The sequence below is a fragment of the Triticum aestivum genome, chromosome 3D, assembly GCF_018294505.1.
Source record: "Triticum aestivum cultivar Chinese Spring chromosome 3D, IWGSC CS RefSeq v2.1, whole genome shotgun sequence".
Taxonomy (NCBI): domain Eukaryota; kingdom Viridiplantae; phylum Streptophyta; class Magnoliopsida; order Poales; family Poaceae; genus Triticum; species Triticum aestivum.
Window position 1 is genome coordinate 580,655,030 of NC_057802.1, and position 72,089 is coordinate 580,727,118.

The window sequence follows — 72,089 nt, forward strand, 5'->3', positions numbered from 1 at the left end:
TGGCGAGTGTGAGTGCGTCATTCCAACATGCCCACGCAACAGTCGTGCAAGGCGCCACGCGACACCAGAACTGCTGCCATACGACGCGTTACGAACAGTCATCCATGAAAACCTGACCCAGCCAATAAGGAACTACGACGAGCTCACCAGTCATTCAAGCCCAAAACTTACCGTGGGGTGAAAGCACCCAACGAAGATCCAATGGACCAGCCAGCCGAGTTTTCGAGCTTGATTCGCAAGTCGTAAGACTTTCCAGTGCCTCATTCGAGGATCCAACATTAAAACCATTAAGCTACGCGTGAAGGGCGGCCAACCAGGTATGCCACATGGCGCAAGCTGGTTGGCTGCGGTAAGAAATCTTTTAGAATTTTTTTTAGATGAATGCATGGATTATTTTTAAATGTATTTTTTTAGATGGAGGTGAAGACCTCTGGTATATTTTAAATGGATAGTTATGCAAAGTGGCACTCGATGCATGGTAGGCTGTGGTGGTAATTTTTTTTACTTCTTTTTTAGAGGACAACGCTAACGCCCACACGTGTGGTGTGAGTCAAACCCGCCCACACACTCTATAACACACAAACTGCGCCATGTCACCACATGCATGCATGTGAGAATCTTTTTGAATTTTCAGTTTTTAAAATGTTTTATCTCTTAAATAAAAAATCCGATTGAAGATCCGTTTTCACCATTAAATCCCTCGCGACGAGATCTTCGAAACTAGATCCCATATCAATATATTTCGACGAAATTTTTTTAGGGTTAAAAGTTGCCATGTCTATTGCACATGAATTGCCATGATATTTACACTGAAGTTGCCACGATATGTTTCAGCTATTTTCTTCTACATTTAAAAATAAATTTTGACATTTATAAAACAGGGAATTAAGAAACTAGACTTTCCATGAATCATAAACTAAAATTGCCATGATACATGCACTTAAAATTGCCATGGTTCATACAAAAAATAATTTTTATGGTCAAAGTATTGGAGTTGCCATCATCGAAATACTAAAATCGCCATGCTCTACAAATTGAAATTGCCACATAGCAACTTTAGTTTAAGCACTATGGCAATTACAGTGTAAACATCATGGCAACTTTTGGGCAAAAAAATTTCGTCGAAACATATCAACATGGGGTCTAGTTTTGAAGATCTCGTCGAGACGGATTTAATGGTGAAAACGGATTATTAATTCGATTTTTTAATTAGGAGATAAACCATTTTTAAGCCAAAAACCCAAAAGATTCCTGCTGAAGTCATATGTTCACATGTGGCAAAATGAGTGATAAAGAAAGCGTGTGGGCGATGTACAAGATGCCACACGTGTGGGCGTTATTTTTTTTTCCTTTTTAGATGAAGGTGAGGATTTTTTTTCTGAGATTTTTTTAGATGGAGACGAGGAATCTATGTTTTCTGAATGGAAACGTGCGCATAGCTTCCTCTCAAGCGGTGCCACAGGGTGGCGCCCCAACCACTAATGGTCCAGAATGGTGCGTGGGAGGCTCGAATTTGTCATTAATTAATACACATTTAAAACATTCCAGGGAGAAGTGGTTTGAAGAACTAAATCTTTTACCCCTAAGTTTCAAGTACTAATTAAGATGCTTTTGCATGATACCTTTATCGGTTTTGCTAAAACTCAGCTAGCTGAGTTTTAATTTGGTCTCATTCACTTTCACAGCCGTTGGATCATCTCGCGTCACGATGCGTATTGCTTTTTTTTTTAGGGGACACGATGCATATTGCTGGCTCAGGGAGGTTTGTACGCGCCCTGTTGCGGCCCAGTTTCGTTCCTTTTTTGCGACTCATGTTGGGCTGGGGACGTTGTGCGTTGTTTTATCTTTCCGCAGTGGGCCGGTTGTTGTTCGCTGGGGCCGTTGTTGCTTAAGGGAGCAACAGCGATAGGCATTTGAGAGCTCCTATTGGGTGCCTTATGCACCCGTTCAGTACAGGCGCCCGCTGTGGCACGCTAGTGGGCCGGCCCATGAGCACGCTTGGCAGTGCAAAAATGTATTTATGGCATGAAAAAACAACCACACAAACGTCGCTCTCTTGAGGATTCAAACTCACACCAGTAGCTCCAATGAATGGTTGGGTAACCACTTGGCCTGTTAACCACTTGTGAAGTATTGCAATGCGAAAGTTTTAAGAACTAAACTCTGGTCGCGCTATTAAGAAAAACAGGGTTTCTTTTGACAAGTAATGTGAACAAAAATTGAATGGCCCCAGATTTTTAAAAACATCGATAATTAGGAAAAAAGTTCATGTATTAAAAAACATGCAAGAATTCCATTGATTGTCAAAAAGTTCATCAATTCTAATGAAAGTTCGCAAGTTTGAAATAACTTCATCAATTTTCAAAAAAAGTTCGTCAAATTTGAAAAAAATCATCAAATTTGGAAAATAGTTCATCGAATTTGAAAAAACAATTCACAAAAAATTTCAAAAAGTTCATCGAATATGAAAATAGTGCACTGAATTCGAGAAATAGTTCATCAAAATTTTGAAAAACAAATCATCAAATATGAAAATTGTTCACCGAATTTGAAAAAAGTTCATCAAAATTTGAAGAAAAGTTCATCAAAATTTGAAGAAAAGTTTCATCAATATTTGAAAAAGTTAATCGATTTTGCAGAAAAAATTATGAAGACAGAAAGTTTCTCGGATTAGAAAAAAGAAAGAAAAATGGACAGAAAAAGGAAAAAAATGATAAAGAAGAAAACGTGAGAAAACTTAAAGTAAACACTACTAGGGAAGTGGCTGAGTCTGAGAAGAGAAAGACACAGGGTGAGATTTTTGTTACCCAGTTCAACTTAAGAGTAGAAACGCACTGCAGGTGATCTCACGCACTAGTCGTCGCCCCTCGAGAATCCTCTTTCTCTTCTTTCTTTTGCGGTTGAAAAAAAAATTCCTCTTTCTCATAAGAACACCGTACGCTTTTTTTTGTTTGTTATTTTTTGTTGTTTTGGGGGAATTTGGGACAGAGCAGATGGATATGTATGCCGATCTTTTTTTGGGGTTGAGCGGCCTGGGATCTTTTCTCATAAGAATACTTAAATCAGTGGTGACATTTGTTCTTAAGAGTAGGAGATTCGGAGATAGATGCGGATTTTTTTTCTGGTTTTTGTACTGGGGAGTTTCTTTTTGTTTCCTTTTTATTTACTTATTTATCTATTATTATTTGTTTAAAACTTTTAGGGTGTCAAAAATATATACACAAACAGGTTTGCTATTTTTGCACCTAGCTGAGAAGTAGTTGTGTTTCAGTCATATGTCAGACATTGATCAAATGCTTCAAGATTTGAGTGCTCGGTATGTGATTGTTGTGTTTTTTTCCTTCATCGAGTGGGATGACAGGGGATGGCCCTCGGGTTTTTTTTCTGGCCTCGAGTTATTTGGGTTGGCTGTGGGTTCGTTGTTGGCTGCTTCGGCCCGTGGGTAGTTTCTCTTTTTTTGTCTTTCCCAATGCACCGTTCAGGTTATAAAATCGTATATATATTTTCTTTTTTTACCAGCTATTTACTTTTTATGTCCCATGGATTGTTTTTCACCTTTCTTGGTCTTCCCAGCGCAGCGTCCGAGTTTCTAAATCACATTTTTTTTCTTTTTATAGGTTGTTCGCTTTTTTGAACTGTGCAAATAAAATTGCACCAACACATACCCCACGCGCTACTATAGTCGCATAGTCACGGGGTAAGTGGCATTTTCCTAAGGTTTTTCCTTTTTTTCTATTTTGGGATTTCCTTTCTTGGAGACTCGCCTAGTGGGCAATCTCAAAAGTGCATCGTGATTCGTGGAAGTTTGGCCAACCAATGTTGTATGCGGCCAATAATTTTCATGGTTTATGTCATTGTACTGGTGGCCCTTCATGACCGGTTGTGGGATTTCTTTGTCGTCGATAAGGAATCGACGAAGCTGCATTATTCCTCTTCTCTTTTGCTTTCTCAGCCGCTCTTGTGGAGTGTTGTGCCCATTGGCTGTTGAATGCAATTCAAGCTGTGTTCCCACACTCACCTCAAAGATATTGTCTTAGACATATCTATGCAAATTTCCAGTCAGCAGGCTTCCGGAGTGAGGAGTTGAAGAAGCATATGGACAATGCTGCATATTCATACACCAAGAATGGTTTTGAGGCTGCAATGAATGAACTGAAAAAGGAGGATGAAGATGCTTGGAAGTGGCTTTGTAATATCCCTAAAGAGACTTGGGCAAGGCATGCTATGGATCACACATGCAAGACAGACCTAGTAGTCAACAATCTTAGTGAAGTATTTAACAAGATGATACTAGATGTGAGGAACAAGCCAATAAGGAGCTGTGTTGATGGATTCAGAACTAAGTTGATGGTTAAGTACCAAGCAGTTAGAGAGAAGACAGAGAAGAGTAAGTGGGAGATAACACCCACTTATATGGAGAAGTTGGAGGAGTCAGAGAAATACTCTAGGCATTGCACTGCATACATGGCAGGTCCTGGTATTTGGCAAGTCACTAGTGGGGAGTCTACATACTGTGTGAACCTTGATAAGTGGACCTGTGACTGCAAGAAATGGGACCTATGTGGTTGGCCATGTAACCATGCAGTTTCTGCCATTACAAGAGTGAAGGGACAGCCAGAAGACTATGTGCATGAGTTCTTCAAAAAACCATTGTATAAGGAAACATACAAGCACATCATCTACCCTGTACCAGGGCCTGACTGTTGGCCTAGGACACCAACTGCTGACATAGATCCACCAGTGTTCAAAGAGAAGAAGGGCAGGAAGCAAACAACTAGGAGGAAGGGGCAATTTGAGGTCCCAACAAAGAAGGATACATCAAGGATGGCAACTATCACCTGCAGCAACTGCAAGATGCAGAAACATAGGTACACCTACTGCCCTCTGCCCCTGAAGCCTCATCTTCAGGCAAGAAAGGACAAGCACAAGGTATGGAATATGCACATTGTTGTCATTGTTTTCAACTTACATTGTTGCCTCACCAGTTTTCATTGTTTTAATCATTTGATGGCTTCATCCTAATTGTTGGGCTATGATGTGTGCTCTCTTAGACAACCAGAACTCACTACCATGAAGCTGGGGGAAGTTCTACTGCTACTGCCCAGCCTGCAACTAGTGCACCACCAGCTGCAACTACTAGGGGAAGAAGAACAACTTGTTCTGGTCCTGCCCAGCCTGCTACATCTACCAGGGGAAGAAAAAAAGCTGCTGCTTCTACTCGTCTTGCCCAGCCTGCTGCTTCTACAAGGCCAAGAAGAACAATTGCTGCTTCTAGAAGGGCAAGCATCACAAGTGATGCTTCTACTACTCCTTCCCAGGCTGCCACAAGAGCTTCAGGTTCAAGCAATGCACCCAGCCGGAGAGGTGGAAGGCCCTACATGGCACCAAGGGCTGCAACTACAACAGAGGGAGCAACAGTAGGGTCCAAAAGGAAGAGGTTCCAGAGCACCAGGATGAGGGGTTCCTTTTATGCCAGTGGCAACTAGTCAGTGCACAATTTGGCTGTTGTCTTTTGAACTACCTGCCTTAAGTATTTCTAAATTTCAGAAACTATGCCTGAGAACTGCTATGTGTAATCAGTATTTAGCTTGAGAACTTGTTTGTTTTAGCTTGAGAACTGCTATGTGTCAGTAATCAGTATTTAGCAAGTGGCAACTATTATGGCTGAGAACTATTATGGTTCAGAACATGTTTGTGTGATCAACAATTTACTTGTTTGATTTGATGCTTTTTTTGTTCTACAAGAACTGGTGGTTTTGTCGAGCCCAAGACACCCTAAAGCCTAAATGATAGGTTTAGTGGCTTTGTCGAGCCCAAGCCACCCTAAAGCCTAAATGATAGGTTTAATGGCTTTGTCGAGCCCAAGCCACCCTAAAGCCTAAATGATAGGTTTAGTGGCTTTGTCGAGCCCGAGCCACCTTGAATACTAAATGAGTAGTTTGGGTGGCTTTGTCGAGCCCGAGCCACCTTGAATACTAAATGAGTAGTTTAGTGGTTTTGTCGAGTCCGAGCCGCCCTAAAGCCTAAATGATAGTTTTAGGTGGCTTTGTCGAGCCCAAGCCATCTTCAAGACTAAATGGTGGTTTGGGTGGTTTGGTTGAGCCCAAGCCACCCTAAAGCCTAAATGATAGGTTTAGTGGCTTTGTCGAGCCCAAACCACCTTGAAGACTAAACGACGGTTTGGGTGGTTTAGTTGGCTTTGTCGAGCCTGATCCACCCTAAAGACTAATTGAGTGGTTTAGTTGGCTTTGTCAAGCCCAGCCACCCTAAAGAATAAATGAGTGCTTTAGTTGGCTTTGTCGAGCCCAAGCCACCCTAAAGACTAAAGAGTGCTTTAGTTGGCTTTGTCGAGCCCAAGCCACCCTAAAGACTAAATGAGTAGTTTAGTTGGCTTTGTCGAGCCCGATCCACCCTAAAGACTAATTGAGTGGTTTACTTGGCTTCGTCGAGCACGATCCACCCTAAAGACTAAATGAGTAGTTTAGTTCACTTTGTCGAGCCCGATCCACCCTAAATTGTAGGTTTAGGTGGTGAGTGCACTATGCATATTTTTTCTTTGTGGTTTATGTGATCAACAATTTACCTTCTGTAAGCATTTGCCCAATTTGGCCATGCCCAGTTGGTGTTGACCTCTGACCATTTAGTCCAAACAAGCAGATTAATAATTGCAGATTCATAATAGCATAGCTCTTACTATAGAAAGCTAACAACATTACATAACTGGGGTAGTTTTGCAGCTAGCCATTACATACATTACATAACTTAACTGGAGGTAGTTTTGCAGATAATCATTACAGTCATTACATAACTAGGGGATTCCCAAAATATAAAACCCCAAGGCCAGCTATATTGTTCCAAGGCCACATATTAGCTTAACATAACTGAGGTGATGAACATCATTGTTCACTCATCAAGGATTGACTTGATCTTGGCAAGCTTGTCCTTGTTGCCATGACCAGCTTTCATAAGATCACCCACCAGAAACTCCAGCTTCTTCTTCTCCTCTATTAGCCAATCCCTCTCTTCCTTGAAGTCATCCCTCTCCTTCCTGGTGTTCCTAATGATCTCTCCCTAAGATCTAAGAATGCACTTCATCTCCTTGTGCTCCTGATCCAGCTTCTCCATCTCCTTCATCTTGCCAATGGCATCACTCTCCTTCTCCTTGCTGATAGCTAGCTTCTCCATGTCCTTGTCCACATCCATCTGCTTCTGCTTGAACTCTTCATCACTCATGACCCTGTTGTTCTGATCTTCCCAATCAAACATCTTGGTGACATCCTCAACCAGCTGACTGTACTGATCCCCAAGTGTATCCAACTGCTTGTTCACCTTCTCCAACTCTTTCTTATATTAATCATGGTCAATCATTCTGCCATGGTTCTCCTCATTAAACATCTCCCATATCTTCTCCAAACATCTTTGCAGAATAGAAGGCCATGGGGCATCAACCCACTGAGCAACTCCATAGTCAATACCATCCAGCATCAAGTATTAGAAAATAAATATGCTAAGTTCAAGAAGAAAATAGATGAGATATTCAGTGATTCAGTAAGACTTCCAGATACATCAGACATTCAGGAAACTTGAAGTTCAAGCTAAGCTTATATGACAAGAGCAATACTACCATTAACTGAATTGCAAAATCACTGTTAAAAACATGTTATAAACAAGTTTGGTCACTGCAACAAACTACATTAGTTCATTCAGTACTGATACGTCTCCAACGTATCTATAATTTTTGATTGCTCCATGCTATTATATATATTCTGTTTTGGATGTTTAATGGGCTTTATTATACACTTTTATATTATTTTTGGGACTAACCTATTAACCCAAGGCCGAGTGCAAATTGCTGTTTTTAGTCTATTTCAGTGTTTCGCAGAAAAAGAATATCAAACGGAATCCAAACGGAATGAAACCTTCGGGAGCGTGATTTTTGGAACAAACGTGATCCAGAGGACAGTGGACGTCAATAAACGAATGAGGAGGCCACGAGGCAGGGGGCGCGCCTACCCCCCTGGGCGCGCCCTCCACCCTCGTGGGCCCCTCATGGCTCCACCAACCTACTTCTTCCTCCTATATATACCTACGTACCCCGAAACCATCGAGGAGCACCATGAAAACCTAATTCCACCGCCGTAACCTTCTGTACCTGTGAGATCTCATTTCGGGGCCTTTTCCGGCGCTCCGCCGGAGAGGGCATCGATCACGGAGGGCTTCTACATCAACACCATAGCCTCTCCGATGATGTGTGAGTAGTTTACCTCAGACCTTCAGGTCCATAGTTATTAGCTAGATGGCTTCTTCTCTCTCTTTGGATCTCAATACAAAGTTCTCCTCGATCTTCTTGGAGATCTATTCTATGTAACTCTTTTTGCGGTGTGTTTGTCGAGATCCGATGAATTGTGGGTTTATGATCAAGATTATCTATGAACAATATTTGAATCTTCTCTGAATTCTTTTATGTATGATTGGTTGTCTTTGCAAGTCTCTTCGAATTATCAGTTTGGTTTGGCCTACAAGATTGATCTTTCTTGCAATGGGAGAAGTGCTTAGCTTTGGGTTCAATCATGCGGTGCTCGATCCCAGTGACAGTAGGGGAAACGACACGTATTGTATTGTTGCCATCAAGGATAAAAAGATGGGGTTTATATCATATTGCTTGAGTTTATCCCTCTACATCATGTCATCTTACCTAATGCGTTACTCTGTTCTTATGAACTTAATACTCTAGATGCATGCTGGATAGCGGTCGATGTGTGGAGTAATAGTAGTAGATGCAGGCAGGAGTCGGTCTACTTGTCTCAGACGTGATGCCTATATACATGATCATGCCTAGATATTCTCATAATTATGCACTTTTCTACCAATTGCTCGACAGTAATTTGTTCACCCACCGTAATACTTATGCTATCTTGAGAGAAGCCACTAGTGAAACCTATGGCCCCCGGGTCTATTTTCCATCATATAAGTTTCCGATCTATTTTTACTTTGCAATCTTTACTTTCAATCTTTATCATAAAAATACCAAAAATATTATCTTATCATCTCTATCAGATCTCACTTTTGCAAGTGGCCGTGAAGGGATTGACAACCCCTTTATCGCGATGGTTGCAAGGTTCTTATTTTTTTTGTAGGTACGAGGGACTTGCGTGTGGCCTCCTACTGGATTGATACCTTGGTTCTCAAAACTGAGGGAAATACTTATGCTACTTTGCTACATCACCCTTTCCTCTTCAAAGGAAAACCAACGCATGCTCAAGAGGTAGCAAGAAGGATTTCTGGCGCCATTGCCGGGGAGTCTACACACAAGTCAAGACATACCAAGTACCCATCACAAACTCTTATCCCTCGCATTACATTATTTGCCATTTGCCTCTCGTTTTCCTCTCCCCCACTTCACCCTTGCCGTTTTATTCACCCTCTCTTTCCGTTCGCCTCTTTCCCGTTGTTTTTCTTGTGCCATGGCCAAATCAGAAAGGGCTAAGGGCTCTCTCCATGGTTTTAATACTTTGGATAGTCCCTCTGTCCTCTCTAAGCTCATAAATAATGATGCTACGGAAAGACCTAACGGGGTTATCAATGAGGGTTTGAATAATTTTGATGAAGATTATCTCGGAATTTTTCGTTATTTACTTGATGAGTCTGTGAAAGATGCTTGGGATAGGCTTTTAAGGATTCGAGCCAGCTATGTGCCCCAATATCAAATTGAGATATACCTAAAAAGCTTTTATGTTGGGTTGCCCGCTTCGTTCAAGCAAGTTTTAGATTCTATTTTTGAAGAGGGTTTTCTTGAAGGGGATCCCATAGATACCTACGAAAAGATGAAAACTATATTGGGGCACCCCATGAGTGAGAAAGTTTAATCCACCTCTGTTTTGTGCTTTTACCAAAATGAAATTATCAAAGAGATGAAAGCTAGCTTAGATGCAAATTTCCGTAGCGTGCTTTATCTTTCTTCCACAATTAATGGCCACGTGCTTTCTCAAAATAGAAAGATAAATGCTATAGATAATACATTTTCTCTTTTCTTTCCCAACACCAAAGATGGCAATACCTAGATCTATCTTTGCCTTGATGCCTAGCTAGGGGCGTTAAACGATAGCGCTTGTTGGGAGGCAACCCAATTTTATTTTAATTTCTTGCTTTTTGGTTCTGTTTAGGAATAAATATTTGATCTAGCCTCTGGTTAGATGTGGTTTTATGTTTTAATTAGTGTTTATGCCAAGTAAAACCTATAGGATCTTCTTGGATGATAGTTATTTCATCTTGCTGAAAAAAGTCAGAAACTTTCTGCTCACGAAAACAATTGTTAAAAATCACCATAACGTGATAAAATACTGATTCCAATTGCAGTAGATCAATAAAAAAAATATCTAGGTCATCCTATTTTGGTAGATTTTTCAGAGTTTCAGAAGTTTGCGTTGGATACAGATTACTACAGACTGTTCTATTTTTGACAAATTCTGTTTTTCGTGTATTGTTTGCTTATTTCAATGAATCCATGGCTAGTAATGGAGTTTATGAACCATATAGAAGTTGGAATACAGTAGGTTTAACACCAATACAAATAAAGAATGAGTTCATTACAGTACCTTGAAGTAGTGTTTTGTTTTCTTTCGCTAACGGAGCTCATGAGATTTTCTGTGGAGTTTTGCGTTGTGAAGTTTTCAAGTTTTGGGTAAAGATTTGATGGATTATGGAACAAGGAGTGGCAAGAGCCTAAGCTTGGGGATGCCCAAGGCACTCCAAGGTAAAATCCAAGGACACCAAAAAGCCTAAGCTTGGGGATGCCCCGGAAGGCATCCCCTCTTTTGTCTTCGTCCAACCGTAACTTTACTTGGAGCTATATTTTTATTCACCACATGATATGTGTTTTGCTTGGAGCGTCTTGTATGATTTGAGTCTTTTCTTTTTAGTTTACCACAATCATCCTTGCTGTACACACCTTTTGGGAGAGACACAAATTATTCGGAATTTATTAGAATACTCTTTGTGCTGCACTTATATCTTTTGAGCTATATAGTTTTGCTCTAGTGCTTCACTTATATCTTTTAGAGCACGGCGGTGGTTTTATTTTATAGAAATTATTGATCTCTCATGCTTCAGTTATATTATTTTGAGAGTCCTTTAGAACAGCATGGTAATTTGCTTTGGTTATAAAATTAGTCCTAATATGATAGGCATCCAAGATTAGTAAAAAACTTTCATATAAGTGCATTGAATACTAAGAGAAGTTTGATACTTGATGATTGTTTTGAGATATGGAGGTAGTGATATTAAAGTTGTGCTAGTTGAGTAGTTGTGAATTTGAGAAATACTTGTGTTGAAGTTTGCAAGTCCCGTAGCATGCACGTATGGTAAACGTTGTGTAACAAATTTGAAACATGAGGTGTTCTTTGATTGTCATCCTTATGAGTGGCGGTCGGGGACGAGCGATGGTCTTTTCCTACCAATCTATCCTCCTAGTAGCATGCGCGTAGTGCTTGGTTTTTGATTACTTGTAGATTTTTGCAATAAGTATGTGAGTTCTTTATGACTAATGTTGAGTCCATGGATTATACGCACTCTCAACCTTCCATTATTGCTAGCCTCTTCGGTACCATGCATTGCCCTTTCTCACCTTGAGAGTTGGTGCAAACTTCACAGGTGCATCCAAACCCCGTGATACGATACGCTCTATCACACATAAACCTCCTTATATCTTCCTCAAAACAGCCACCATACCTACCTACTATGGCATTTCCATAGCCATTCCGAGATATATTTCCATGCAACTTTCCACCGTTCCGTTTATTATCACACGCATCATCATTGTCATATTGCCTTGCATGATCATGTAGTTGACATCGTATTTGTGGCAAAGCCACCGTTCATAATTCTTTCATACATTTCACTCATGTGTCATTGCCCATCCCGGTACACCGCCGGAGGCATTCATATAGAGTCATATTTTGTTCTAGTATCGAGTTGTAATCATTGAGTTGTAAATGAATAGAAGTGTGATGATCATTATTAATAGAGCATTGTCCCAAAAAAAGAGAGAAAGGCCAAACAAAAAAAAAGAAGGCCCAAAAAAAAAGAAAAGAGAAATAAAAAGGGGCAATGCTACTATCCTTTTTTCCATACTTGTGCTTCAAAGTAGCACCATGATCTTTATGATAGAGAGTCTTTTGTTTTGTCACTTTCATATACTAGTGGGAATTTTTCATTATAGAACTTGGCTTGTATATTCCAACAATGGGCTTCCTCAAATGCCCTAGGTCTTCGTGAGCAAGCAAGTTGGATGCACACCCACTTAGTTTCTTTTGTTGAGCTTTAATACATTTATAGCTCTAGTGCATTCGTTGCATGACAATCCCTACTCCTTGCATTGACATCAATTGATGGGCATCTCCCTAGCCCGTTGATTAGCCGCGTCAATGTGATACTTTCTCCTTTTTTGTCTTCTCCACACAACCCCCATCATTATATTCTATTCCACCCATAGTGCTATATCCATGGCTCACGCTCATGTATTGCGTGAAAGTTGAAATTTTTGGAGAATACTAAAGTATGAAACAATTGCTTGGCTTGTCATCAGGGTTGTGCAAGATGAGAGCATTCTTGTGTGACGAAAATGAAGCGTGGCCAAACTATATAATTTTGTAGGGATGAGCTTTCTTTGGCTATGTTATTTTGAGAAGACATAATTGCTTGATTAGTATGCTTGAAGTATTATTATTTTTATGTGAATACTAAACTTTTATCTTGAATCTTTAGGATCTGAACATTCATGCCACAATAAAGAAAATTACATTGAGAAATATGCTAAGTAGCATTCCACATCAAAAATTCTGTTTTTATCATTTACCTACTCGAGGACGAGCAGGAATTAAGCTTGGGGATGCTTGATACGTCTCCAACGTATCTATAATTTTTGATTTCTCCATGCTATTATATATTCTGTTTTGGATGTTTAATGGGCTTTATTATACACTTTTATATTATTTTGGGACTAACCTAAAGGCCCAGTGCAAATTGTTGTTTTTTGCCTATTTCAGTGTTTCGCAGAAAAAGAATATCAAACAGAGTCCAAATGGAATGAAACCTTCGGGAGCGTGATTTTTGGAACAAACGTGATCCAGAGGACTAGGAGTGGACGTCAAGAAACGAACGAGGAGGCCACGAGGCAGGGCGCGCGCGTACCCTCTGGGCGCGCCCTCCACCCTCGTGGCTCCACCGACTTACTTCTTCCTCCTATATATACCTACGTGCCCCGAAACCATCGAGGAGCACCATGAAAACCTAATTCCACCGCCGCAACCTTCTGTACCCGTGAGATCCCATCTTGGGGCCTTTTCCGGCGCTCCGCCGGAGGGGGCATCGATCACGGAGGGCTTCTACATCAACACCATAGCCTCTCCGATGATGTGTGAGTAGTTTACCTCAGACCTTCGGGTCCATAGTTATTAGCTAGATGGATTCTTCTCTCTCTTTGGATCTCAATACAAAGTGCTCCTCGATCTTCTTGGAGATATATTCGATGTAACTCTTTTTGCGGTGTGTTTGTCGAGATCCGATGAATTGTGGGTTTATGATCAAGATTATCTATGAACAATATTTGAATCTTCTCTGAATTCTTTTATGTATGATTGGTTATCTTTGCAAGTCTCCCCGAATTATCAGTTTGGTTTGGCCTACTAGATTGATCTTTCTTGCAATGGGAGAAGTGCTTAGCTTTGGGTTCAATCATGCGGTGCTCGATCCCAGTGACAGTAGGGGAAACGACACGTATTGTATTGTTGCCATCGAGGATAACAAGATGGGGTTTATATCATATTGCTTGAGTTTATCCCTCAACATCATGTCATCTTACCTAATGCGTTACTATGTTCTTATGAACTTAATACTCTAGATGCATGCTGGATAGTGGTCGATGTGTGGAGTAATAGTAGTAGATGCAGGCAGGAGTCGGTCTACTTGTCTCGGACGTGATGCCTATATACATGATCATGCCTAGATATTCTCATAATTATGCACTTTTCTATCAATTGCTCGATAGTAATTTGTTCACCCACTGTAATACTTATGCTATCTTGAGAGAAGCCACTAGTGAAACCTATGGCCCCTGGGTCTATTTTCCATCATATAAGTTTCCAATCTATTTTTACTTTGCAATCTTTACTTTCAATCTTTATCATAAAAATACCAAAAATATTATCTTATCATCTCTATCAGATCTCACTTTTGCAAGTGGCCGTGAAGGGATTGACACCCCCTTTATTGCGATGGTTGCAAGGTTCTTATTTGTTTGTGTAGGTACGAGGGACTTGCGTGTCGCCTCCTACTGGATTGATACCTTGGTTCTCAAAACTGAGGGAAATACTTACGCTACTTTGCTGCATCACCCTTTCCTCTTCAAGGGAAAACCAACGCATGCTCAAGAGGTCGCAAGTACCATAGTCCAAATTGTGATAATCCCCTCAATTTACTGACAGAAATTGATGCTTGCATCTGGAGCTCTACCACAGTCCAAAATGTCGGGGGTGCCGTGCGACATATGCCAAAGGATGGCTTATCATGGAGGGGGATAATAATACGTCGCCGGTGCCAGGAAACGGGATGAGGCGTAGACATGCACGCCGGCGAATCTTACCCAGGTTCGGGGCTCTCCTAGGAGATAACACCCCTACTCCTGCTCTGCGGGGTCTCCGCATCATCACTCAAGCAACAATGGTGGCTACAAGCTTCCTCCTTGAGCTATTTCTCTAGAGGGGGAAGAACAAGTCTAGCCCTAGCTTAATCTCTCTATATGGGTGTGTGGGTGAACTAGAGTCTGATCCCTCTGCATGGGTGCCCTAGGAGGTTTATATAGGCCTACCCCCAGGGGTACACAGGTAATCTGGTCGGGTGGTGGCCCCGACTGTCAGTGTCTATGGTCGCCGGCTTCTCCGCCGGCCGTTGGGGCCCGCCGCCTGGTGGGCCATGCTGGCTATCTCATGCTTGGCCGATAGGCCGTGCCCGCCGCTCGCGGGTCTTGTGTTGGAAATATGCCCTAGAGGCAATAATCAAATGGTTATTATTGTATTTCCTTGTTCAAGATAAGTGTCTATTGTTCATGCTATAATTGTATTAACAGGAAACCGTAATGCATGTGTGAATACATAGACCACAACATGTCCCTAGTAAGCCTCTAGTTGACTAGCTCGTTGATCAATAGATGGTTATGGTTTCCTGACCATGGACATTGGATGTCATTGATAACGGGATCACATCATTAGGAGAATGATGTGATGGACAAGACCCAATCCTAAGCATAGCACAAGATCGTGTAGTTCGTTTGCTAGAGCTTTTCTAATGTCAAGTATCATTTCCTTAGACCATGAGATTGTGCAACTCCCGGATACCGTAGGAATGCTTTGGGTGTACCAAACGTCACAACGTAACTGGGTGACTATAAAGGTGCACAACAGGTATCTCCGAAAGTGTCTGTTGGGTTGGCACGAATCAAGACTGGGATTTGTCACTCCGTGTAAACGGAGAGATATCTCTGGGCCCACTCGGTAGGACATCATCATAATGTGCACAATGTGACCAAGGAGTTGATCACGGGATGATGTGTTACGGAACGATTAAAGAGACTTGCCGGTAACGAGATTGAACAAGGTATGGGATACCGACGATCGAATCTCGGGCAAGTAACATACCGATAGACAAAGGGAATTGTATACGGGATTGATTGAATCCCCGACATCGTGGTTCATCCGATGAGATCATCGTGGAACATGTGGGAGCCAACATGGGTATCCAGATCCCGCTGTTGGTTATTGGCCGGAGAACGTCTCGGTCATGTCTGCATGGTTCCCGAACCCGTAGGGTCTACACACTTAAGGTTCGATGACGCTAGGGTTATAGGGAATAGATATACGTGGTTACCGAATGCTGTTCGGAGTCCTGGATGAGATCCCGGACGTCACGAGGAGTTCCGGAATGGTCCGGAGGTAAAGATTTATATGTGGGAAGTCCCGTTTTGGCCACCGGAAGAGTTTCGGGCGTCACCGGTAATGTACCGGGACCACCGGAAGGGTCCGGGGGTCCACCGGGAGGGGCCACCAGCCCCAGAGGCCTATGTGGGCCAATAGTGGGAAGGGACCAGCCCCTAGGTGGGTTGGGGCGCCTCCCACCAAGGCCCAAGGCACCCTCAAGAGGAGAGGGGGCAAACCCTAGGAGCAGATGGGCCCTAAGGCCCACCCTAGGTGCGCCCCCCTCTCTCCCCCTTGGCCGCCACCCAGATGGGATTTGGGGGCTGCCGCCACCCCCAGGGAGGGAACCCTAGGTGGGGGCGCAGCCCCTCCTCTTCCCCTATATATACTTGAGGTATGAGGGCTGCCCAACAGAAGATTATACTCTCCCTCTTGGCGCAGCCCTCCCCGTCTTCCATGTCCTCATCCTCTCCCGCGGTGCTTGGCGAAGCCCTGCGGGATTGCCATGCTCCTCCATCACCACCACGCCGTCGTGCTGCTGCTGGACGGAGTCTTCCCCAACCTCTCCCTCTCTCCTTGCTGGATCAAGGCGTGGGAGACGTCACCGGGCTGCACGTGTGTTGAACGCGGAGGCGCCGTGGTTCGGCGCTTAGATCGGAATCAACCGCGATCTGAATCGCTACGAGTACGACTCCTTCATCCGCGTTCTTGCAACGCTTCCGCATCGCGATCTACAATGGTACGTAGATGCACTCCCCTTCCCCTCGTTGCTAGATTAATCCATAGATTGATCTTGGTGATGCATAGAAAATTTTGAATTTCTGCTACGTTCCCCAACAGTGGCATCATGAGCTAGGTCTATGCGTAGTTTCTATGCACGAGTAGAACACAAAGTAGTTGTGGGCGTCGATTTTGTCAATTTACTTGCCGTTACTAGTCTTATCTTGATTCGGCGGCATCGTGGGATGAACCGGCCCGGACCGACCTTACACGTACACTTACGTGAGACAGGTTCCACCGACTGACATGCACTAGTTGCATAAGGTGGCTAGCGGGTGTCTGTCTCTCCCACTTTAGTCGGATCGGATTCGATGAAAAGGGTCCTTATGAAGGGTAAATAGAAATTGGCATATCACGTTGTGGTTTTTGCGTAGGTAAGAAACGTTCTTGCTAGAAACCCATAGCAGCCACGTAAAACATGCAACAACAATTAGAGGACGTCTAACTTGTTTTTGCAGGGTATGCTATGTGATGTGATATGGCCAAAAGGATGTGATGACTTATATATGTGATGTATGAGATTGATCATGTTCTTGTAATAGGAATCACGACTTGCATGTCGATGAGTATGACAACCGGCAGGAGCCATAGGAGTTGTCTTAATTTATTGTATGACCTGCGTGTCAATGAAAAACGCCATGTAATTACTTTACTTTATTGCTAACTGTTAGCCATAGTAGTAGAAGTAATAGTTGGCGAGACAACTTCATGAAGACACAATGATGGAGATCATGATGATGGAGATCATGGTGTCATGCCGGTGACGAAGGTGATCATGCCGCGCCTCGAAGATGGAGATCAAAAGGCGCAAGATGATATTGGCCATATCATGTCACTTTATGATTTGCATGTGATGTTTGTCATGTTTACATCTTATTTGCTTAGAACGACGGTAGCATAAATAATATGATCCCTCACTAAAATTTCAAGAGACGCGTTCCCCCTAACTGTGCACCGTTGCGAAGGTTCGTTGTTTCGAAGCACCACGTGATGATCGGGTGTGATAGATTCTAACATTCGAATACAACGGGTGTTGACGAGCCTAGCATGTACAGACATGGCCTCGGAACACATGCGAAACACTTAGGTTGACTTGACGAGCCTAGCATGTACAGACATGGCCTCGGAACACAAGAGATCGAAAGGTCGAACATGAGTCGTATAGTAGATGCGATCAACATGGAGATGTTCACCGATGATGACTAGTCCGTCTCACGTGATGATCGGACACGGCCTAATTTGACTCGGATCATGTATCACTTAGATGACTAGAGGGATGTCTATCTGAGTGGGAGTTCATTAAATAATCAGATGAACTTAATTATCATGAACATAGTCAAAAGGTCTTTGCAAATTATGTCATAGCTTACGCTTTAGTTCTACTGTTTAAGATATGTTCCTAGAGAAAATTTAGTTGAAAGTTGATAGTAGCAATTATGCCGACTGGGTCCGTAAACTGAGGATTGTCCTCATTGCTGCACAAAAGGCTTATGTCCTTAATGCACCGCTCGGTGTGCTGAACCTCAGCGTCGTCTGTAGATGTTGCGAAACATCTGACATACACGTTTTGATGACTACGTGATAGTTCAGTGCGTAATGCTAACGGTTTAGAATTGTGGCACCAAAGACGTTTTTGAAACGTCGCAGAACATATGAGATGTTCCGAAGACTGAAATTGGGATTTCAGACTAGTGCCCACGTCAAGAGGTATGAGACCTCTGACAAGTTTCTTAAGCCTGCAGACTAAGGGAGAAAAGCTCAATCGTTGAGCATGTGCTCAGATTGTCTGAGTACCACAATCGCTTGAATCGAGTGGGAGTTAATCTTCCAGATGAGATTGTGATGGTTCTCCATAGTCACTGCCACCAAGCTATTAGAGCTTCGTGATGAACTATAACATATCAGGGATAGACATGATGATCCTTGAGCAACTCGCGGTGTTTGATACCGCGAAAGTAGAAATCAAGAAAGCATCAATTGTTGATGGTTAGTAAAACCACTAGTTTCTAGAAGGGCAAGGGCAAAAGGGATACTTCATGAAACAGCAAATCATTTGCTGCTCTAGTGGAGAATCTCAAGGTTGAACCCAAACCCGAGACTAAGTGCTTCTGTAATGAGGGGAACGGTCACTGAAGCAGAACTACCCTAGATACTTGGTAGATGAGAAGGCAGTCAGGGTCAACAGAAGTATATTGGATATACATTATATGAATGTGTACTTTACTAGTACTCCTAGTAGCACCAGGGTATTAGATACCGGTTCGGTTGCTAAGTGTTAGTATCTCGAAACAAAAGCTGCGGAATAAACGGAGACTAGGTAAAGGTGAGATGACGATATGTTGGAAGTGTTTCCAAGGCTGATGTGATCAAGCATCGCATGCTCCCTCTACCATCGAGATTGGTGTTAAACCTAAATAATTGTTATTTGGCGTTTGCGTTGAGCATAAACATGATTGGATTATGTTTATCGCAATACGGTTATTTATTTAAGGAGAATAATGGTTACTCTATTTATTTGAATAATACCTTCAATGGTCTTGCACCTAAAATGAATCTCGATCGTAGTGATACACATGTTCGTGCCAAAAAGATATAAAATAGTAATGATAGTACCACATACTTGTGGCACTGCCATTTGAGTCATATTGGTATAGAACGCATGAAGAAGCTCCATGTAGATGGATCTTTGGACTCACTCGTTTTGAAAAGATTGAGACATGCGAACCATGTCTATTGGTATATATGCATGAAGAAACTCCATGCAGATGGATCGTTTGGACTCACTTGATTTTGAATCACTTGAGACATGCAAATCATACCACATGGGCAAGATGACTGAAAGGCCTCATTTTCAGTAAGATGGAACAAGAGAGCAACTTCTTGGAAGTAATACATTTGATGTGTGCAGTCCAATGAGTGCTGAGGCACGCAGTGGATATCGTTATGTTCTTACTTCACAGATGATTTGAGTAGATGCTGAGTGTATTTACTTGATGAAACACAAGTCTGAATCATTGAAAGGTTCAAGTAATTTCAGAGTGAATTTGAAGATCGTCGTGACAAGAGGATAAAATGTCTATGGTATGATCATAGAGATATCTGAGTTACGAGTTTGGCACACAATTAAGACATTGTGGAAAGTGTTTCACAATTAATACCGCCTGGAACACCACAGTGTGATGGTGTGTCCGAACATCATAACTTCACCCTATTGGATATGGTGCATAGCATGATGTCTCTTATCGAATTACCACTATCGTTTATGGGTTAGGCATTAGAGACAACCGCATTCACTTTAAATAGGGCACCACGCAATTCCGTTGAGACGAGATCGTTTAGAGAAACCTAAGTTGTCGTTTCTTAAAAGTTTGGGGCTGCGACGCTTATGTGAAAAAGTTTCAAGCTGATAACCTCGAACCCAAAGCGGATAAATGCATCTTCATAGAATACCCAAAACAGTTGGATATACTTCCTATTTCAGATCTGGAAGCAAAAGTGATTGTTTCTAGAAACGGGTCCTTTCTCGAGGAAAAGTTTCTCTCGAAAGAATTGAGTGGGAGGATGGTGGAGACTTGGTGAGGTTATTGAACCATAACTTCAACTAGTGTGTAGCAGGGCACAAGAAGTTGTTCCCGTGGCACCTACACCAATTGAAGTGGAAGCTTATGATAGTGATCATGAAACTTCGGATCAAGTCACTACCAAACCTCGTAGGACGACGAGGATGCGTACTACTTCAGAGTGGTACGTAATCCTATCTTGGAAGTCATGTTGCTAGACAACAATGAACCTACGAGCTATGGAGAAGCGATGGTGGGCCCGGATTCCGACGAATGGCTTGAGGCCATAAAATCCGAGGGGATCCATGTATGAAAACAAAGTATAGACTTTGGAAGAACTACTTGATGGTCGTAAGGCTGTTGGGTACAGATGGATTTTAAAAGGGAAGACAGACAATGATGGTAAGTGTCACCATTAAGAAAGCTCGACTTGTCGTTAAGATGTTTTCCGACAAGTTCAAGGAGTTGACTACGATGAGATTTTCTCACTCGTAGTGATGCTAAGAGTCTGTTGGAATTATATTAGCAGTTACTGCATTATTTATGAAATCTTGTAGATAGGATGTCAAAACATTGTTTCCTCGACGATTTTCTTGAGGAAAGGTTGTATGTGATACAACCAGAAGGTTTTGTCAATCCTGAAATATGCTAACAAGTATGCAAAGCTCCAGTAATCCTTCTAAGGATTGGAGTAAGCATCTCGGAGTTGGAATGTACGCTTTGATGAGATGATCAAAGATTTTGGGTTTATACAAAGTTTATGAGAAACTTGTATTTCCAAAGAAGTGAGTGGGAGCACTATAGAATTTTTGATAAGTATATGTTGTTGACATATTGTTGATCAGAAATGATGTAGAATTTCTGGAAAGCATACATGGTTATTTGAGAAGTGTTTTTCAATGGAAAACCTGAATTAAGCTACTTGAACATTGAGCATCAAGATCTATAAGGATAGATCGAAAACGCTTAATAGTACTTTCAAATGAATGTATACCATGACAGGATTTTGAAGGAGTTCAAAATAGACCAGCAAAGAAGGAGTTCTTGGCTATGTTACAAGGTGTGAGTATTGAGTAAGACTCAAGACCTGACCACAGCAGAAGAGAGAGAAAGGACGAAGGTCGTCCCCTATGCTTTGGACATAGGCTCTACAGTATGCTATGCTGTGTACCGCACATGAAGTGTGCCTTGCCATGAGTTGGTCAAGGGATACAATAGTGATCCGGGAATGGATCACATGACAGCGGTCGAACTTATCCTTAGTATCTAGTGGACTAAGGAATTTTCTCGATTATGGAGGTGGAAAAGGAGTTCGTCGTAAAGGGTTACGTCGATGCAAACTTTGACACTAATCCGGATGACTCTAAGTAGTAAAACGGATTCGTATGGTAGAGCAGTTATTTGGAATAGCTCCAAGTAGCGCGTGGTAGCTGCATCTACAAGATGACATAGATATTCGTAAAGCACACACGGATCTGAAAGGTTCATACCCGTTGACTAATAACCTCTCTCACAAGCGAGATATGAACAAACCCCATGGGTGTTGGATTCATTACAATCACATGGAGATGTGAACTAGATTATTGACACTAGTAAACTCTTGGGTATTAATCACATGGCGATGTGAACTAGATTGTTGACTCTAGTGCAAGTGGGAGACTGTTGGAAATATGCCCTAGAGGCAATAATCAAATGGTTATTATTGTATTTCCTTGTTCAAGATAATTGTCTATTGTTCATGCTATAATTGTATTAACTGGAAACCGTAATGCATGTGTGAATACATAGACCACAACATGTCCCTAGTAAGCCTCTAGTTGACTAGCTCGTTGATCAATAGATGGTTATGGTTTCCTGACCATGGACATTGGATGTCATTGATAACGGGATCACATCATTAGGAGAATGATGTGATGGACAAGACCCAATCCTAAGCATAGCACAAGATCGTGTAGTTCGTTTGCTAGAGCTTTTCTAATGTCAAGTATCATTTCCTTAGACCATGAGATTGTGCAACTCCCGGATACCGTAGGAATGCTTTGGGTGTACCAAACGTCACAACGTAACTGGGTGACTATAAAGGTGCACTACAAGTATCTCCGAAAGTGTCTGTTGGGTTGGCACGAATCAAGACTGGGATTTGTCACTCCGTGTAAACGGAGAGGTATCTCTGGGCCCACTCGGTAGGACATCATCATAATGTGCAAAATGTGACCAAGGAGTTGATCGCGGGATGATGTGTTACGGAACGAGTAAAGAGACTTGCCGGTAACCAGATTGAACAAGGTATGGGGATACCGACGATCGAATCTCGGGCAAGTAATATACCGGTAGACAAAGGGAATTGTATACGGGATTGATTGAATCCCCGACATCGTGGTTCATCCGATGAGATCATCGTGGAACATGTGGGAGCCAACATGGGTATCCAGATCCCGCTGTTGGTTATTGGCCGGAGAACGTCTCGGTCATGTCTGCATGGTTCCCGAACCCGTAGGGTCTACACACTTAAGGTTCGATGACGCTAGGGTTATAGGGAATAGATATACGTGGTTACCGAATGTTGTTCGGAGTCCCGGATGAGATCCCGGACGTCACGAGGTGTTCCCGAATGGTTCGGAGGTAAAGATTTATATATGGGAAGTCCCGTTTTGGCCACCGGAAGAGTTTCGGGCGTCACCGATAATGTACCGGGACCACCGGAAGGGTCCTGGGGTCCACCGGGAGGGGCCACCAGCCCCAGAGGCCTACGTGGGCCAATAGTGGGAAGGGACCAGCCCCTAGGTGGGCTGGGGCGCCTCCCACCAAGGCCCAAGGCGCCCTCAAGAGGAGAGGGGGCAAACCCTAGGAGCAGATGGGCCCTAAGGCCCACCCTAGGTGCGCCCCCCCTCTCTCCCCCTTGGCCGCCACCCAGATGGGATCTGGGGGCTGTCGCCACCCCCAGGGAGGGAACCCTAGGTGGGGGCGCAGCCCCTCCTCTTCCCCTATATATACTTGAGGTATGAGGGCTGCCCAACAGATGATTTACTCTCCCTCTTGGCGCAGCCCTCCCCCTCTTCCATGTCCTCATCCTCTCCCGCGGTGCTTGGCGAAGCCCTGCAGGATTGCCACGCTCCTCCATCACCACCACGCCGTCGTGCTGCTGCTGGACGGAGTCTTCCCCAACCTCTCCCTCTCTCCTTGCTGGATCAAGGCGTGGGAGACGTCACCGGGCTGCACGTGTGTTGAACGCGGAGGCGCCGTGGTTCGACGCTTAGATCGGAATCAACCGCGATCTGAATCTCTACGAGTACGACTCCTTCATCCGCGTTCTTGCAACGCTTCCGCATCGCAATCTAGAATGGTATGTAGATGCACTCCCCTTCCCCTCGTTGCTAGATTACTCCATAGATTGATCTTGGTAATGCGTAGAAAATTTTGAATTTCTGCTACGTTCCCCAACATCTTGCCGGCTGCTCAGCACTGTAGCAATGCTGGTAATGATGCATCCTTTGTCGGGGGAAGCGTGGCTACAATACCGCCGCCTGGCGGGCGTTCACTGTAGCCACTCCCCGTCTCTTCTGGTTAATGGCGCACAAACTCCAATGAGAGGAAGGCCGCCTGGTTAGAGACCTCCCTACGAGCCGACTGGTCTGGGCTCGCCGCCTTCTGGCTCCTTGTGGATAGGTAGGGCCCGCCGCTTGCGGGCCGTACTGAGAGCCCGTCGTGGGAGCATGGCTCCCTCTCACAGGGGTGATGTCATGGGCCGCATGGCAACATTGCCGTGCTGGACGGGAGATCTCCATCTGATACGACGCACTGTGGCCACGCTTGGCCCCAGATTCGGGGGTGGCAAGGCGTGCTATAGCCATGCCCTGTCTCATCACATTTATGTGGGTGCAAACTTTGAGGACACCTAGGGCCGCCTGCCAGGAGCCGGCCTCTCTGGAGGACGCCTGCTAGGAGCCGGCCCACTTCGTGGCCGCCTGCTGGGCTTTGCCGTCTCCTGGCAGCCGGCCGCTTGGACCAGCCGGTCGCGAGGAGGCGGTGCTTGGCTCTTTGAATCTTGAGGGAGCAGCCGACCTCGATGTCTTGAAGCGCCATGGGGGGCCGATGAGGCTACCCGTGGCCAATTACTCCGACGGTAGTCCTCGAAGCTGATGAGGCTCCGTGGTTGGCGAAAACAAGGAGCCTCGGCAGCTTCCTACTCCGAGTGCTTCATTTGATCTTGCTCCATCCATCTTCCGTCGTACCGACTGCTAGGAGTTGGATATGTCTAGGCAGGCCGTCTGGTGGTTTTTGAAACGTCTTGGTGGGAGCTTGGTGGTGCGCCAGCCTGGCGCCAGTCTTGCCGCCCATCAACTGCACGCCACGTGTCACCAGCCGGCCAAGCCGCCTGCCAGCCCACGCGCGTGATGGGACATCGCCGCAGGCCGGGGCCCACCACTACCGGGCCTCTGCCCGCGCGCGGATTGGCTGTGGCCGATGCAAATGGTTGGGATTCTGTGGCGTGATTACTCCAAGCCGTTACGGCGCGGTTAATGCGGGGTCGTGGGGTCGTGGGCATAGTTAATCCGACGATCCCCATGCCCCGTCCCCTCGGCTTCGCAGCCTATGGGGCTATAAATAGGGGGAGGAGGGGGCGGCATTAGCACGCGCGCCCTCCTCGCCCTTTGCCATCTCTTTCCTCCTTCCTTTCTTCACCGCTGCGACGCCTCTGCCCTTCGCCAAAACGCCGCCGCAGCTTATCACCGTAGAGCCTTCCTCCTCCGGGGCATTGCCGTTCTCCCGTGGGTTCCCCCATCTCTTTCCGCACCGCGCCTTCATCGAGCTCCAAGCTCTCATTGCGCGCGACAAGGCGAATTCCGGTGCCTGGGACGACTCCAACGTCCAGCAGGACCACCTCGACTTCCTCCGCAACACACGACAGTTACCCGGTGCGGGCTATGTAGAGGTATGCGTCCCGCTGGCGAAAGAAATCTCGCCGGCGCCGCAAGATGGCGAACGCGTTGTCTTTCAGTCTCACTTTCTCCGTGGCTTCGGCCTGCCGGCTAGCGGCTTTCTCCGCTCCTTCCTCCAATTCTATCACCTCCAGCCGTACCACCTCACACCGAACACAGTGGTGCTGCTATCGGCCTTCGTCACGCTGTGCGAGGGCTACCTCGACGTTCTTCCCACTCTCGAGCTGTGGGGAGAGTTCTTCTACACCAAGCTCAGCGTCTCCGCCAAGGACGAGGCGGCTCAGTGTGGCACCTTCATCGTGGTGCAGCGCCTAGGAGCCGGCAACCGCTTCCCGGCCATCACCTTGACCCAGTCCGTTAAGCTGTGGCAGAAGTCGTACTTCTATGTGAAGAACGTCAACCCGGCGCTGGACTTCGTCAACCTGCCGGCCTACGAAGCCGGCCCACCGGCCGAGCCGCGCACCAACTGGACCTTCAAGCCGAAGCACCTGTCGCCCGCCTCCACCGCCGCTGTCGCCAGGCTTAAGGAGATGATGGACTTGGAGGGCCTCCAGGCGTCCGACTTGCTGACCACCTTCGTGGTGCGCCGGGTTCTCCTCCTCCAAGGCCGGCCTCACATGATCAGCCAGATGAGTGGGCACCGAGACCCGTGCCGGCTGTCCACCCGGGGGAAGCCGGCCACGGAGGTGGCCTGCATGGTGAACGAGATCGCGAACCTCAAGCTCTCGGAGTCGGACTGGCAGTTCGGCAAGCGGCCGTACTCCCGCGCACATCCGCCTCCTGCCGTAAGCTCCCGACTCTCCTTTCTTTCTTGGTCTTTTCTTCTTCTGTCGAGTTCTGCTTTGCCGACTGATCAGTCGGACGTTTCGCAGCTCCTCACGACCCAGCAGGCAGCCGACGCCCCGGCGCAAGGCCAGGAATTCCTGCCGGACCGAGCGGTGGGCGACGCGGACAACCCTGACTTGGCGGCGGCCGCCTTGGAAGACGACGCCACAGGCGGTGGCGACGGGGCAGGCGGCTCCGATGGAGGAGGCCGCGTCGAGACGTGGCCGGATGACGACGACGAGGAAGCCGAGCCGCGCCACCCGTCGACTGCTAACAGGGCAGGGCGAGCTCCTCAGTGGCGCCACCTCCACCAGGCAGCGCACCGAAGCGTCGAGCCGGCACGCAGCTGCAAGGTGGCCAGCCGAAGAAGCCCAAGGGCTCGGCCACGGCGACCAGGTGGGAGGAGGCCGTCGTGAAGGCAGCCCGGTCCCAGAAGGCCCCGAAGCAGCCGCCGACGGTGTCAGCGTAAGTGCTTGTTCTTCCTTGTGTTTTCCTTTGTCTTTTCTGTATCTCTTTGTAAACCTTCTCTGAATTCTTTTTGTCTTGTGCGAACAGAGCACTCCTCTCTCTTGAGAGGTCGACCTCCGCCTCCATCATCGGAGGGATAGAGGGTTCCGCCAACGCCCGCCGCATAGACCCGCTCGCCGATCTCCGGGAGGCGACGGAGAAGAACGCGCGTGAGGCGCGCGAGGAGAAGGAGCGGGCGGAGAAGGCGAAGGCGGACGCGGCCAAGGGGCGCGGGAGGAGGCGGACATGGCAGCCAAGACCCAGGCCGACGCTGCGGCCAAGGCCCGGGCGGACGCGGCCGCCAATGCACAAGCGGGAGCAGCCGCGGGTGGCCAGGCTCCACAGCTGGTCATTCTGCTGCGCTCCATGCCGCCGGCGACAGGGATCCCGGCACCGACTGGAGGGGCCGGCAACGACCAGCCGGTCATGGAAAGGGAGGGAGGTGACGCCGTCATCCCGAGGACGGAGGCGTCCCAGCAGACGCCAGATGCCGAGGCTCAGGGCAGTCGGCCTGACACGCCGTCGGCGCCTCGAGTCAGCGGCGAGCTGGTGGTGGGGGCGACTCCCGTCGTCCGCACTCCAACGCGTCGGCGTGTGACGAAGGCGACTTCAGCGCCGCGGCCTCAGGAAGTCGGAGCCTCCAGCTCGTCGGTCCCGGTAGCGGATGCCACTAGCGCCGTCCCGTGGGAGTGGATGTTTGGGGGCGGGACGGGCGTCCTGAACAAGGCTGCACAGGAAGTCCACTCCCTGCTTCAGGCCCAAGGCGACGCCCTCCAGGATTATACGAAGAAGTTCTTGGCGTCGCGAGCCGTCGTCTGGGTATGCTCCTTATGCTTTTGCTTTCAATCTTTAAAATCTTCTGTGGGGGCGCGCCAGCGCACCACTGGGTGTAGCCCCCGAGTTCCGGGCTGGCTGCTGAGCAGGCGGCTCAAAACTTAAAGACAAGTTCCAAGTGCTGACCATTGATTCTGTGGCAAGACTACCACAACATTCGTGCGGCCGCCTACAACTCCCATGTCAAGGAGCTGGCCAAGCGGACCACCGAGCTGACAGACAGTCGGAGTAAGCACTCCATTCTTCATTCTCGCGGGGGCGCGCCAGCGCACCCGCGGGGTGTAGCCCCCGAGATTCGGGCCGACTGCTGAGCAGTCGGGTCGGATCTTCCGGCAACCACCTTTTCTTATTTCTTTGTTGAATTGTTCAATCCTTCGGGGGGTGCGTCAGTGCACCCACGGGGTGTAGCCCCCGAGATTCGGGCCGAATGCTGAGCAGTCGGGTCGGATCTTCCGGCAACTACTTCTTTCCTTGTTGATTTGCTGACTTCCTGCTTCCTCTCTCTCTTGTCTTCTGTAGGAGCTAATGCCACCTTGCGGCACCAAATGGGCGAAGCTCAAACCGCACTGCATGCCAAGGAGGAGGAGCGCCTCAAGGCGGAGCAAGAGCGCGACCGCCTGGCCAAACAGCTGGTTGACCAGGCGGACAAGCACCAGGCGGAGCTGCAGAAGCTCAAAGACACGTAGGAGGCTCTCCAGGCCGAGTTCGGGACTCATTGCTCAAACTTGGTTGATAAGGAGAAGGCCCTGTCATCTGGCTACGGCGAGATCGAGGACATGCTCGATGGTAAGTTGCTCTTTTCCTTCTTCTTCTTGCCGGTTTGTCCTGCAAGCCGGCCTCCGACTTCTCACTTTTCTATTCTTCCCCTGAGCAGAGTACTTCCCTGGCTACTCCGTTTCCGCCAGCCAAGCCGTCGAGGCTCATCGCGACGAGCAGAGGCTGGCTGGCGCCAAGATCGCGCCCAACGCCCCTCGGACCCTTGCCGAGCAGATGCTCGCCATCCAGGCTCGTCTCCAGACGGCGCATTGATACGTCTCCGTCGTATCTATAATTTTTGATTGTTCCATGCCAATATTATACAACTTTCATATACTTTTGGCAACTTTTTATACTATTTTTTGGGACTAACATATTGATCCAGTGCCAAGTGCTAGTTCCTGTTTGTTGCATGTTTTTTGTTTCGCAGAAAATCCATATCAAACGGAGTCCAAACGGGATAAAATCTGACGGAGATTTTTTTGGAATATTTATGATTTTTGGGAAGAAGAATCAACGCGATACGATGCCCGAGGGGGCCACGAGGCAGGGGGGGCGCGCCCCAGGGGGTCAGGCGCGCCTTGGACCCTCGTGGCCACCCTGTAAGGCGGTTGGAGCCCTTCTTCCGCCGCAAGAAAGCTAATTTTCGGATAGAGATCATGTCCAAAATTCAGCCAAATCAGAGTTACGGATCTCCGGTTATAAAAGAAATGGTGAAAGGCCAGATCTGGGAACGCAGAAACAGAGAGAGACAGAGAGACAGATCCAATCTTGGAGGGGCTCTCGCCCCTCCCACGCCATGGAGACCATGGACCAGAGGGGAAACCCTTCTCCCATCTAGGGAGAAGGTCAAGGAAGAAGAAGAAGGAGGGGGGCTCTCTCCCCCTCGCTTCCGGTGGCGCCGGAACGCCGCCGAGTCCATCATCATCACCGCGATCTACACCAATGCCTCCGTCCTCTTCACCAACATCTCCATCACCTTCCCCCATCTATCTACAGCGGTCCAATCTCCCACAACCCGTTGTACCCTCTACTTGAACATGGTGCTTTATGCTTCAAATTATTATCCAATGATGTGTTGCCATCCTATGATGTCTGAGTAGATTTTTGTTGTCCTATCGGTAATTGATGAATTGCTATGATTGGTTTAATTTGCTTGTGGTTATGTTGCTGTCCTTTGGTGCCCATCATATGAGCGCGCGCGTGGATCACACCATAGGGTTAGTTGTATGTTGATAGGACTATGTATTGGAGGGCAAGAGTGACAGAAGCTTCAACCTAGCATAGAAATTAATGCATACGGGATTGAAGGGGGACCAATATATCTTAATGCTATGGTTGGGTTTTACCTTAATGAATGTTAGTAGTTGCGGATGCTTGCTAATAGTTCCAATCATAAGTGCATAGAATTCCAAGTCAGGGATGACATGCTAGCAGTGGCCTCTCCCACATAAAACTTGCTATCGGTCTAGTAAAGTAGTCAATTGCTTAGGGACAATTTCGCAACTCCTACCACCACTTTTCCACACTCCCTATACTAACTTTATTGCTTCTTTACCTAAACAGCCCCTAGATTTTATTTACGTGCTCTTTATATTCTTGCAAACCTATCCAACAATACCTACAAAGTACTTCTAGTTTCATACTTGTTTTAGGTAAAGCGAACGTCAAGCGTGCGTAGAGTTGTATCGGTGGTCGATAGAACTTGAGGGAATATTTGTTCTACCTTTAGCTCCTCGTTGGGTTCGACACTCTTACTTATCGAAAGAGGCTACAATTGATCCCCTATACTTGTGGGTTATCACGCATCGGGCTCTCTGCCGTCTTCAGCGCGCTGGGGCCCAGGTGGTCTCCGCCCTCTCGCCGGGTACTCCCCTTCTACGCACCGCCAGGCGGACCTCCGACCGGTTGGAGGTGGTCATCGGCCGCTTCGAGGCGTGGAAGGGCTCCTCCGCCTGGGCAGGTGCACGGCGAGCCCTGGAGTTTGTCAAGGGGTGGTACCCTGGGTTGAACTTGGACCAGCTGGCCACTCTCCATGCTGAAGCCGGCGAGGAGTTGGAGGTGGTGGCGCCCCAGCTCTATCACCGCGCCGCGGCGATCGCCGAGTACACGGACACCAGCGTCTTCCTCCCGGAGCTGGACGAAGCGGGCGCCGAGGTGCCGCCTCACTGGTTCGGGCTGAACCCAGAAGGCGGCGAGGACTCGGTGGAGGAGATCGCCTCCAGCGATGAGGGCGAGGAGGAGGAGGATGAGGACGAGGACGGTGAAGACGACGCGCCGGATGGTGGAGACGACGACCGGCCTCAGCCTGACCAAGTCTTGACCAACGGACGGAGCGCCGGCCAGCCGACTGCTGCCAACACTGACCAGGCCGAGACCCACCAGGCGGCCGCTCCACCACCCGGAGCCTCTACCTCCGCCGACCCCTCCTATCCGTCTGCTGCTCCTCTGGCCTAAGCGGCCAAGTTATCTTTCCTTTTCCCGTTTGTAACCTCTTAAACAAAAATTGTTAATCCCGCACAGTTCCACCCCTTGGGGGTGTATTCAAACTCCGTTGAATGCTGGCCAAGGGCCTTTTGCTATAAAAAATTGTCTTTTTCGGATTTCTGACTTGTCTTGCTTTTCTACTCCTTTGGCTTTTTCCTTTGCCGCCTTCCCTTGGCTGCCGCCTTGCCAGCCGGAAAGCCGCACTGCGGTCTATGGTTGGGTCAAGTACTTGGCCGTTTTGGGAAGGCAAGTACTTTAGCCGTTTGGTAGAGTGTAGCAAATTAAGTTAGAAACCGGCCGGGTGGTGGCCGCACTCGCCTTGGTGGATATCTTTGAGGATTGCTTGGTCTTTCTCTGATTCTACGCAGCGCTGGAAGACTCCAGTCACACTGCGCCTGACGAGCTCTCTGTTTACTATCGTGTAGGCTCCTGCTCGGCGCTGCACTTGCCGAGCCGAGATCTCATCGGCCGGCAGCTCTCTATTCACCAGAAACTTGAGGATGGGCTTTGCCCATGACGGTGCTTGAATTTCTTCTACTGCCACTACAGCCACTTGTACGAGGGCGGTTGGGTTGGGAGGCGGCGGGTTGGAATCAAGTGCCGCTTGCTGCGTTGCAGAAGTCCCCGGGCCGACTGCTGCAGCCCCCGGGCCGGGTTGTGAAGTCCCCGGGCCGGGTGCGACTGTTGCAGTCCCCGGGCAAACTACTGCAGCCCCGGGCCGGGTTGTGAAGTCCCCGGGCGGGTGCGGCTGCCGCAGTCCCCGCGCCGCCTGCTGAAGTCCCCGGGCCAGATGCTGCAGCCCCCGAGTCGGATCCGACTGCATCGGGAGGAGCCGGCACGAAGATGGACTTAGATTCTGGAGAAGGCTTGATCCACGACTTGCAGAGGCACTGAAGGGAAACACCGGCTGGTATTGCTTAACGGGTGGAGCCGATCCGTGCCAAGGCATCTGCCTGCTCGTTGTCGTTTCGTGGCACGTGAAGGAACTCACACCCTTCAAGTATCCGCTGAGTTGCTGGACGAGGAAACGGTAGCTTGCCATGTTTGCATCCTTGGCGTCCCAGTCACCAGATGACTGTTGGACCACCAAGTCAGAGTCGCCGTAGCACAGGATCCGGTGGATGGCGATCTCTTTAGCCAGCCGGAGGCCGTGTATTAGTGCTTCATATTCGGCTACATTGTTGGAGGCGGCGAAATGGATTTGCAATGTGTATCTGAGCTTGTCGCCTTTGGGAGAAGTGAGAACAATGCCGGCTCCCAAGCCGGTGCGCATCTTTGAGCCATCGAAGTGCGTCCGCCAATGAGTGGAGTCTGGAGCTCGTGGTAGGTACTGGGTCTCGGCCCAGTCAACAAGGAAGTCGGCCAGTGCATGGGACTTGATGGCGGTGCGTGGCTGGTAAAAGATGGTGTATGGGGCCAACTCGATGGCCCATTTGGCCACTTGGCCAGATGCATCTCTATTGCCAATGATCTCGGCAAGTGGGGCAGTGCAGACAACCGTGATTGGGTGCTCTTGAAAGTATGGCTTCAACTTCTTGGCGGCAAAGTGCACGCCGTAGCACATCTTCTGGTAGGGAGGGTAGTTCTGCTTCGAGCTTCACAGCACCTCGCTCAAATAGTACACGGGCCTCTGGACCGGCTGTGCTCTGCCGTCTTCTGGGCGTTCTACCACCATAACAGTGCTGACCACCCGGCTGGTGGTGGTGATGTAAAGGTACATAGGTTCTTTAGCAGCCGAAGCCGCCAGGACAGGCGGCGTGGTCAACATCTTCTTCAGTTGGACAAAAGCTTCATCTGCCTTGTCATTCCACTCGAAATGAGTGGTCTTCTTCATGAGCTGGTACAGGCGAAGAGCCTTCTCGCCCAGCCGACTGATGAAGCGGCTGATGGATGCCAAACAACCGGTGAACTTTTGGACGTCTCTCAGTCAGGTGGGCTTCTCCATCCTCTCGATGGCCTTGATCTTCACAGGGTTGCACTCGATGCCGCGCTCTGAGACCAGGAAGCCGAGGAGCTGGCCGGCTAGTACTCCAAATACGCATTTCTATGGGTTGAGCTTGATCTGAACCCGGTGCAGATTTTCAAAAGTTTCCTTGAGATCCTCCAAGAGGGTACCGCGCTTCTCCGTCTTCACCACGATATCGTCTACATAGACGTGGGCATTTCTGCCGAGTTGCTTGAGGAGGCACTTCTGCATGCAACGCTGAAACGTGGCACCGGCATTTCTCAAGTCGAATGTCATGGTCAGGTAGCAGAAGGCTCCGAATGGTGTGATGAAGGCGGTCTTCAGGCGGTCTGCCGAGTTCAACTTGATCTGGTGGTAACCTGAGTAGGCATCCAAGAAACTCAACAGCTCGCATCCGGCTGTGGAGGCTATCACTTGGTCAATCCGGGGTAACGCAAACGGATCTTCGGGGCAGGCTTTATTGAGACTAGTGTAATCAATGCACATGCGCCACTTGTTATTCTTCTTCAGTACAAGGACTGGGTTGGCAAGCCATTCTGGGAAGAAAACTTCCATGATGAAGTCGGTTGCCAACAGGCGGGCGATTTCTTCTCCAACAATTCTTCTCTTTTCCTCCGACAGTCAGCGGAGGGGCTGTCTGACCGGTTTGGCGTCTGCTCTAACATGTAGCTTGTGCTCGGCGAAATCCGTCGGAACACCCATCATGTCTTTGGGAGACCATGCAAAGATGTCCCGATTCTCACGGAGGAAATCGACCAGCTCGCTTTCCTATTTGCTGTCAAGGTTGGCACCTATGACAGCGTGCCTCTCCGGGTGCTCAGGGTCCAACGAAATCTTCTTCGTTTCTTTGGCCAGCTTGAAGGAGCCCTTAGTCTCTGACTCTTTGGGCTCTGGTGACAGGTCCGGCTGCTTGCCGGCCATGGCCACCACCCGGTCCAGAAGCTACTTCTCAGCCGGAATCATGAGGGACTCGGCCAGCCGGCTGCTGGCTACAGCACAGGCGGACGACTTCTCATAGTCTCCATTGATCGTTATAATGCCCTTGGTCCCTGGCATCTTCATCTTGAGGTAGGCGTAATGAGGCACCGCCATAAACTTGGCTAGGGCAGGCCGGCCTAGGAGCACATGGTAAGGACTCTCCAAGTCAACCACCTCAAACCAAATTGCTTCTCGGCGGAAATGATCCTTGTCTCCGAAGAGGACATCTATCTTGACTTTGTCGATTGGTGAGCAGGACAAGCCGGGCACAATGCCATGAAACACAGTCCGACTGGGCAGCAGTTGCTTCTCTTTGATCTTCAGCTTCTCCATGGTGTCGCGGTAAAGGATGTTGATGCTGCTACCGCCGTCTATCAGAATCCCGGAGAAACGAGCAGCTCGCCTCTCCGTTGCAAGGGTGGCATCCAATACCAGAGCATAAGAACCTGGGGAAGGCATTACTTCCGGGTGGTCAGCTCGGCTCCAACTGATAGGCCTCTCAGACCAGTGCATGAATTCTGGAGCAGTTGAGGCAACTGCGTTCACTTCTCGGTGCTGCTGACGCCGGCTATGTCTGTCATTGGCAACGCTGGTGAAGACAACGTATGCACCATGCTCTTCAGGGTAATCATCTTGGATTGCGCCGACTGCTGGACGGGTGGCCGGCTGCTGGGGAGGCGGAACCGGCGGGCCAGCAGGCGGTGGGGGAGTCCTTCTCCCTTGGCGATGCGGACGAGCCTGTGGCATTTCCGAGTGGTATCGTTGGACGGCTTCGCCCCGCTGTGGAACTTGCAAGGGGCATCGAGGGTCTGCTCAAAGGAGAAAGCAGGTAACCAAACTGGCTTGCCGCCCTTCTGGCGCTTGGGGAGGGGTTGTCCTTCGGGTTGCTGGTCCTCAACTGTCGCCACCTGCCGGCTGGTGGAAGCCGGCTGCTGGGCCTTGCGCTTGTTGTCGTTCCGCTGCTGGCGCCGACTGTTGTCTCCAGCCGGCGTCCGAGGAGCCGGAGGGAGCACCTTCCCAGAAGTATCCACGCGGAGCTCTGACTTCATGGAGGAGTCGGCAGTGTCGTACTTGTCTGCTATGATCAGCAGCTCGTCGAGTGTGGCCGGCTCGTCGCAGAGGAGTCGGTGCTTGAGTAAGGTGCCCTCTCGGCACCCGGCAGTGAAGTACTCGATTGCTTGGACCTCGTGCAGCCCTTCGCAGGAGTTGCGCAGTTCAGCCCACCGGGTTAGGTAGTCGCGGGTGGACGCGTTGGGGCCTTGGACGCACAACGAGAGCTGGCGAGGCTTGGGCGGCCGCTTGTAGGTGCTGGTGAAATTGCGGACGAAGACTTCAGTGAAATCTACCCAGCTGTTGATGCTGCGGGGCTTCAGGCTGTTCAGCCATGTCCGGGCTGTGCCCTGGAGCAAGAGCGAAACGTACTTCACGGCGACGCGCTTGTTGCCGTTCGCTATGTTGACGGCCGTGGAGTAGTTGACCAGCCAGTCCTCCGGCTTCACAGAGCCGTTGTACTTGGGCGTATCTCGTGGAAGCGTGAACCCTTTGGGAAAGGGATCGTCGCGGATGCGGGGGCCGAAACAAGGCGGGCCCAGCGCATCTTCTTCTTCCAGCGCCAGGGATCGATTGAGACGGTCGATCTGGTGGCGGGAGTCGTTTTCTCTGATTCCCTCTCGGTGGCCCTGCCGGTCGCCGAGAGTTGGGTGGTCAACAGGCAGCGGGGAAGCACGTCTCTCCCTCCGAGGAGGAGTAGGATGCGGTCAATCGTCCAGTCGCTCTACTGCTCGTGGGCGTCCATCTTGGTCGCGCTCGATGGTGATGCGCGTGCGGCTGCGGCTAGCAGCCGGCTCTTTGTCTCGTTTGTCGTGGACGCACCAGTCGGCGTCCGGGAGGCCGCGCCTTGATCTCGGCGAGGAGGTGGGTCGTCATTCCGCCGGTCGGGTTCTTCAGTGCGGCAGCCGGCTTCTTGCTGCTCGGCAGCCGTGTCAATGAGCCACTGGATGTGCTCCGTCATGTGGCGGCGCTCGTCGCCCTCGAGGTTGTCCAGCTCGTCTGCTGCCGCCTGGGCAGCTCATATGTTTTCCATGGGCGTGGTGTAGACAGGGCGGTCTGCGCCGAACATGCTTGCGATGGCCGCGCCACGCTGCCGGACCGTGCCAATGCGGCTGGGCCCGCCAGGGACGGCGTGCCGCCAACAGCGCGGTCCAACTCGCGCTGGTAGGCCTCCGAGAGGCGTCTCATGCTGGCCAACTTCTTGGCACTCTCGACGAGCAAGACATGGCAAGCTTCCAGCGTCTTGGCGTCGGCATCTTCTGCGATGGGTGCAGACAGGTCTCGTAGCGCCGCTTCGAGCGGGTCTTGGGCGCCGCCACCAGAAGCTCCATCGTGGCTGATAACGAGCACCTCCATGATGGTGCTGCCGCCGCTGTCGGCGCGAGGGAGAGGGTCATCGATGACCACCACGTTGGTGGGGAAGGTGTCAAGGGACGCGGTGTCGGAGTCGACAAGCATCGGGTCGGTGGAGCCGATCGACTCTAGGTCGGAGGCGGGCTCGTTGGCGATGTCGAGCTTGCCAAGGAGATCGACGAGGCAGCTCTCAGAGCTGGCTGCGCCCGCGCCTGGTGCGGGCTCGTCGGAGAGGCGGATCTCGCCAACAAGGTCAGCAAGGCCAGCCGCTGCGCAGGCAATCTCTGCGCCATGCAGCGCGTCGGCGCTAACGCCATCGGGCGTGCCGGGCTGGCTGCGCTCGCTGGGGAGGAAGAGGGTTCCCGTCCAGAACAGATCTTCGGACGACGGTGCACCTAGCCCCACGGTGGGCGCCTAATGTCGGGGGTGTCGTGCGACATATGCCAAAGGATGGCTTATCATGGAGGGGGCTAATAATACGTCGCCGGTGCCAGGAAACGGGATGAGGCGTAGACATGCACGCCGGCGAATCTTACCCAGGTTCGGGGCTCTCCTAGTAGATAACACCCCTACTCCTGCTCTGCTGGGTCTCCGCATGATCACTCAAGCAACAATGGTGGCTACAAACTTGCTCCTTGAGCTGTTTCTCTAGAGAGGGAAGAAGAACAAGTCTAGCCCTAGCTTCCTCTGTCTATATGGGTGTGTGGGTGAACTAGAGTCTGAACCCATTGCATGGGTGACCTGCGGGGTTTATATAGGCCTACCCCCCAGGGGTACAAAGGTAATCTGACCGGGTGGTGACCCCGGCTGTCAGTGTTTACGGTCGCCGGCTTCTCCGCCGGCCGCTGGGGCCCGCCGCCTGGTGGGCCATGCTGGTTGTCTCATGCTTGGCCGACAGGCCGCGCCCGCCGCTCGCGGGTCTTGTCGGCTGCTCAGCACTGTAGCGATGCTGGTAATGATGCATGCTTTGTCGGGGAAGCGTGGCTACAGTACCGCCGCCTGGCGAGCGTTCACTGTAGCCACTCCCCCATCTCTTCTGGTTAATGGCGCACAAACTCCAAGGAGAGGAAGGCCACCTTGTCAGAGACCGGCCTCCCTACCAGCCGACTGGTCTGGGCTCACCGCCTTCTGGCTCCTTGTGGACAGGTAGGGCCCGCCGCTTGCGGGCCGTACCGACAGCCCGTCGTGGGAGCATGGCTCCCTCTGACAAGGGTGATGTCATGGGCCACGTGGCAATAGTACCACGTCGGATGGGAGATCTCTGTCTGATACGACACACTGTGGCCACGCTTGGCCCCAGATTCAGGGGTGGCAAGGCGTGCTGTAGCCATGCCCTGTCTCATCGCATTTATGTGGGTGCAAACTTTGAGGACACCTAGGGTCGCCTGCCAGGAGCCGACCTCTCTGGAGGCCGCCTGCTAGGAGCCGGCCCACCTCGTGGCCGCCTGCTGGGCTTTGCCGTCTCCTGGCAGCCGGCCGCTTGGACCAGCCGGTCGCGAGGAGGCGGCGCTTGGCTCTTTGAATCTTGAGGGAGCAGCCGGCCTCGATGTCTTGAAGCACCATGGGGGGCCGCTGAGGCTACCCGTGGCCAATTACTCCGACACAAAACATGTTTCATTTACTTAATTTACTGACATAAATTGATGCTTGCATCTGCAAACATGTTTCATTTACTTCTTTTACTGACAGAAATTAATCAATCCATCTACAGACAGTAAAAATCATGTTTCATTAACTGAATTTACTGACATAATTTGATTCTTGCATCTGCAGAGAGTCCAAATCATGTTTCATTAACTGAATTTACTGACAGCAATTCCAAACATCTGCAGACTAACGACCACTAACTACCACCAACACAAACCCTAGTTGGATAACACTGACCTGAGGAACAGCACATCCATAGAACCTCCTCCCAGTGTCCTTTCCTTCAAATGCAACATATTTCATGCATGGGGCCAAGTGCAGGCTACATGTGATGCTTGCATCTGCAGCTCTACCACAGAAGGATGCATCTATACTGGTGCCAGGGTTCGCCTGCATTGTAGCACAGTAATGAACCTCAGAACAACCTAAACCCTAATGTCCTAGCCTAAATGGTGGTCTTCGACCTTGGTTTGCAAGTCGTCAGATTTTCGAGCGCCTCACTCGAGGATCTAGCATGGTCCAGAATGACATGTGGGATACTCGAATGCGTAATAATTAACACACATTTAAATCATTATGTGGACAAGTTGATTTGTAAAACTAAAGTTTGTAAATCTATCCTAAATTTCAAGGACTAAGATGCTTCTACATGATATTCAAGTGGACTAAACAGCCCATTACTCCATCCGGTTGTCGATTAATTTGACTAACCCACTATGTGTTATATGTCATCAAAGGTACATCATTAGAGCAACTCGAGCAGACCCCGTATGCCACCGGCCCGCAAAACGCGTTTGCAGTTCACGGAAAACGGGCTTTGCGGGCCGGCGCGGTCGGCCACAGATGCAGACCCCCCAAATGGACCCGTATAAAAGGATATTCGCGGAATATACCTTTTTACGGGTCGGCTTTGCGGGGTATGCTCTTGCGCCGCTGCATCCCGCATCCCACCGGCCCGCAAATATCAAATCCACAGCACAAAAATAAAATAAAAAACATCCACACTACAAAATAATTATTCAAATCACGGAAGCAAACTAAATAATTATTCAATACCAACATAATACAACAATCATCCACATTACAAATAATTATTCAAATCACCGATGCAAACTAAATAATGCAATACAAAACTTGTCACGAATACAAATACAAAAGAATACAAAAATGAGTTACTATCCAGCCGTTTGCTAATGGTGCTCAATGAGATCCTCCTGAAGTTGAAAGTGGGTGTTTGCATTTTCAATCTCTTTGTAGGTCTTAAGAAAAACTCTAATGCGGTTAGGGTCTCTAGCTGATTTGACACGGCTACCACATTGTCGTAGAAGAACTCCAAGTTCATTCCTCTCTCATCTTCGAGAATCATGTTGTGAAGGATAACACAGCATGTCATGATATTTTTCAAGGTCCTCTTGTCCCAAAAGCAAGCAGAACCATGAACAATGGCAAACCTAGATTGCAAAACCCCGAATGCTCTTTCAATGTCTTTTCGGGCTGCCTCTTGCACCCTTGCAAATTCACAATGTTTTCTATTTTTGGGATCTTTGATGCTCTCGACAAAGGTGCACGAAGGAGGGTATATACCATCTGCAAGATAGTACCCTTTTGTGTATCCATGCCCATTGAAAGTGTAGTTGCAAGCAGGAGCATCACCACTAGCAAGCCTAGCAAACAAATAAGACCGTTGCAACACATTGATACCATTGAGAGTGCCCGGCATACCAAAGAAGCAATGCCAAATCCATAAATCCTCGGATGCTATGGCCTCTAGCACAATTGTTGCATCACGAGACTTGCCACAATACATTCCTTGCCATGCCTTTGGGAAATTTTCCCAAGTCCAATGCATACAATCAATGCTACCTAGCATGCCAGGCCAACCTCTCCTCTCATTAGATGCCATCAATTTTTTGTGTCATCCTCGTTGGGTGCCCGAAGATACACAGGACCAAAGACACGGATGATCACTTTTGTAAATCTACGCCACTGACTCAATTGTGGTATCTTCACCAATGCGAAGGTACTCATCGACATAGTCAGCCGGAACACCATATGCAATCACCAGCATAGCTGCGGAGATTTTTTGATATGCACTAAATCCCTTTAAGCCCGCAGCATTTCTTCTTTGAGTAAAATACCGACAATTTGCCTCGCAAGCTTGAACAATTTTCACAAAGAGGGATCGACGCATTCAGTACCTTCTCCAGAAGACGTGCGGTGGATATGTTGGATTCTCCGTGAAGTAGTCTTGCATCAACATCTCGTTCCCAAGATGGCGATTCCGAGGAATCAAAGACGCCCGACGGTCGATCCTCGCCGCCTCTTCCGGTTCTCGTCTTCGTGCTCCTTCACGGCAAGTGTCATCACTAATGTCTGCTGCCGAAAGGTCGCAAGCATGGTCTCAACATCCGATTCGTCCGAATCGGAGAGCAAGAACTTCTCGCACGGGCTCAATTCCATCTACATGGACAAGAATCGCAGGCCGCATCAATCAACTAGGCATACCGCTCGCAAATACCACAAAACAAACACTAACGGGCGGCTCGTGTGGCGGGTGATCCCAGGCGGCGACAAAGGGCGGCTTCGACGGCGGTAGATACCCGGCGGCGACAGCGACGAGGGGCGGATCTTCTCGCCGGATCGGGGTGGGGGGTGCAGCGTATCGGTGCTTGAGGGTGGGGGACGGCCCCGCGGCGCGATTCCGCCCGCAGATTTGGCCGGAATCGCCGACTGCGGACGGGCGGAACCAAAGGCGGGCGGCGGTGGAAGGGGATGTGGAAAGGCGCGCGGGCTGAAATGTCCCTCCCGCCAACCGTTTCACTGGGATACGGGGCACCGCAGGGGCGAGGGGGAAACCCGCGTATTCGCAGGTTGGGGCCGAGATTTTACCGCGCCCGTCAAATTTTTTTGCGGGCCAGCCGCGTTTGCGGAATCTGCTCGGGCGGGATTTTCCGTGCCGACCCGCATTTTGACGGCTATTTTGCGGATCGGGGCTTTTTGCGGGGTCTGCTAGAGTTGCTCTTAGATTCGTACACATATGGTTTCTAAGTAAACACTTCTCATCACATATACACATGTTTGATTAACCAAAGTGTGGACGTAGTAATAGATGCGAGTCTGTGCACCCGACCGGAGTCAGTCTTATAAATTACTTCCTCAGTCCGAAAATACTTGTCGGAGGAATGAATGTATCTATACATATTTTAATTCTAGATACATCCATTTTTATGCATTTCTCCGACAAGTATTTCCGGACGGAGAGAGTACCATTTAAATATATCAACCTAGCTCACATCTATATTGGCAAAACAATTTTTCCTTGCAAAACTCAAACAATATCTTATCATTGGGGGGGGGGGGGGGGGGGGGGGGGGTGGTAAAACAATATCTTATTATGGTGACAAAAGGTTAAGATGGTACAACATGTCATCGTAATTTTAAAACTGGACCGGACCAACATGTAAAAGGGTATGAAAAATCTATCCTCAAAAATAGAAAAATGGTATGCAAAATCTGGACGGTAAAAGGGTATGCATCGTAACCGACATGTACGTAACAAGAAGCGCAGAAATCTGGACGGAGAGATTCGGCTGAATCGAATCAAAGCAATCGTCAAACAGATAATACAGCTATATATGGCAACCCGATCCGATCCGACAATGTCGGCCGTGGTGGTTGAGATCGCATGCCCATGGAGGCCTTGGCGGAGGAGATCCTGCGCGAGATCCTGCTGAGGCTGCCGGCGAGGGACGTCGGCCGCGGCCGCTGCGTGTCACAGCAATGGCGCAGTCTCCTGACTGACCCGTACTTCATCGGCGTCCACGCCCACTCCAGCCACGTTGTCTCGGGCGCCGCGGCGGAGGCCCTCCTCGTGTCCCAGACCCAGACGCTGGGGTGCAGCCCTGAGCTGACAGTGTTCAACGTGTCCACGGCGGCGACCATGTGCGTCGTGGCCGGCCACCCGGACGAGTACGGCCCCACAAACGCCTGCAACGGCTTCCTCCTCCTCGCCGCGAACACCGTCCCCTGGATGCCAGTCTTCGTGTGCAACCCCGTCACCGGCGACAAGCTGCGGGTCCTGCCGCCGCTCAGGAGCGGGATCGACTCGGGCGCCCACTGTCACCTGCACGCCATGGGGTACAGCCCGTCGACGCGGCACTACAAGCTCTTCCGCCTCTCCCTCACGGCCCACGACGGCCTGCACACTAGTAGAAAAAGAGGCTTCCATACGCCCCCATTAGTCCCCAAAATAATCGAACCGCGACAAAAGGGGCCTTTAGTCGCGGTTCGGGAGGAGACCCGCGACCAACTATCTGGGCCCAGCGCGCTCGGTCGACAGCTGGCGGACGGGAGGGGCTTTAGTCCCGGTTGGCCTGGCCAACCGGGACTAAAGGTCCCCGAAGGCCTTTAGTCGCGGTTGGCCAGGCCAACCGGGACTAAAGGCCCATCCAGCTGGCGGACGGGAGGGGCTTTAGTCCCGGTTGGCCTGGCCAACCGGGACTAAGGTCCCCGAAGGCCTTTAGTCGCGGTTGGCCAGGCCAACCGGGACTAAAGGCCCATCCCTATATATAGGACTCAGCTCACTTCACTTCACTCAGCTCACTTCACAATTTTCAGAAGGGGGTGGTGGGTTTGCTTTTGGTTCCTCCTATGCACACAAGGTGTTCGATGAAATGCCCGAGAGCCTGAAACAAACATGATATGAAGTGTCCGAGCCACACTTGAGCTTTCTCATTTATTTTTCCTCCGCGATCGCGGTTAGCAACTTGAACCTTTCATGTGTCATTGATAAAATATGCATGTGTGTAGTTCATTGTTTAATTTGTATTATTTCTAGCTAGTTAGTTTAACAAATGCATGATGGTTAATTATATACTTTATATAATAATAATGCAGATGAATCGGCAATGGATGTACGGTCCCCGACTCTCCGGCGAGTTCACTACGGGTTTGAAAGATTTCCTCGTAGTGGCAAATGCGAACAAGCAGCAAGGTTTTATTATCTGTCCATGTGCTGTCTGTAAGAATCAGAAGGGTTACTCCTCCTCAAGAGACGTTCACATGCACCTGCTTCGGCACGGTTTCATGCCAAGCTATAATTGTTGGACCAAGCATGGAGAAAGAGGGGTTAGAATGGAAGAAGATGAAGAAGGGGATGATATCGATGACAACTATCATGATCATTTCGGTGATACTTTCATGGAGGATGATGCTGAAGGTGGGGAAGGGTTAGGTGAAGGTGAAGAAGAGGCACATGATGAGCCCGCTGATGATCTTGGTCGGACCATTGCTGATGCACGGAGACGCTGCGAAACTGACAAGGATAGGGAGAATTTGGATCGCATGTTAGAGGATCACAAAAAGTCGTTGTATCCAGGATGCGATAATAGTCTGAAAAAGCTGGGCTGCACACTGGATTTGCTAAAATGGAAGGCACAGGAAGGTGTAGGTGACTCATCATTTGAAAATTTGCTGAAAATGTTGAAGAATATGTTTCCGAAGAATAACGAGTTGCCCGCCAGTACGTACGAAGCAAAGAAGGTTGTCTGCCCTCTAGGTTTAGAGGTTCTGAAGATACATGCATGCATTAACGACTGCATCCTCTACCGCGGTGAATACGAGAATTTGAATGAATGCCCTGTATGCACTGCATTGCGTTATAAGATCAGAGGCGATGACCCTGGTGACGATGTTGAGGGCGAGAAACCCAGGAAGAGGGTTCCCGCCAAGGTGATGTGGTATGCTCCTATAATACCACGGTTGAAACGTCTGTTCATGAACAAAAAGCATGCCAAGTCGTTGCGATGGCACAAAGAGGACCGTAAGTCCGACGGGGAGTTGAGACACCCCGCTGATGGAACGCAATGGAGAAAGATCGACAGAGTGTTCAAAGATTTTGCAGCTGACGCAAGGAACATAAGATTTGGTCTAAGTACTGATGGCATGAATCCTTTTGGCGAGCAGAGCTCCAGCCATAGCACCTGGCCCGTGACTCTATGCATCTACAACCTTCCTCCTTGGTTGTGCATGAAGCGGAAGTTCATTATGATGCCAGTGCTCATCCAAGGTCCAAAGCAACCCGGGAACGACATCGATGTGTACCTAAGGCCATTAGTTGATGAACTTTTACAGTTGTGGGCCAGACCTGGTGTACGTGTCTGGGATGAGCACAAAGGAGAGGAATTTGACCTACGAGCGTTGCTTTTTGTAACCATCAACGATTGGCCTGCTCTCAGTAACCTTTCGGGACAGACAAATAAGGGATACAATGCATGCACGCACTGCTTACATGAGACTGAAAGTGTACGTTTGGTTAATTGTAAGAAGAACGTGTACCTGGGTCATCGTCGATTTCTTCCCCGAAATCATAACGTAAGAAAGAAAGGCAAGCATTTCAACGGCAAGGCAGATCACCGGCCGAAGCCTGCGGAACGTACTGGTGCTGAGATATTTGATATGGTCAAGGATTTGAAAGTCATCTTTGGAAAGGGTCCTGGCGGACAATCAGTTCCGCGGGGAGTTGACGGGCACGCACCCATGTGGAAGAAGAAATCTATATTTTGGGAGCTAGAATATTGGAAAGTCCTAGATGTCCGCTCTGCAATCGACGTGATGCATGTTACGAAGAATATTTGCGTGAACCTGCTAAGCTTCTTGGGCGTGTATGGGAAGACAAATGATACAAAGGAAGCACGGCAGGACCAGCAACTTTTGAAAGACCCAGATGACCGGCATCCGGAATGGTTTCAAGGTCGTGCCAGCTACGCTCTTACCAAAGAAGAGAAGGTCATTTTTTTTGAATGCCTGAGCAGTATGAAGGTCCCGTCTGGCTTCTCGTCGAATATAAAGGGAATAATAAACATGGCGGAGAAAAAGTTCCAAAACCTGAAGTCTCACGACTGCCACGTGATTATGACGCAATTGCTTCCGATTGCTTTGAGGGGGCTCCTACCGGAAAATGTTCGAGTAGCCATTGTGAAGCTATGTGCATTCCTCAATGCAATCTCTCAGAAGGTAATCAATCCAGAAGATCTACCACGGTTACAGAACGATGTGGTCCAATGCCTTGTCAGTTTCGAGTTGGTGTTCCCACCATCCTTCTTCGATATTATGACGCACCTCCTGCTCCACCTAGTCGAAGAGATTTCCATTCTCGGTCCTGTATTTCTACACAATATGTTCCCCTTTGAGAGGTTCATGGGAGTATTAAAGAAATATGTTCGTAACCGTGCTAGGCCAGAAGGAAGCATCGTCAAGGGCTATGGAAATGAGGAGGTAATTGAGTTCTGTATTGACTATGTTCCTGACCTTAAGCCGATTGGTATTCCTCAATCGCGGCACGAGGGGAGACTAAGTGGAAAAGGCAAGATCGGAAGGAAATCCACGATATGTATGGACGGTCATTCTATGACTGAAGCACACCACACAGTTCTGCAAAATTCCAGCTTTGTGGCTCCGTACTTCGAGCAACACAAGAATATTTTACGCTCGGACAACCCGGGGAAGCCTGAATCCTGGATTAGAAAGGCCCACATGGAGACTTTCGGCAGTTGGTTGCGAAAACATTTAATGAATGACAATGATGTTGGAGATCAGCTGTACATGTTGGCCAAGAAACCATCTTCGACTATAACGATTTTCCAAGGGTACGAGATAAATGGGAATACATTTTACACCATCGCCCAAGATAAAAAGAGCACCAACCAAAACAGTGGTGTCCGCTTTGATGCAGCAACCGAGAATGGGCGAAAGGTCACATATTATGGTTACATAGAGGAGATATGGGAACTTGACTATGGACCCTCCTTTAAGGTCCCTTTGTTCCGGTGCAAATGGTTCAAGCTAACAGGAGGTGGGGTAAAGGTGGACGAGCAATACGGAATGACAATGGTGGATTTCAACAATCTTGGTTACCTTGACGAACCATTCGTCCTTGCCAAAGATGTCGCTCAGGTTTTTTATTTGAAGGACATGAGTAGCAAACCGAGGAAACGGAAAGATAAGAAAACGATCAGTACATCATGCGATGATCCAAAGCGCCACATTGTTCTTTCAGGGAAAAGAAACATCGTGGGAGTGGAGGACAAGACAGACATGTCAGAAGATTATAATATGTTTGGTGAAATTCCGCCCTTCAAAGTGAACACTGACCCAAGCATTAAGTTAAATGATGAGGATGCTCCATGGATACGGCACAATCGTAAGCAAGCAGGGACACAAGGGAAGAATTGATGTGTAATAATTTATTGTACCAAACTTTGTATTTGGTCGATGAACTGAATGATGTATCAAACCTTTTGTCAAACCTTCAAGGGATTTTAAAATGAATTAGTTTTATTTTTCTGATTTTTTTGATATATAATTGTATTTTTAAGATTTTAAAATGAATTAGTTTTATTTTTCTGATTTTTTTGATATATTATTTGTATTTTTAAGAATTTAAAATGAATTAGTTTTATTTTCTGATTTTTTTGATATATAATTGTATTTTTAAGATTTTAAAATGAATTAGAAACAAAATAATATAAACTTTAATAAAATATATAAGTACAAACAAAATAAAATAAATTAATACATAAAGTACAAACAAAATAGATAAGTAAAAATAAAGCTAAAAGAATTTTCATAAAGAACTTTTTTGTTAGAAACTTTAATAGCAAAAATAATTATCATAAAGTAAAATAAATAAGTAATTAGAAACAAAATAAAATAAAATAAATAAGTTTTTTGTTGTAAGTAGAAACAAAACAAAATAAATAAAGCAAAAAAGAAAACAAAAAACAGGCAAAAAATAAAAAATATGCCACCTACTGGGCCACCACGGCCTGAATACGACTAGAAACCCATCAATGGGCCAGGATTCAGGCCCGCAGAAGGCCCAGTAGGCCCACAGGCACATAGTGACAGAATAGGCCCGTAAGCCTGCATTTGAGAGGAGCTCGAAGTGGTCAGCGCAGCCGCGCTTATAAACCACTGTCGAGGCCTCTCGGCTAGCGAGGTGGGACTAAACATCCCACCGCACCGCGCCAGTTCCAGCACAATGCCTTTAGTCCCGGTTGGGGAGGCGGACCGCGACTAAAGGGTACCCTTTAGTCGCGGTTGTTGTCCCCAACCGGGACTAAAGGGTCTTTCTGCGCGGGAACGAAAGCGGCGCCAAAACCCTTTAGTCCCGGTTGGGGAGGCGGACCGCGACTAAAGGTACCCTTTAGTCGCGGTTGGCCACACAACCGCGACTAAAGGGTACCTTTAGTCGCGGTCCGCCTCCCCAACCGGGACTAAAGGTACGTCTATATATACTGCACTTAGCAGTTTCGCCACTTCCCATTCTCCTCTCTCTCGACGCCGAAGCCCTGCCCCGACGCCGATCGACGCCGAAGCCCTGCCCCGACGCCGACGCCGACGCCGAAGCCCTGCCCCGACGCCGACGCCGAAGCCCTGCGCGCCGCCGCCGCCGTCCCCAGTGAGCGCCGCCGCCGCCCGTGCCCTGCCCTTGCCCGCCGCAGCCGCCGCAGCGTGCCTGTGGCCCTTGCCCCGCCCTTGCCCGCCGCCCGCCGTCCGCTGCCCCTGCCTGCCGTCCTCCGCGCGCCGGCAGAAGAAGAAGAAGGAAGAAGAAAAAGGAAGAAGAAGAAGAAAGAAAAAGGAAAAAGGAAGAAGAAGAAAGAAGGAAGAAGAAAACGAAAGAAAAACAGAAGAAAAACAAGAAAAAGGAAGAAAAAAGGAAAAAGGAAGAAAAAAAAGAAAACAAAAGAAAAAGGAAGAAGAAAGCAAAAAAACAAAAGAAAACACAAGAAAAACAAACAGAAGAAAAAAGGAAAAAGGAAAAAAGGAAACAAAAGAAAACACAAGAAAAACAAACAGAAGAAAAAAACTGAAGAAAAAAGGAAAAGGGAAAAAAGGAAGAAAAACAAAAGAAAACAGAAGAAAAAGGAAGAAGAAAGAAAAAGGAAGAAGAAAAAAAAAGAAACAAAACAAAGAAACCAAATGAAAACCAAAAGAAAGAAGAAAGAAAACCAAAAGAAAGAAGAAAAAAAGGAAGAAGAAAAAAAGAAAGAAGAAAAAGAAAAGGAAAGAAAAAGAAAGAAGAAAAAAAAGAAAGAAGAAAACCAAATGAAAACAAAAGAAAGAAGAAAAAAGGAAGAAGAAAAAAGAAAGAAGAAAGAAAGAAGAAAAAGGAAGAAGAAAAAAAGAAGAAGAAAGGAAGAAGAAAGGAAGAAGAAGAAAGAAAGAAAGAAGAAGAAAGAAAAAGGAAGAAGAAAAAAAGAAGAAAGAAAAAGGAAGAAGAAGAAAGGAAGAAGAAAGAAAAAGGAAGAAGAAAAAAAGAAAGAAGAAAGACAGAAGAAAAAGGAAGAAGAAAAAAAGGAAGAAGAAAAAAAAGAAGAAAGAAAACCAAATGAAAACCAAAAGAAAGAAGAAAAAAAAGGAAGAAGAAAAAAAGAAGAAGAAAGGAAGAAGAAAGGAAGAAGAAGAAAGAAAGAAGAAAGAAAAAGGAAGAAGAAAAAAGGAAGAAGAAAAAAAGAAAGAAGAAAGAAAACCAAATGAAAACCAAAAGAAAGAAGAAGAAAAAAGGAAGAAGAAAAAAAGAAAGAAGAAAGAAAGAAGAAAAAGGAAGAAGAAAAAAAGAAGAAGAAAGGAAGAAGAAGAAAGAAAGAAGAAAGAAAAAGGAAGAAGAAAAAAATACTTGGCAGTGCTCAATAATCTTATTTTTTAATTCCTCCTCCTGTATGTCCCCTTAATCTTATTTTTTAATTCCTTTATACTTAAAGAATTTTTACTACATGCAGGAGTGAAATATGGCGGACGATAGAGCCGAGCCGCTTAGGGATCCGGAGGCTGAATGGGCATCATCAACAACGAGATTCCTTATGTGCCGGGCTCAGAATATGAGCAAGAAGAGGATGTAGTCTCTTCTTTTCTGAACCTTGAAGGTGGAACAGAGATTGTCGATGATCAAGAAGGTGAAGGAACGGACATTGTCGACGGAGGTCAACCGTCAACAAACGACGATCTCGAATTGCAAGTAGCAACCACCTCCGGCGAGGTATATATATACATTGAGCCTCTCGTGATACAAACTTACTGAAATGTGAATACATATGTATTAACGCGCGCGACTCTCTTTCTTTTTTAGCCCTCCGGATCGAGTACGACAAAGCGTGGCAAATCCAAGGCGATGAAAACAGGAGAAACATATGCCATTGAGTTTGTCAGTGAAACCGGCAAGCCCCTACAGCACACCTCAAAGTTTATCAACCAATGCGGAGTCGTTGTTAGAGACAACGTCCCGATCACCGTCCAGGAATGGAAGGAGCCAAAGAAGGCACGTCTTGGTTTCAGTTTTGTCGACAAGAGAACGAAAAAGGATTGCTGGAGAAAGCTTATGGAACATTTCATTCTACCTCCGGAATACAACAAAGTCGATGAATTCGGTAACGAGGTTCCGGGTGGACGTCAGAGGAGGAGGCTAGTTAAAGAGTTCGCTCTTCAGAAGATGGGCGAAGCATTCCGGAACTTCAAGAAAAATTTAACCCGTGACTATGTCAACAAGGGCAAGACTCCGGATTTCAATGGACAACATGAGAAACTGAAAGATGATTGGCCAGAATTTGTGAGGCAAAAGCAATCGGAGCATTTCAAGGAAATATCGAAAAAAATAAGGATAATGCGAGTAAGAAAAAGTTCCATCATATTATGGGGCCAGGAGGATACCGCCTTTCGGAGCCTAGGTGGCAGAAGATGGAGGAGGACCTGAGGGTGCGAGGAATCCCTCTAGGTACAGAGGGATGGGACCCAAGGGCCAAAAGCTGGTGGTACGGGCATGGGGGATCGCTAGACCCGGAGACAGGGGTGTGTGTTCACCGGCAGAGACAGTTTGCTCCCACCCAAGCCCTTATTGACGCAATGACCCAAGCTCAAGAGGGCTTGATCAAGTTCAACAGAGAGAAAGACGCACTGACAACAGCCCTCGGGAATGATGAACACGGAGGACGTGTACGAGGCAAAGGCAAAGTTCCGTGGAAAGTAGGGTTTTCCCAGGACAATGACCCGTACTGTTACAGAAGCCGTAAGAGAAAGACGGACCGGGATGCAGATCTTATGACGAAGTTTGCATCGGAACTCCATGAGTTGAAGCAGACCGTGCATGAACTAGTAAAAGAAAAATCGGCTGCAGGGCCGCATGAAGATCATGAAGCGGATCGCGGAAGCCAGCAGCGGAGAAGCAGCGTGGCTTCCACGGATGCCCCGCCTGGTGCTAGTGCACCGATGATCGAGATTCGTGCACCGGAGCCTCACTACCCCGTGGATGATGTAAAGGAGATGAAAGAATGTGATCTGCATTATCCCGTGGGGAACGTTTCCACGAAGGTAGCTAGCGGCAGTGCTTTACCCTGTACACCTGGAGCACTCCACCACAACAACCCCATTGCATATGGCTATGCTCGTGTCACGGTGGAAGACATAGTCCAAGGGTTTGAGGACCTGGAGATTGACAAACCTACACCCGAAGGGGAGAGAAGACTTGGAGATGTCAAGCGCCAGTTCATTCTATGGAAAAAGAAGTACATAGTGTTTCCAGGCGAGGCGCCAAGGCTAGCAAGTCCACCCCCCTCCGATGGTGGTGGTGGTGGTGGTGGCGGTGGTGGCGGTGGTGGTGGTCGTGGTGGTTCACCTACACCTCCTTCACGCCATTCGACGCCGTCCCCCGATCCACAACCTCCGGCGGGTACGACGCCCCCCAATCCTCCTCCGGCGGGTACGACGCCCCCCAATCCACCTCCGGCGAAGAAGCAGAAGCAGGCGGACAGCAAGGAAACCCGCTCCTGGACTATTAACCCGGACCCTTATGTACCTAAGACCACAAGGGTACCGGAGCCATCACTGAAGCCTCTCCTCCCAAGGCCTGGGGAACTTAGTGAAGCTGAAACCAAATTGGCCGCGTCTGCTGATTATGAGAAATGGAAGGCGGATATGAAGGCGATAAAAGAGCCTGAGCCCAAGCAAGTATTCACTGAGAAGCAAAAGAAGTGGGCTAAGGATTTTTTGACGACACCGTCCCAAGCCGAGCTGAATATGCCTGACGACTATGGACATGAACTTCGTAGGCAAGCAAAAATATTGAAGGAGGAGAAAGAAGAAAGTAAAAAAAGCGGGAAACAAGTTGACCAGCTCGGGATGCAGAAGAAACAATCGATCCCCCCGCTCATAGTGAAAGCCGGTCCGGAAGAGGACCCCGAGATCATAGCAGCTGCGGCAGCACTTGGATTGACTGTAGCGAGTGCCATGAAACAAGCGTCCGAGATGGGTTTGACTCTTCGTGCCTTCTTAGGCCTTGAGGATGCGCCAGTATATGAGATAGCATTACAATATGTGCGGAATGGGCCTCTCGTCGAGCCTGCGCGGGAGAAGAGTCTACCGCCACAAATGCGAAATCTGCTACGTTGGTACAAGCAATTCATAACATGGGCCGACAAAGAATATATTTATGCGGATGTTACAGAGGAGCATCACACCAAACGGTACTCTGTACAAGTTCATATGAGTGAATTGTTCCAGCTGTTCAATCTGCGCGACCTCGACAAATCTATGCTGAGTTGCTACGTTCTGTAAGTGATTTATTTCTACCTCATCTCGTTCTTCATTGCCTGCACTATATATATATATATATTGTCCTAACTATATTGTTGCGTACGCTATTATGCAGATTGAAGATTTGGGACTGCAAAATAAGAAACATCCATGATGTTGGGTTCATTGACCCACATATCGTTAATGGACATGTGTTACAAATCACCCCGAAGACGTGGAGAAAGACTTGTACAAGTTTCTTAGAAAGCATCAACTCAAAAGTCATATTCTATTTCCTTACCATTTTGGGTGAGTGTTTCTCTCTTGTGCCCATTCTCTTTTGTTTACTCCATGCATGGTATGTCTAATCGATGAGTTATGCATGACTGTGCATGTAACGTGTCCGCAGGTTCCACTGGATTCTGCTAAATATTGAACTTCACACCTCCAGAGTTCTAATCATGGACTCTATGGATTCGGATCCAAAGCGTTGGGCCGACATGAGAAAAATGCTGCAAAAGTAATTATTTTCAATCATTTGAGCTCTATATCGATCGGTCTCTTTCGTTCATTTCCTAATATCAAGTAACTAATAACTCCCTTGTTCATTTAATTTTCTTTGCCCTGTAGGGTTTGGAGACGGTTCTCAGAAGAAATTGTCGGTGAATTCAAACATGAGCTAGATTTCAGAAGGTTAGTTAATGTGGATAAGCAGCCACCGGGGACCAATCTATGTGGATACTATGTTTGTGAGAACATCCGGAGACACACCTCTGAGCGGAAGGCATCGGATAGCGTGCGGAACGCGACGGATAACTTGCGGAGGAGGCTTAGTCCAGAAGCTCGCTTCCGACCAATTCAAGATGAATTAGCAGGATTTTTCATGAGGGAAGTCATCAATCCTAAAGGAGAACACTATACCGAGGACGAAGAAATTTATATGCATACCCGAGATTGAAACTTGTTCGAAGTTGTATATGGTCATCCATCCTAATTGTGTATGGAAACTTGTTCGAAGTTGTATATGGTCACACGAGATTGAATATATATTATATATTCCTCTTGAATTCTTCTTGTTTGAAATTTCATATGCATGTATATAGTAGCGTAGAATATGTGTACTGAAACTTCATCAAAATTAAAATAAAACACAAAATAAAATATAAAAAAATAAAACACTACAAATTAAAAAGAAACCAGGTTTAGGGGGGCTAAAACCCTAAACCTGCGGACGAGGCCTTTAGTCCCGATTAGCCACGAGAACCGGGACTAAAGGCCCTCCGCCCCGACGGACCCCTGGCGCCCACGTGGACAGGCCTTTAGTCCCGGTCAGCCACGAGAACCGGGACTAAAGCCTTTAGTCGCGGTTGGTAAGTGGCGCGACTAAAGGGGGTTCTTTAGTCGCGCATATTTAGTCCCGGTTGCACAGCCGGGACTAAAGGCTGTTGCGAACCGGGACTAAAGGGCTTTTTTCTACCAGTGGCACGAGAACTACGTCCATGTGCTCACCCTGGGAGGCGCCGATGGCGGCGTGTGGCGCCGGCACCGGGGGCTCTACCGGTGCCACAGGATGGACTCAATGCCGGCGCTAATCGATCACAGATTGCACGTGTTGTGAATGAAGCGGGAGCATGACACGAAGCCCAACAGGCTGCTGGTGGTCGACGTTGCCAGCGAGAGGCACCGCATATACTGCCCCCCGGGGTACAACGCCGAGGAGGCGGTGGCCACCGCCCTCGACCTGCATGGCCGGGTGTGTGTCGCCGTGCACCAGCTCGGTCCGCGCCGCGGCAAGCTCTATTTCTGGGTCGTCCGGCCGCAGGCGGCCCATGGTTGCTTGTACCTTTGGCCGCTCACCTGGGAAATGCGCTACAGCTTCGACATGGGCACCACCAGCGGCAGTCTCATCAGCTTGCATGCCCTGACCCCATCATGTGCCTGGCTAGACGTTGACGACGGTATGCTCTACTACCTATATGGCAACCGTGTGTACAAGCACGATACCATGAAGGGAAGCCGGCGACAGGGCTACAGGAAGGTGTGGGACCACCAGCTCCAGCTGTTGTTGCCGAACGACCGCTGGTGGAACGTCTTCTGTGGCTACCGCCCCAACCTACTCTCGCCACACGATCTCGCCACTGCTCGAGAGAAAGATGAAGAACGGTTCGAGCACCGAGTGCTACATGCTCTCCGATGCCATAAGTCGTTAAACAATTGTGGCGACTCGCCACAGATTGACGACGGCCAACTAGCTGCTAAGTTGCAATCAGAGTCGTTGACGTTATCAATCAAGTAAAAATAGTTGGTACGCCAGGTCATTTGTTTAGCCAATTGCAAGTTTTCAATAAACGTTAGCAACATTCATACAACATATGTACACCATTACCATGTCAGATTTTGGATTCAAACTCGACACATGAGACACGACGCAGAAATTATCACGAACCGTCTCTAAATTTGTCTATCTTTCTTTATGAAGTTGTGAGTTGATTTTGGATGTGAACTGTTTTGAGAAGAAAATAGAACTTTATATATTATTGACAGAGCTACTACCATCATTACCGTAAGCTCTAGCATAGCTCGAGATTTATCAGTCATGCCTCTTATTTATTAGAATTTGAGGGCATCACGTCGGTGGTTCACTAGGTCCTTTGTTTAGCTAACTAATTTTGTTTGATAAAATTACAACAAGTGTGTATACGGTCTCACAAGTCGGGCTCAAACTCGACTCACATGTACGACCCACACATCATAGCGCGGAAGGAAGAAGCGGGTATCCACCCCGACGTGAAACCCAAACAAGTTGGGGTAGCCTAGAGATTAAACCCATAATATCTCGCGCCAAACTCATGGTTCAGGCACATGGATAGCAAGCTTCCACGCACCTCTACCCGTAGCAATTCTCTGGTGATACTCCAATCCTTCAGATCTCTCTTTACGGACTCCTCCCATGTCAAATTCGGTCTACTCCGACCTCTTTTGACATTCTCCGCATGCTTTAGCCGTCCGCTATGCACTAGAGCTTCTGGAGGCCTGCGTTGAATATGCCCAAACCATCTCAAACGATGTTGAACAAGCTTCTCTTCAATTGGTGCTACCCCAACTCGATCTCATATATCATCATTCCGAATTCGATCCTTCCTCATGTGGCCACACATCCATCTCAACACTCAGCGTCATACAACATTGCGGGTCGAACCACCGTCCTGTAGAACTTGCCTTTTAGCACTCTCTTGTCACATAGAATGCTAGAAGCTTGGCGTTACTTCATCCATTCGGCTTTAATTCGATGGTTCACATCTTTATCAATATCCCCATCCTTCTACAGCATTGACCCCAAATATCGAAAGGTGTTCTTCTGAGGCATCACATGCCCATCAAGGCTAACCTCCTCCTGCTCGCGCCTAATAGTACTGAAACTGCACATCGTGTACTCGGTTTTAGTTCTACTAAGCCTAAACCCTTTCGATTTTCAGGTTTGTCTCCATAACTCTAACTTCCTATTTACCCCCGTCCGATTATCATCAACTAGCACCACATCATCCGCAAAGAGCATACACCATGGGATATCTCCTTGTATATCCCTTATGACCTCATCCATCACCAAGGCAAAAGGATAAGGGCTCAATGCTGACCCCTGATGCAGTCCTATCTTAATCGGGAAGTCATCGGTGTCGACATCACTTGTTCGAACACTTGTCACCACATTATCGTACATGTCCTTGATGAGGGTAATGTACTTTGCTGAGACTTTGTGTTTCTCCAAGGCCCACCACATGACATTTCGCGGTATCTTATCATAGGTCTTCTCCAAGTCAATGAACACCATGTGCAAATCCTTCTTTTGCTCCCTATATCTCTCCATAAGTTGTCGTACCAAGAAAATGACTTTCATGGTCGACCAAGACAAAAAAAAGACACCAACGCAGGGGGCTAGCCACCAGCCGAAGCCACACCCAACGCCGGGTGTGCAGGCGACGAGTACACATGCATCAGCCCACCCTACACGCCACGAGTTTCCCCCACTAGTAGAAAAAGGCCCATTTGTCCTGGTTCATAAGGCCCATTTGTCCCGATTCCTGAACCGGGACTAAAGGGTCGGTAGTAAAGCCCAGTACCTTTAGTCCCGGTTCTTATACGAACCGGGACAGATGGGGCTCCACGTGGCCGATGCGGCTTGCCCAGGCAGGGGGGCCTTTTGTCCCGCACCAACCGGGACCAATAAGTGTTCAGGGGCTGGGGTTTATTTTTTTTAAAGGGGGGGGGGGGTTGGGGGTTTTGTACGGTTAATTTAGGGGTTTCATATATTGTGTTAGCTAGCTAATAGAGAGAAGTGTCCCCTCTTATCTCCGTGCTTGGTCGACGCTACGTACTATACGTATAGAGAGGACTCGACACGCTAGCTAGTAAGCAAATGAAGGAAACCATTAAGTACACAAGATCGTCATGAACATATACAAAGAGAAGTGATCGACCTCTCTTTCTCCGAGAGATTGGTCGAACAACAAGTTTTCGTACATCTATCCGACGCTACTAGCTACATATATACAGTATAAGATCTCTTACAATCCCTAGCATCTGATGTCAAATTCCACATGGTATTCTCCGTTTTTATCTATGACGTGGTCAAGAAAGAATCCCGCCAATTCCTCTTGAATTGCTTTTATGCGATCTTATGGTAGGAGTTCATCCCGCAGCTACCAAAGCTAATTTCAAGAAGGGGGTCAATACATATATATGAATGAAACTCAACACAAATGATGGTAATAAAATAAAATTATGAATATTATTGCTTACGCACTTCATAATCTTCTTCAGAGTAGCCCCGCTTAGAGGTCGCCGCGTTGTAGATGTACTCGCAAACGTAGTATCCACAAAAATTATTTGCGCCTTCCTGCCACAACCACTTTACAAGAAATAGAGGTCAATCAAACTGATAATCAAGCATTATAAATGGTATTGATGAAACTAGCTAGAATCAATGGGAGATGCGCGGAACTAGCCAGTAGTACTTACTTTCGGGTGTGTAAATCGCAGCTTCCCCGACAGTCCCAGAGCTTCTGCGGTGAACACTTTCCAAACCCCGCGAGACAAACAAAATAATTATTACTTGATATCAGGAAGTGAACAAAGTTGCCGATATGGTGCGATAATGATCGATGGAACTTACTTCTCGAGCATTTCAGTCATGGCCGCATACTCCTTGGGATCTTTTCGTCTTGAGCCTAAGTCGGTTACTAGTCCCTGCTCAAGCTTAATCTCTAGGAGAATAAAGTGGAAGCTGCGCACGCATGCATAACTCATCAATTACATTACTATAACCTCAAGTAATAAGGGAAACCGAATATGCACAAGACAGTAACACTCACTTGAAGTTGTAAGGAAAGAGTATTTTATCTTTGTTTTGATTTTGAAGCAACGATTTTAGCAAGTTGGCCTCGGCGTCTTTGGCATCATGTTTAACTGTCCATTCATCTATGAGATTTGTGTTAATGAACCCAATATCATAGATTTGTCTTTTCTTGCATTCGACGATCTTCAATCTGCATAATATAGTGAGGATAATTATATATACATGCAATGAAAGAGCTGAGCTATATATAGAGACTTAATTACAGAAGTAGTACTTACAGACAGTAGCAAGTGATGATTATTTTATCGAGGGCCTTTTGATTGAAAAACTGGAAGAACTCCTCAAATGGAACAGACAACAGATCAATTCCAATGAGGTCGTGCTTCTCTTGAACTCTCAGCGTCAAAATATCCTTCCCAGACTTGTAGGTGTCCATGTATCACTTATGGAATCTTCGCATCGACGTTGTTAGATGAGGATGACCAGGTTTGACGAGAGGCTGCCCGTACCTGTATTTGTGTTCGTGCACCTCCATTGTATCAAAATGTGCAGAGTCGGGCAGGTAATCACCAGGATTGGTACCGGGCAGCATCCCCGGCAGATTTGCGACGATATCGCTAGACACCTTTAGCGAGGGGCACGATTGGTTCGCCTGTTCGCCGAGCTAGGGAATTTTTTCCCACTTGTTCGTTCTTGTAACCTTTTGTCACTTGAAGTAGTCCCCGACCGGCGCGCTTCTTGCGCTGCCTTTTTAAGAGCCCGGACATGGTTGTCATCCAGCGGAGGCAGTGGTGGTCGCTTCAGGGCATTGATAGTGCGCTTCAATTTCATCGGATCTATCTTCTTCTCCGTAGATGGATGTTTCTTAGCTCTTTGCGTTTCAAAGAAGTCCTTCACTCCGGCTTCCACGATCTTCTCGTTTTCCTCCACGGTCCTCTCGTATGGTAACTTCTCTAAAGGCTTGAGAGATGGACCGAATCTGTATTGCCTCCCGCCTCTGGCTGTACTGCTAGACGGCGGAGCGGCCGGAGCGGTGGCGACTGTCTTCCTTTGTTGCTTACGAGGCGGAGAAGGAGGTGGAGTGCTACGACGCGCCGGAGCAGCCGGAGCGGCGGCGGCTCTCTTCCACCCATGCTGACAAGGCGGGGGAGGAGGCGGGCTGCTCGGACATGCCGGCGCAGCCGGAGAAGGAGGCGGAGTGCCCTGATCACTCGCCGGAGGAGGAGGCGGAGTGCGCTGACTCGCTGGAGGAGGAGGAGGAGGAGGCGGATGATATGTCTCCAACGTATCTATAATTTTTTATTGTTCCATGCTATATTATATTCTGTTTTTGACATTATTGGGCTTTATTATACACTTTTATATTATTTTTGGGACTAACCTATTAACCGGAGGCCCGGCCCAGAATTGATGTTTTTTGCCTATTTCAAAGTTTCGCAGAAAAAGAATATCAAACGGAGTCCAAACGGAATGAAACCTTCGGGAACGTGATTTTCGGAACGAACGTGATCTAGAGGACTTGGACCCTACCCACCCCCAAGGCGCGCCCTCCACCCTCGTGGGCCCCACGTTGCTCCACCGACGTACTTCTTCCTCCTATATATACCTACGTACCCCCAAAGTACCAGATACGGAGCCAAAAACCTAATTCCACCGCCGCAACCTTCTGTACCCGTGAGATCCCATCTTGGGGCCTGTTCCGGAGCTCCGCCGGAGGGGGCATCGATCACGGAGGGCTTCTACATCAACACCATAGCCTCTCCGATGAAGTGTGAGTAGTTTACCTCAGACCTTCGGGTCCATAGTTATTAGCTAGATGGCTTCTTCTCTCTTTTTGGATCTCAATACAATGTTCTCCCCCTCTCTTGTGGAGATCTATTCGATGTAATCTTCTTTTGCGGTGTGTTTGTTGAGACCGATGAATTGTGGGTTTATGATCAAGTTTATCTATGAACAATATTTGAATCTTCTCTGAATTCTTTTATGTATGATTGGTTATCTTTGCAAGTCTCTTCGGATTATCAGTTTGGTTTGGCCTACTAGATTGATCTTTCTTGCAATGGGAGAAGTGCTTAGCTTTGGGTTCAATCTTGCGGTGTCCTTTCCCAGTGACAGTAGGGGCAGCAAGGCACGTATTGTATTGTTGCCATCGAGGATAACAAGATGGGGTTTATATCATATTGCATGAGTTTATCCCTCTACATCATGTCATCTTGCTTAAAGCGTTACTCTGTTCTTATGAACTTAATACTCTAGATGCATGCTGGATAGCGGTCGATGTGTGGAGTAATAGTAGTAGATGCAGGCAGGAGTCGGTCTACTTGTCTTGGACGTGATGCCTATATACATGATCATACCTAGATATTCTCGTAACTATGCTCAATTCTGTCAATTGCTCAACAGTAATTTGTTCACCCACCGTAATACTTATGCTCTTGAGAGAAGCCACTAGTGAAACCTATGGCCCCCGGGTCTATTTTCCATCATATTTAATCTCCCGACAACAAGCTATTTCTGACGCCGTTTTTAACTTTGTCTACTTTACTTTGCATCTTTATCATAAAAATACCAAAAATATTATCTTATCATATCTATCAGATCTCACTCTCGTAAGTGACCGTGTAGGGATTGACAACCCCTTATCGCGTTGGTTGCGAGGATTTATTTGTTTGTGTAGGTGCGAGGGACTCGTGCGTGGCCTCCTACTGGATTGATACCTTGGTTCTCAAAAACTGAGGGAAATACTTACGCTACTTTGCTGCATCACCCTTTCCTCTTCAAGGGAAAACCAACGCAGTGCTCAAGAGGTAGCAAGAAGGATTTCTGGCGCCGTTGCCGGGGAGTCTACGCAAAAGTCAACATACCAAGTACCCATCACAAACTCATCTCCCTCGCATTACATTATTTGCCATTTGCCTCTCGTTTTCCTCTCCCCCACTTCACCCTTGCCATTTTATTCGCATTCTTCCCGTGTGCCTTTTTGTTTGTGTTTCCACGTGCCTTCTATTTGCTTGCATCTTTGCTTGCTAAAAATCTATTGATATGGATCCACTTAAAGTGTTCTACTTGGATCATCTTCGATCCTTATGCGCTCGTGTTGAAACCCCAACTAGCCGAGTTGATGGGAAATCTTTAGATGAGCATGCTCATTTTGTGCGTCACCGTTTGTCTGAAAAAGGGAGACTCTTATGGAATCAAATAAACAAATTGATGTGTTATGCTTGGAATCTTTGTGAAATTTGTGATTTTACTTGTTGCTCTGAAAACATTAAGAAACACCTTCCCTACCAATGTGAGTTTAGTGATAATGGAATCGTATCTTCATATGCTAGGGGTGTTTATAATTACTATGATGTTCAACAAATTGAAGAATTTGTTGCTTTTAAGGGAGCTTATGAAATCGCTTCTTTTATTGAAACGTATGGTGCTACTCTTTACAAATCTGAAAATTTTGCCATACTTAAATATTATTATGATAATTATGCTTCCAATGCCTATGTTAAACCATATATTGAGGACTCCTCCGCTGTCCAAGAAGAAGCTAATATTTCGCAGGAGTCTATGAAAGAAGAAAATAATGATATGCATGAATCTATAGATAATTATGATTCCGATGATTTGATTGAAATATCCCTTGATGAACATGATGCTTGCTATTCTTGTGGCCATGATGCCAATATTTATGAAGATGAATTTGCTATAGTTCCTTATGTTAAACATGACATCATTGCTATTGCACCCATACTTGATAGTTCCTTCGATGAAAAGCATGATTGCAATGATTTTACTATAAATTCTCTTGATGTCAATTGTGCTAATAATATGCAAAACCCTAAGCTTGGGGATGATGGTTTTGCTATGACTAATATTCGTTGCAATGATCATGATTGGGGTGATTCTTCTTTTGATCTTGAAAATTTATTTAAGCCCCATGATGAATATGAGATTGATAATAATTTTTGCAATAATATTGAAAGTGGGTTTGGAAGAGTGTCAACTTTAGATCCCACATATTTGGAGAATGTTCAATCTTATGGTATTTTTTATGAAAGTGGGTTTGGAGATGTCATGACTTTAGTTAATGTTAATCCCACTATTTTGGAAGAGTGTCAACTTTGCATGCATGTGGATCGTGTTGAAAATATTTATTGTGATAGATATTTTGTTGAATTTTCTTATGATCCTACATGTAACTATTATGTGAGCGGAAAATATGGTTATAGAAATTTTCATGTTACTGTTTACATCTTGTTATGTTGAGATTGCTATCGTTTCTTTCCGCTTCCTTGCATATGCTAGTTGAGTTACTTGCCTTGATAATTTGTTTGCTTATAAGATGCCTATGCATAGGAAGTATGTTAGACTTAGATGTGTTTGTCACGTGCTTTATGATGCTTTCTTTGTGCTTCAATTCTTGTCTTTCATGTGAGTATCATCGAAATTATCAATGCCTAGCTAGGGGCGTTAAACGATAGCGCTTGTTGGGAGGCAACCCAATTTTATTTTTAGTTTTTTTTGCTTTTTGATTCTGTTTAGTAATAAATCTTTTATCTAGCCTCTAGTTAGATGTGTTTTTATGTTTGAATTAGTGTTTGTGCCAAGTTTAACCTATAGGATCTTCTTGGATGATAGTTATTTGATCTTGCTGAAAATTCCAGAAACTTTCTGTTCACGAAAATAATTGTTAAAAATCACCAGAACGTGATAAAATATTGATTCCAATTGCTGCTGGTCAATAAACAAATCGTCTAGGTCGTCCTATTTTTTCTGAATTTTGGAAGTTCCAGAAGTTTGCGTTTGTTACAGATTACTACAGACTGTTCTGTTTTTGACAGATTCTGTTTTTCGTGTGTTGTTTGCTTATTTTGATGAATCTATGGCTAGTAAAATAGTTTATAAACCATAGAGAAGTTGGAATACAGTAGGTTTAACACCAATATAAATAAAGAATGAGTTCATTACAGTACCTTGAAGTGGTGTTTTTCTTTCTTTCGCTAACGGAGCTCACAAGATTTTCTGTTAAGTTTTGTGTTGTGAAGTTTTCAAGTTTTGGGTGAAAGATTTGATGGATTATGGAACAAGGAGTGGCAAGAGCCTAGGCTTGGGGATGCCCATGGTACCCCAAGATAATCTAAGGACACCAAAAAGCCAAAGCTTGGGGATGCCCCGGAAGGCATCCCCTCTTTCGTCTACTTCCATCGGTAACTTTACTTGGAGCTATATTTTTATTCATCACATGATATGTGTTTTGCTTGGAGCGTCTTGTATGATTTGAGTCTTTGCTTTTTATTTTACCACAATCATCTTTGCTTTCCACATCTTTTGAGAGAGACACACATGATTCGGAAATTATTAGAATACTCTATATGCTTCACTTATATCTTTTGAGCTATATAGTTTTTGCTCTAGTGCTTCACTTATATCTTTTAGAGCACGGTGGTAATTTTTGTTTTATAGAAACTATTATTCTCTCATACTTCACTTATATTATTTTGAGAGTCTTAAACAGCATGGTAATTTGCTTAAAATAATCCTAATATGCTAGGTATTCAAGATTAGTAAAAACTTTCTTATGAGTGTGTTGAATACTAAGAGAAGTTTGATGCTTGATGATTGTTTTGAGATATGGAGGTAGTAATATTAAAGTTGTGCTAGTTGAGTAGTTGTGAATTTGAAAAACACTTGTGTTGAAGTTTGCAAGTCCCGTAGCATGCACGTATGGTAAACGTTATGTAACAAATTTGAAACATGAGGTGCTCTTTGATTGTCCTCCTTATGAGTGGCGGTCGCGGACGAGCGATGGTCTTTTCCTACCAATCTATCCCCCTAGGAGTATGCGCGTAGTGCTTGGTTTTTGATGACTTATAGATTTTTGCAATAAGTATGTGAGTTCTTTATGACTAATGTTGAGTCCATGGATTATACGCACTCTCACCTTTCCATCATTGCTAGCCTCTTCGGTATCGTGCATTGCCCTTTCTCACATTGAGAGTTGGTGCAAACTTCGCCGGCGCATCCAAACCCCGTGATATGATACGCTCTTTCACACATAAACCTCCTTATATCTTCCTCAAAACAGCCACCATACCTACCTATTATGGCATTTCCATAGCCATTCCGAGATATATTGCCATGCAACTTTCCACCGTTCCGTTTATCTTGACACGTTCATCATTGTCATATTGCTTTGCATGATCATGTAGTTGACATCGTATTTGTGGCGAAGCCACCATTCATAATTCTTTCATACATGTCACTCTTGGTTCATTGCATATCCCGGTACACCGCCGGAGGCATTCATATAGAGTCATACTTTGTTCTAGTATCGAGTTGTAATCATTGAGTTGTAAATAAATAGAAGTGTGATGATCATCATTTTTAGAGCATTGTCCCAAGTGAAGAAAAAAGAGAAAGGCCATAAAAAGAAGAAGAAGAAGGCCCAATAAAAAATGAGAGAAAAAGAGAGAAGGGACAATGTTACTATCCTTTTACCACACTTGTGCTTCAAAGTAGCACCATAATCTTCATGATAGAGAGTCTCTTGTTTTGTCACTTTCATATACTAGTGGGAATTTTTCATTATAGAACTTGGCTTGTATATTCCAACAATGGGCTTCCCCAAATGCCCTAGGTCTTCGTGAGCAAGCAAGTTGGATGCACACCCACTTAGTTTCTTTTGTTGAGCTTTCATATATTTATAGCTCTAGTGCATCCGTTGCATGGCAATCCCTACTCCTTGCATTAACATCAATCGATGGGCATCTCCATAGCTCATTGATTAGCCTCGTTGATGTGAGACTTTCTCCTTTTTGTCTTCTCCACATAACCCCCATCATTATATTCTATTCCACCCATAGTGCTATATCCATGGCTCACGCTCATGTATTGCGTGAAGGTTGAAAAGATTTGAGATTACTAAAGTATGAAACAATTGCTTGGCTTGTCATCGGGGTTGTGCATGATGAGAGCATTCTTGTGTGACGAAAATGGAGCATGACTAAACTCTATGATTTTGTAGGGATGAACTTTCTTTGGCTATGTTATTTTGAGAGGACATAATTTCTTAGTTAGTATGCTTGAAGTATTATTATTTTTATGTCAATATTGAAATTTTATCTTGAATCTTTCGGATCTGAATATTCATACCACAATTAAGAAGAATTACATTGAAATTATGCCAAGTAGCATTCCACATAAAAAATTCTGTTTTTATCATTTACCTACTCGAGGACGAGCAGGAATTAAGCTTGGGGATGCTTGATACGTCTCCAACGTATCCATAAATTTTTATTATTACATGCTATATTATATTCTGTTTTTGACATTATTGGGCTTTATTATACACTTTTATATTACTTTTGGGACTAACCTATTAACCGGAGGCCCAGCCCAGAATTGCGTTTTTTTGCCTATTTCAGAGTTTCGTAGAAAAAGAATATCAAACGGAGTCCAAACAGAATGAAACCTTCGGGAACGTGATTTTCGGAACGAACGTGATCCAGAGGACTTGGACCCTACGTCAAGACATCAACCAGGAGGGCACAAGGTAGGGGGGCGCGCCTACCCCCCCAGGGTGTGCCCTCCACCCTCGTAGGCCACACGTTGCTCCACCGACGTACTTCTTCCTCCTATATATACCTACGTACCCCAAACTACCATATACGGAGCCAAAAACCTAATTCCACCGCCGCAACCTTCTGTACCCGTGAGATCCCATCTTGGGACCTGTTCCGGAGCTCCGCCGGAGGGGGCATCGATCACGGAGGGCTTCTACATCAGCATCATAGCCTCTCCGATGAAGTGTGAGTAGTTTACCTCAGACCTTCGGGTCCATAGTTATTAGCTAGATGGCTTCTTCTCTCTTTTTGGATCTCAATACAATGTTCTCCCCCTCTCTTGTGGAGATCTATTCGATGTAATCTTCTTTTGCGGTGTGTTTGTTGAGACCGATGAATTGCGGGTTTATGATCAAGTTTATCTATGAACAATATTTGAATCTTCTCTGAATTCTTTTATGTATGATTGGTTATCTTTGCAAGTCTCTTCGAATTATCAGTTTGGTTTGCACTACTAGATTGATCTTTCTTGCAATGGGAGAAATGCTTAGCTTTGGGTTCAATCTTGCGGTGTCCTTTCCCAGTGACATTAGGGGCAGCAAGGCACGCATTGTATTGTTGCCATCGAGGATAACAAGATGGGGTTTATATCATATTGCATGAGTTTATCCCTCTACATCATGTCATCTTGCTTAAAGCGTTACTCTGTTCTTATGAACTTAATACTCTAGATGCATGCTGGATAGCGGTCGATGTGTGGAGTAATAGTAGTAGATGCAGGCAGGAGTCGGTCTACTTGTCTTGGACGTGATGCCTATATACATGATCATACCTAGATATTCTCATAACTATGCTCAATTCTGTCAATTGCTCAACAGTAATTTGTTCACCCACCGTAATACTTATGCTCTTGAGAGAAGCCACTAGTGAAACCTATGGCCCCGGGGTCTATTGTCCATCATATTTAATCTCCTGACAACAAGCTATTTCTGACGCCGTTTTTACTTTGTTTACTTTACTTTGCATCTTTATCATAAAAATACCAAAAATATTATCTTATCATATCTATCAGATCTCACTCTCGTAAGTGACCGTGTAGGGATTGACAACCCCTTATCGCGTTGGTTGCGAGGATTTATTTGTTTGTGTAGGTGCGAGGAACTCGTGCGTGGCCTCCTACTGGATTGATACCTTGGTTCTCAAAAACTGAGGGAAATACTTACGCTACTTTGCTGCATCACCCTTTCCTCTTCAAGGGAAAACCAACGCAGTGCTCAAGAGGTAGCAGCGGAGGCGTCAAGTCTGGAAGGTTGATGAGCTCCTTCCGCCATAGACATGGAGTCTTCAGAGCAAGACCCAGTCGAGTCTCCCCTTCACCGGTAGGGTGGTCAAGCTCGAGCTCCTCACATCCCTCCGTTATTTCATCCACCATCACAACAGCATATCCTTCTGGAATCGAACAACGGTGAAAAGTTGCGCCGGGTTCGGGAGGTGGAACAGAGCCGACAGCCGCCTTGACTCTGAAGTTCTGCCATTGCGTCATAAGGTGGAAATCTTGAGCCTCCGTGATGGCATCCACGGGGTAGCTAGCAGGAGCCGTGAAGACAGGCTCCTGAAGCAGCTTGGTAGAAGCCACGCTGCTTCTCCGCTGAGATGGTGGGGTAGCTTCTGGGGTAGCTTCGGCAGGTCGCTTGCTGTGAACTGCTTGTTCTTCTAGCGCTTGTACCCTTGCATGCAGCTTCTGCAGTTGGGTCTGCTCCACTTTCTTCCTCCTCTCCCGGGTTTTGTACCCGCCTGCGTCGGGAAACCCAGCCTTCCACAAAACAGAGCCTGGCGTGCCTCGTGTACGTCCAGGGTGCTCAGGATTCCCGAGGGCCTGTGTGAGCTCGTTGTTCTCTCTGTCGGGAACGAACGTCCCTTGCTGCGCTGCGGCGATATACTCCTGAAGCTTCATGACGGGTATTTGCAGTTGCTTGTTCCTCCAAACGCACTTCCCTGTTTCAGGGTCCAACATTCCCCCAACCCCGAAGAACCAAGTCCTTGAACGGTCTGGCCAGTGCAATGTCTCTGGTTCGACCCCTTTATCGAGCAGGTCATTCTCAGCCTTGTCCCACAATGGCCGGGCTTTGAGGTAGCCACCTGACCCCGTGCGATGGTGAAGCTCCTTCTTTGCAGCATTTTTCTTGTTTGTCGCTGACATCTTCTTACTCTTCTCCGATGTCTTGTGGGCCACAAATGCGTCCCAGTGATCTCTTATCTTCTCAAATCGGCCGGTGAATTCTGGAGTCTTGTCTTTGTCGACAAACATTATTTTCAACTCATTCTTCCACCTCCTGAATAGATCTGCCATCTTCTTAAGGGCATGAGCCTTGACCAATGGCTCTATAGCTGGCTTCTTCGGTTCTTCCTCTGGCGGTAGGGTGAAATTTGCCTTCAGCGCGGTCCAAAGATCATCTTTCTGCCTATCGTTGACATAAGACACCTAAGGGTCTTCGTTCTTAGGCTTATACCATTGGTGGATGCTGATCGGGATCACGTCCCTAAAAAGAACCCCGCACTAAGCAGAAAATGCTTCCTTGGTCCGGATGGGTTCAATCGGTTGGCCATCGCGCGTGATTGCTATGATCGTGAACCTTTCATCCTGGCGCAACTTTTTCTTCGGGCCTCGTCTCGTTACCGAAGTTTTGCTCGATCCGGAGGGCTAGAAAAGAAGAAAGAAGAGAGTTAATATGTGTACGTACCAAAACAATTAATGCATCAATTAGCTAGTCAGCACAGGCTTAATTAATATATATACCTGGCTGGACTCCGTTCGGTCACCGGAGCCGTCATGACGGTCTCCTTCTTCCACCGGCATTCGGTCACGGGAGCCATCATAATCATGTCCTTCCTCCTCCATTGTTTGATCACCGTAGCCTGCTTCACCCTCTCCTTCCAGACCATCGGTGTCGTTGAGATACGACAAGACATCACCTCCGACGAGGATTATGTCCCCCAACACCTATTCTGCTTCCAAGTCTCGGTGCTCCATAGTTTCTGCAAATATTACAACATGGCAACTAATATACAAACATGATAGATGGATATATTAGTGGCAAACATAGACCTAGCTAGCTAATCACAACAAGGAATCATATTAGTGGCCTCGACGCTTCTACAGTTTGGGGTGGCCTCGGCAATGCTTCTAGGGTTTGGGGTGGCCTCGACGACAACGCTCTTTTAACTTGGTAAATTTGGATGGCCTCGGCAACGCTTCTAGGGTTTGGGGTGGCCTCGACAACGCTTCTAGGGTTTGGGCCGGACCGCCTCTCTCATAAATGTCCGACGTCCGGACCGACAAGGGATTTAACAAAATGATGCCATTCTGGATGTGCATAAAATGGTCCCTATTTTTCCTGATCTCATCTACCCTTCTATATGTCACGTTGTCTAGTGTCGAAGGATTCAAGAAAACCATGGTTTCATCATTAGCCGGAAGTAACAGGCGCATGATGGTATGAAGCTCTCCAAAATTATTTTGGAACGGAGTCCTGATAGGATAATTCACTTTTTGGTACGAAGTTCAACAAGAGCCTTTCGAATATCGCTATTTGGGTGGCCTTTGCTGAACTTCGTACCAAAAGGTGAATTATCCTATCAGGACTCCGTTCCAAAACAATTTTCGAGAGCTTCATACCATCATGCGCCTGTTACTTCCAGCCAATTATGAAACCATGGATTTCTTCATATTTTGACACAAGAGAACGTGCACATATAGAATGGTAGATGAGATCAGGAAAAAAAATGGATCAACTTAATTATGCACATCCGTAATGGGGGCATTCTTGATAAATCAGGACCCTCGACCCCTGGATGACCCTCGACCCCTCGACGACCCTCGACCCTCGACCCCTGGATGACCCTCGACCCCTCGACGACCCTCGACCCTCGACCCCTCGGCGACCCTCGACCCTCGACCCCTCGGCGACCCTCGACCCTAGTTCACGACCCTCGACCGCTCGGTGATCCACTACCCTCTACCCTAGTTCCCGACCCTCGACCCCCTCATGTCACGTTTGTCTAGTGTCAAAGGATTCAACAAAACCATGGCTTCATCATTAGGCAAAAGTAACAGGCGCATGATGGTACGAAGCTCTCCAAAGTTATTTTGGAACGGAGTCCCAGTTAGGATAATTCGCTTTTTGGTACCAAGTTCAGCAAGAGCCTTCCGAATATCGTTATTTGGAAGGCCTTTGCTGAAATTCGTACCAAAAGGCGAATTATCCTATCCGGGACTCCGTTCCAGAATAACTTTGGAGAACTTCATACCATCATGACCCGGTTAGTTCCGGCTAATGATGAAGCCATGGATTTCTTCAATACTTTGACACAAGACAACCTCTCAATCCCCCGGCGAACCTCGACCCTCGACCCTCGACCCCTCGACGACCCTCGACCCTCGAACCCTCGGCGATCCTCGACCCTCGACCCCTCGACGACCCTCGACCCTCGAACCCTCGGCGATCCTCGACCCTCGACCCCTTCACTACCCTCAACCCTCGAACCCTCGGCGACCCTCGCCGATACATACATGAAAAAAATTGTTATCGGGGAGGGGGTATATCGACGCCCCCCCTCATGTCGAAGTTATCGGGGAGGGGGTATGTATATCGAAAACGACGACATACATACATGGAAAAAAATGTTATCAGGGAGGGGGTATATTGACCCCCCCCCCCTCATGTCGAAGTTATCGGGAAGCGGGTATATCGACAACGATATACCCGATAAAAATAAGAAGAGGAAGAAGAAGAAAAAAAGAGGAGAAGAAGAAGGAATAGAGGAGAAGAAGGAAAAAAAGAAAAAAAAAGGGGAGAAGAAGAAGGAATAGAGGAGAAGAAGGAAAAATAGAATAATATTATTCCATTTTTCCTTCTTCTCCTCTATTCCTTCTTCTTCCTCCTCTTTTTTTTTCTTCTTCTTCCTCTTCTTTTCTTTCTCCTCTTCTTCCTCTCCTCTTCTTCTCCTCCTTCTTCCTCTTCTTATTTTCCTTTTTCCCTCTCCTTCTTTTTCTTCTTCTTCCTTCTTCCTTCTTCCTCTTTTCTTCTTTTTCCTTATTTTCCTTTTTCCTCTCCACTAACCTAAAATATACTAACCTAAAATGCACTAACAGTCCAACTAACCTAAAAATGCACTAAATCAACTAACCTAAAATGCACTAACCTAAAATCGATATCTACTAACAACGTAAATAAAAAATTAATACATATATGAAAAAAACATATATAAACAAAAAAATGCTATGAACATTATATTCATACATACATAGCCACATCCATTCATCATATAGCTACCACATACATATATACATAATATATATGAAAAAAAGAAATGAACAAAAAAAATACACATTATATGAAAAAAAAACTCTGAACAGAGCCGGGGCGGCGGCGGCTCACATCGGGGGCGGCCGGCGAGGGCGACGGCGGGGGCGGCGACGGCGACGGTGGGGGCGCGGGCAGGGGCAGGGGCGTGGCCGGCGACGACGACGACGGTGGGGGCGGGTCGTGGCGCAGGGGCGCGGCCGGGCGCGCTCGGGGTCAGCGGACGGCGACGGTGGGGGGCGCGTGCCGGGGCAGGGGCGTGGCCGGCAACGACGGCGATGTTGGCAGCGGGTCGTGGTGCAGGGGCGCGGCCGGGCTTGCTCGGGGGCGGCGGACGGCGACGGCGTGGGCGGCGGACGGCGTCGGCGTGGGCTCGGGGGCGGCGGACGGCGGCGGGGTGGGCTCGGGGGCACGGACGTCGTCGGCGTGGGCTCGGGGGCACGGGCGACGGCGGCGGGGCAGCCTAGCGGCGTCGAGGAAGTTGGCGTCGTCGAGGGCAACTGGCGATGAAATTCTGAATTTTTGCAAAGTGTTTCTCATATAGCAAAGACTTTGGTCCCGGTTCGTGGCAGAGACCTTTGGTCCCGGTTGGTGGCACGAACCGGGACCAAAGGTGGGTATTCGTCCCGGTTTGTGCCACCAACCGGGACCAAAGGTGGGTATTCGTCCCGGTTGATGGCACAAACCGGAACCAAAGGTGGGTGCTGTTGCCGCGGCCAAAACTTTAGTCCCACCTCGCTAGCTGAGAGGAGCTCGGAGTAGTTTATAAGCGCCGATGCGCCAGCCACTTCAAGCTCCTCTCAACTGCACGCCTGCTGGCCTAAACTAGTCAATCTGCCTGTTGGCCTACTGGGCCTTTATGCGGGCCTGAATCCTGGCCCAACAAGATAGTTGGGTTTCTAGTCGTATTCAAGCCGTGGTGGCCCAGTAGGTGGCATTTTTCCAGTTTTTTGTTTTGTTTTTTGCTTTATTTATTTTCTTTTGTTTCTACTTACAGTTTTTCTTTTTGCTTTTAGGTCACGAAAATTATAAAGTTTCTGTTAGTGCCATTAGTTTTCAAATTTGAATATTTTAAATTTGAATTTTTTGAAATTTGTGTGAATCACTAGTTTGTGAATAACTTTACTATAAAAAATGATTTTTGAGTGATTCTTTTTCCTGCTACTTAATGTTACTGTGTTTTACCATTATATTCAATTTAGTAATTTTTAGGTTATTTTAAATGTCTATTTTAATCAAAAACAGATTTTGTTATTTTAGTTTGCTATTAAAGTTTCTAACAAAAATTTTCTTTATGAAAATTCTTTTTGCCATTAATGTTTTGAACAGAAAATACTTTGATAATTTTAGTTGCATAAATTGTATATAATTTTACTTTAAAAAATACTAGAGGTTTATAAAACGTGCAATCTCTTTCGAAGTATCAGGGTTTCGAACGAAAACTCATCAGTTACAAAGGGATTTCATTTTTTTAACTTATTTGAACTCCAGACTTTTTGTGTGTTCGAAATGCACCATTCAAAGCCACATCATCAATTTTCAACCCTTTCTGACTTAATTTGTTATTTTTCATGCATTTACTGATTTTTTTTGAGCTATATGACCCTGAAATTCAAAAGCACTTCAAATGAACTCTGAAAAGGTTGAAAGTTGGCATGATATCATCATTTCACCCACATAGCATGTGCTAAAAGTTGAGAGGGTTACGGCAAAAACTGGATGCACTTCATGTACAAAATGGACAATCTGTTTCGAAGTATCAGCGTTTCATATGGAAACTCGTCTGTTACAAAGGGATTTCATTTTTTTTTGAACTTATTTGAAATCCAGACTTTTTGTGTGTTCAAAATGCACCATTCAAAGCCACATCATCAATTTCAACCCTTTCTGACTTCATTTGTTATTTTTCATGCATTTACTGATTTTTTTGAGCTATATGACCCTGAAATTCAAAAGCACTTCAAATGAACTCTGAAAAGGTTGAAAGTTGGCATGGTATCATCATTTCACCCACATAGCATGTGCTAAAAAGTTGACAGGGTTACGGCAAAAACTGGATGCACTTCGTGTACAAAACGGACAATCTCTTTCAAAGTTATCAGTGTTTCATATGGAAACTCGTCTGTTACAAAAGGCATTTCATTTCTTCACATGTAACTGCAATGATATTCTAGGTCAAAGGCATCATCATAATAGTTGTGGAGAGAAAGTCTTCACTTTTTCTTCGCTTTTGTCCTTTGCTTATTGCGCCGTAACCATGGATAATCTTCATCGTTTAACAAGGTGCTTGGGTCAGCCTTGACTTCGAAGGGAGAAATTTCATGAAAGTTTTCATAATCTTCGGACATGTCTGTCTTGCCCTCACTCCCACGATGTCTCTTTTTTCTGAAAGAACTATGTGGCGCTTTGGCTCATCGTATGATGTGTTCGCTTCCTTATCTTTTCTTTTTCTCGATTTGGTAGACATGTCCTTCACATAGAAAACCTGCGCCACATCATTGGCTAGGACAAATGGTTTGTCTGTGTACCCAAGATTGTTCAGATCCACTATTGTCATTCCGTACTGTGGGTCTACCTGTACCCCGTCTCCTGACAGATTGACCCAT